This window comes from Podarcis muralis, chromosome 7 (genome assembly GCF_964188315.1).
Source record: "Podarcis muralis chromosome 7, rPodMur119.hap1.1, whole genome shotgun sequence".
Lineage (NCBI taxonomy): Eukaryota > Metazoa > Chordata > Lepidosauria > Squamata > Lacertidae > Podarcis > Podarcis muralis.
In genome coordinates, this window is record NC_135661.1 from 6835394 (window position 1) to 6905208 (window position 69815).

At 46.9% G+C, this 69815-nt stretch overlaps 4 protein-coding genes across 6 annotated transcripts in view; 1 reads left to right on the forward strand and 3 right to left on the reverse strand.

Annotated features, from left to right (window-relative positions):
• LOC114590105 (methylenetetrahydrofolate reductase (NADPH)-like) overlaps positions 1-1030 on the reverse strand; it is a 95923-nt gene extending 94893 nt beyond the window's left edge. The window contains exon 1 of the mRNA XM_077931112.1: positions 784-1030. The gene's annotated coding sequence lies outside the window, so the exon portion shown is untranslated. The remainder of the gene's footprint in view (positions 1-783) is intronic.
• Positions 1031-12851: 11821 nt separating this feature from the next.
• Positions 12852-50933, forward strand: CLCN6 (chloride voltage-gated channel 6). Of its 3 annotated transcripts, none has more exons than XM_028741458.2 (23): positions 12853-13002; positions 16129-16188; positions 17544-17609; positions 18629-18694; positions 20213-20279; positions 22473-22579; positions 24016-24142; positions 24274-24341; positions 25783-25841; positions 26688-26820; positions 27520-27633; positions 29850-30016; positions 30509-30635; positions 31099-31228; positions 33507-33660; positions 33781-33940; positions 34811-34917; positions 35063-35249; positions 35794-35951; positions 37501-37657; positions 38567-38674; positions 41402-41527; positions 43809-50933. In XM_028741458.2, exons 1-23 carry the CDS (start codon positions 12922-12924, stop codon positions 43887-43889), a joined length of 2610 nt encoding a protein of 869 aa, XP_028597291.2. In that variant the 5' UTR covers positions 12853-12921; the 3' UTR covers positions 43890-50933. The 3 variants fall into 3 exon arrangements, with proteins under 3 accessions (XP_028597293.2, XP_028597291.2, XP_028597292.2); XM_028741459.2 differs by lacking the exon at positions 12853-13002 and adding an exon at positions 15303-15531; XM_028741460.2 differs by lacking the exon at positions 18629-18694 and having other exon boundaries at positions 12852-13002.
• An 8-nt stretch (positions 50934-50941) lies between these two features.
• LOC114602801 (natriuretic peptides A-like) lies at positions 50942-58902 on the reverse strand. The gene is made up of 3 exons (XM_028741457.2): positions 58702-58902; positions 54321-54650; positions 50942-51815 (listed from the first exon to the last, which is right to left on the reverse strand). The coding sequence occupies exons 1-3, from the start codon at positions 58795-58797 to the stop codon at positions 51810-51812; spliced, it is 432 nt and encodes a 143-aa protein (XP_028597290.2). The 5' UTR covers positions 58798-58902; the 3' UTR covers positions 50942-51809.
• A 5715-nt stretch (positions 58903-64617) lies between these two features.
• LOC114602800 (natriuretic peptides A-like) overlaps positions 64618-69815 on the reverse strand; it is a 5972-nt gene continuing 774 nt past the window's right edge. The window contains exons 2-3 of the mRNA XM_028741456.2: positions 65475-65745; positions 64618-64922 (exon numbers count right to left, since the gene is read on the reverse strand). Of these exons, the coding sequence (XP_028597289.2) occupies positions 64906-64922; positions 65475-65745 (288 nt within the window). The 3' untranslated portion in view covers positions 64618-64905. The remainder of the gene's footprint in view (positions 64923-65474; positions 65746-69815) is intronic.

Genomic DNA, 69815 nt, shown 5'->3' on the forward strand with positions numbered 1-69815 from the left:
GGGTTTATAAAAAGCTATGCGGAGATATTTCCTGCGGGGGGGGGGGGGGAGCCTTCTCCCATAAAGGCATGGCCAAACTTGGCCATCCAGCTGTTTTGGGACTACAATTCCCATCATCCCTGACCACTGGGCAGGCTAAGTTTGGCCATGAGGTCTGCTTATTTTTGGCTTGCAGAAAAAGTTTCGACGGATTTACAAGAGGAAGAAAAGTCTGCCTTCCCTCCTTACTTTGCAATATTATAATTAGTACAGGGATACTTAATTCATTCCGGAGGACTGTTCTTAACCTGAAACTGTTCTTAACCTGAAGCACCACTTTAGCTAATGGGGCCACCCGCTGCTGCCGCTCCGTCGGAGCACGATTTCCATTCTCATCCTGAAGCAAAGTTCTTAACCCGAGGTACTATTTCTGGGTTAGCGGAGTCTGTAACCTGAAGCGTATGTAACCCGAGGTACCACTGTACAATTTAATAAAATAATGTAATTATTACTTTATAATTATTATATCTTGTTTTGTGGTGCTTATGTGTTGCTATTTTAATATTTTTAAATATATTAAATATTATAAGAGTGGGGGGAGAGGAAACGAGGGTTTAGGCTCCTCGCTCCACCCCCCCCCCCCTTTTTACTTCCCCAAATGGTCTCTTCCATTAATTAAAAACCGCTATGAGAAAAGGGGACTCCGGGTCGAGAGCCGCCCCCCCCCCGGTTCTTCCTGAAAGTTGGACCCTTCCACACACGCAGGCGCGCATCCCCCGCGCTCGCTCGCTTTCCCTCACTCACCTTTTCTCCGGCGTCTCCCCCGGTGGGGTGGGAGAGGGGAGGCTTGTCTGGGTCTCGATCCGAGGCGAGGGGGGGAGAGGCGAGGAGGACAAAGTTGCTCTGGCGCCCACACGTGCACGCACACAGGCACGATTTCGGTCTCCCTCGCTCCTCCCTCCTCCTTGAAAATTTATGAAGCCACGCCCTCCTTTAAATGCGGCTTTGTGCCCGATTCCAAGATGGCGGCCAATAAAGGGCTGCCCCGCCCCGCCCGGCTTCACGCCTCAACAAAGATGGAAGCCGTTATAGCGTTGCCTGGATACCGCCCCAAACGCCTCGCTTTTCTCTCAGCTGCCCAATTTCCTCACAATCACATAAACAAACAATAATAATCAATGGCAGGAACAATTCCTTTTAACTTGGTCAGCAGGGTCTAATTTCTCTCCTGTCATCATTATTATTTTATTAAATTTATTATTATTATTATTATACAAAGGTAACTCCAAGCTACACGTAGATAAAAAGCAACAAAACCAGGGAAAAAAAATCTAACGTTCATATTTTTAAAAGGCAGGACTAACATCCTACTCACTGAAAGAGGCCACAGAAAAATTAAAAGCCAAAGGCCTGACAAGAGAAAAAAGAAAGTTTTTTGCCTGGTGCCTGCTTGTTTATTTACAATCCCATACACACACACACATATATACATATACTGTATACGTATACATACATACATACATACATATATACATACACACACACACACACACGCTTATTATTTCTGCAAAGTTTTTGTCTTCCTTGCAGACTTAAGACACACGAACACCAACAGTCTTCTTTAATGATACTGCTTCTTGTTTTTAAGTTGCATACCACTTACAGACTTTTAAAACATTAGTGCTTAATATTTCAAATATCTTTTAAGTGCGCAAAACTAAAAAACGATATATATGCTTTTAAATAGTTGCTTTTAAGAGTCATGCTTTTAAATAAAGCGGCAAGCTCACTATAATCTGGCCAAAGGGCGCCTCAGGCGGCTGTTTTTTCAGCGTCAGAAAAGGGCCACAAATGAATAGATACTGAAGGGTTGTATCTTTCCTACGTTCCAGAAGAGAAATTTCCGGGATTTTCTGTCTTTACTGCCAAATAGCTTGGCCAGCCTAGGCTATGGTATTCCTATTTTTATTATTTTCTGTTTATTCCCTGCCCTTCACCATAAGCTCCCAGAGTGAGTTACAACAATAAAAAAATATATAGGTTCAAAAATTACAGCCACGAGAATAAACACTTTTTGCTTCAGGAAGAGATGGCTCCACCTCAACCAACAAAATGTGTTAGGCCCGTTTACTCTGCATTGTACTTTAAATAATTTTTTTCTTTGCTTAGCCACCGTGAGAATTACTTTTCAAAAAAATTTATGCACATGAGTTCATTGCATAAAAATAAGAAAAGTTCTAGCATAATCTTGTGGTGATTGCAGAGATGAAAGCTCTTTTAGAGGGTGGTGTCCAGTGTCTTGAGCGTGCCTGATGGACACTGCCAGGGCGAGCTAAAAATAGTGGATTTAAAATAGCTCCCTTTGTCTAAAAGTGGCGCTAAAATAGTTGCTTCTGCCTGCGGTGAAACATAAGCCCGTTTATCTGCCTGAACCCTAGGTCATCACAAGCCTGTTGAATACATGGTGGTTACTTATTAACAAGACTTGTTGAACTCAGACGCCAATCGTTGCAACATTCATATTCTGTTATTGTGTCTGCAAGAAAGCAAAACAAACCACTTGGAACTTTCTGTCTATTTTCTGATTATTTCCCCATGCTGAGACCGCATTAAATAAACCATTTTTTTTTAAATATGCTGCTTGATCGTAAAAACAAACAAACAAAAAACCTCAAGCAGTTTACAAAAAGAATGAAACAATGAAATTATCAGTAAAACACAGTGAAAAACAGCCATATAAAATCTTCAAAAGATATCAACCATAAGCTAAAAAAACAGAATAAAACACATGTCAACATTCTACAGGTTTGGATAGGTTTAGCAGGTGCTGAGAACAGTGAAGGTCAATAGGCAGGGAGTTGCAAAGTGTATGTGCTGCCACACTAAAATACTGATTTATTGCAAATGCAGAATGAGTAGAATGAGTATTCTTTATGCAGGACCTTTAATGCTGCCAGTTGCTCAGATTGGAGCAGTTGTGTAGGCGTATGTGGTCTAAGGCAATCTCACAGGTAAAATTGGCTTGCATGTTCATAGAATCATAGAATCATAGAGTTGGAAGAGACCACAAGGGCCATCGAGTCCAACCCCCTGCCAAGCAGGAAACACCATCAGAGCACTCCTGACATATGGTTGTCAAGCCTCTGCTTAAAGACCTCCAAAGAAGGAGACTCCACCACACTCCTTGGCAGCAAATTCCACTGTCGAACAGCTCTTACTATCAGGAAGTTCTTCCTAATGTTTAGGTGGAATCTTCTTTCTTGTAGTTTGGATCCATTGCTCCGTGTCCGCTTCTCTGGAGCAGCAGAAAACAATGTTATTAATTCATATCATGAGATTGGGCTTGTTCACATGTTGCACTGGTATGAAGTGTCTCTGCACACGTACAAGGGTTTGTGTGAAACTGTGTGCCTTTGATCTGCACCCTCGGCTGTGTACCCCCTTACTGTCAGGTACACAGACTATACATTCATATTAAGTCTTTACATTTAAATAACTGCATGAGTGTACAGCTCAACTATTTCTATACACAGGTACACAGATTTTGCACTCATCAAAAGTTACACGTGGTGTGCTCCAAAGGGGTTCTGGATTTCATCAATGGGATTGTCTATCCTCTTGGAAAGTCTGTGGTTGCAGTTTCCAAATAACTACTTTCCTGGTTGGCTTTGGACATTTGGTGAGTAGGAATCGCCTTCTAAAAGACCACAACAAGAAAGATTTTGCATGAGAGGTGATACAGAGTGGGTGGGTTTGTGTGACCACACAAACTAGCTTAAGGTAAAGGTAAAGGGACCCCTGACCATCAGGTCCAGTTGTGGCCGACTCTGGGGTTGCGGCGCTCATCTTGCTTTATTGGCCAAGGGAGCCGGTGTACAGCTGGCCAGCATGTGGCCAGCATGACTAAGCCGCTTCTGGCGAACCAGAGCAGCGCACGGAAATGCCATTTATAATAATAATATAATAATAAATTTTATTTATATCCCGCCCTCCCCAGCCGAAGCCGGGCTCAGGGCGGCTAACAACACCAAAATAGTGCGACATTAAAAACATTATAAAAATTAATTAAAATCAAGATTGATGGCAGCCATAAAGTTTTGTAAAGGTTGCCAAAGGAGGGAGTCAGGCTGCGCCCTAACCAAAGGCCTGGCGGAACAGCTCTGTCTTGCAGGCCCTACGGAAAGATGTCAAGTCCTGCAGGGCCCTTGTCTCTTGTGACAGAGCATTCCACCAGGTTGGAGCCGCAGCCGAAAAGGCCCTGGCTCTAGTTGAGGCCAGCCTAACCTCTCTGTGGCCTGGGACCTTCAAGGTGTTTTTGTTTGAAGACCGTAAGTTCCTCTGTGGGGCATACCAGGAGAGGCGGTCCCGTAGGTACGAGGGCCCTAGGCCGTATAGGGCTTTGAAGGTTAAAACCAGCACCTTAAACCTGATCCTGTACTCCACCGGGAGCCAGTGCAACTGGTATAGCACCGGATGAATGTGATCTCTAAGCGAAGACCTCGTAAGGAGTCTCGCTGCGGCATTCTGCACCCGCTGGAGTTTTTGGGTCAGTCTCAAGGGCAGCCCCACGTAGAGCGAGTTACAATAATCCAGTCTGGAGGTGACCGTCGCGTGGATCACAGTGGCTAGGTCAGGGCGAGAGAGGTAAGGAGCCAACTGCTTAGCTTGGTGGAGATGAAAAAATGCCGCCTTTGTAATAGCTGCAATCTGCGCCTCCATGGAGAGGGAGGTATCGAAGATTACACCCAAACTCTTAACGGACGGTGCTGGCACTAATTGCACCCCCGCAAGAGATGGGAGTTGCCCCCTCATTCCCATATCATCCCGTCCCAGCCAGAGGACCTCTGTCTTCGAAGGATTTAACTTCAACCGGCTCCCACGTAACCATCCAGCCACAGCTTCCAAGCATCTGATCAGTGTGTCTGGGGCCGAGTCAGGATGGCCATCCATCAACAGATAGAGTTGGGTGTCATCAGCATACTGATGGCAGCCCAGCCCAAGACTCCGGACAAGCTGGGCGAGGGGGCGCATAAAGATGTTAAAAAGCATCGGGGAGAGAATCGCACCCTGAGGCACTCCACACACCAAGGAGTGGCGCGATGACAATTCCCCCCCAAGCGCCACCCTCTGTCCCCGACCAGAGAGAAACGAGCGCAGCCATTGAAGGACTGTGCCCTGGATCCCCACGTCGGCAAGGCGGTGGTCCAGAAGTTCGTGATCGACCATGTCAAAAGCTGCTGACAAATCTAGAAGAATCAGCAGCCCCGACCCGCCTCGATCCAGCTGTCTACGAAGATCATCTGTTAGGGCAACCAGAGCCGTCTCGGTCCCATGACCAGCGCGGAAGCCGGACTGGAATGGATCCAGAGCCGATGTTTCATCCAGAAACCCACCAAGCTGTTCAGCAACCGCTCTCTCAATCACCTTACCCAGGAACGGAGTGGTACCTATTTATCTACTTGCACTTTGACGTGTTTTCGAACTGATAGGTTGGCAGGAGCAGGGACCGAGCAACGGGAGCTCACCCCGTCGCGGGGATTCGAACCGCCAACCTTCTGATCGGCAAGTCCTAGGCTCTGTGGTTTAACCCACAGCACCACCCGCGTCCCAGATACAAACTAGCTTAGGCAGTATTTAAAAGGGGTCAAACAAATCCATGGAGGACAGCCTAATCAAGTAGCTGGGGTGGTGTAAATGGAACCTTCATGTTCAGAAGCAGTCTACCTTTCTGCTGTTGGAGATAAATAGGCAAGAGAGGGAGGCTGTCTTTTCAAACCTTGTTTGTGGGCTACTGGGAGAGATGGATCTTCAGTGAGTTCTAGCAGGGAGCTCTTGCTATTAACTTACCAGTTAAAAACATGTCCTAGTAGCATTGGTAGATGTATTTGTAAGACATCTCACCCTCTGGACACACACTCTCTCTGTGTGTGTGTGTGACACATACACATACACACGCATGAATTTAATACACTAGCGGGCACAGGACCTAGAGACTGCCACCCTGGCGCTGAAAGGCATTTCTTCCACTCTGAACATGTATAGATTTCCCTGGGGCCCCTTCTGCCAGTTGAAAGCCTCCATCCTTTTAATAAAAGGGAGGGAGGCTGAAATCACAGTCACCTCCCCTACAGGGTTACTGTGACAATGGCATGAGCAGTGGTGGTTATCTGGCAGGTGGGTGGAGGGGCCGAGGGGGAGGAAACCAGGTCACTGTGGGAAGGGTGAGGCAGTATCAAAACCCCTAATGGCAATTTCTAGGGATTTCCAAGAATGCTGCAAGATCTTGTTTGGCTGGCTTTCAAGGGCTGGTGTTACGAACAGCTGTGCTTTATTTTTAGAAGTGGGAATCTCTGGCTTGGTTCTGCAGGTGCAAAACGAGGCTTTATTTCAACCGAGTCAAAGACCCAGTTTGGCACACACCCCACATACACACACACACAGAGGCTGGGAGCCTCAATGGCACCCCTCTGGAGGTTTTACCAGGGGCAAAAATCTGGCTAGTCGCCACCGCCATACCTCTGTGTTTTGGTTGGATTTTGAGAGAGAGGAAGAGGTATTCAAGGAAGCTGCCTAGTTTTCTTTCATATTTTGTGCAAACGGGGACGAAATTGAGATTTCTCTGGTTTTATCCAGCTTCTTGCATTCAAGCTCTGCCTTAGAAGCTGCACACCGACCATTTATTAGAATATGGACATAGGAATTGGAGCCTCTGATCTCTCTTTAACTGGAGGCAGCCTCTTCGGTGGGTGGTATCGAGCATTTGAACTTGCAGTCATCCTGTCCTGCAAATTGTCCCTGTTTTGGGACAACGACAAAGGTTTGCAACCAAACCTCTGCCTGCTCAGAGTAGACCCATTGAAGTTGACTAGCATAGGTCCAATAATTTCAGCGGATTTTCTCTGAGTAGGACTTAGGGCAGGACATTGAGAGCTGTTGTGTGAATAGGATTCCTTCCAGTAGCACCTTAAAGACCAACTAAGTTAGTTCTTGGAATCAGCTTTCGTGTGCATGCACACTTCTTCAGATACACTGAAACAGAAGTTGCCAGATCCTTCTATATAGTGAGAAGGTGGGGAGGGGTATTACTCAGAAGGGTGGTGGGAATGGGTGATTGGCAGATAGCTGTGATGAGCCTGTTGACGACTCTTAACGACTGCAATAGGTCTTACAGGAAAAAGTAAGGGGTGAGAAGGTGAAAAATGGCTCATCACAGCTATCTGCCAATAACCCATTCCCACCACCCTTCTGAGTAATACCCCTCCCCACCTTCTCACTATATAGAAGGATCTGGCAACTTCTGTTTCAGTGTATCTGAAGAAGTGTGCATGCACACGAAAGCTCATACCAAGAACTAACTTAGTTGGTCTTTAAGGTGCTACTGGAAGGAATTTTTTTTTGTTTTGACTATGGCAGACCAACACGGCTACCTATCTGTAAGTGTGAATAGGAGTTCACTTTTTGAATAAGAAGAATTATATGTCAAGCGGGGTGGGAGGGGGGATCAGGATTCTAGAGATGCTTAGGTGGGACTGTGGGTTAAACCACAGAGCCTAGGGATTGCTGATCAGAAGGTCAGTGGTTCGAATCCTCACAACGGGGTGAGCTCCCATTGCTCGGTCCCTGCTCCTGCCAACCTAGCAGTTCCAAAGCACGTCTAAGTGCAAGTAGATAAATAGGTACCTCCGGCGGGAAGGTAAACGGCGTTTCCATTCACTGCTCTGGTTTGCCAGAAGTGGCTTAGTCATGCTGGCCACATGACCCAGAAGCTGTACGCCGGCTCCCTCGCCCAATAAAGCAAGATGAGCACTGCAACCCCAGAGTCGGTCACAACTGGACCTAATGGTCAGGAGTCCCTTTACCTTTACCTTTAGGTGGGGCATGGCCAAAAAAGGTTGGGAATCACTCCTCTAGTTGGAGGGCGACTTGAGAATGATGCAACAGGCATGCACCCTGCCAGTCTTGCACTGCTTTTGTGTGTCTCACAAAGTGGGTGCCGCACAGTCCCCTTTAGCTCCAATGGGCAGGGGTCGCTCTGGCAGCGCTCCCCACCCCCGTGACATGCCTGCCTTGGGCGCCATCAAGAAACACTCCGCCACTAGTCTAAGCTGCCTTACAGAGTTGTTGCAGAACTCTCCAAACATTTCATGTTGGCAACACACTTTTGAGACAAGCATCATTTCGTGAGAGAGTAAATCAGTTTTCCTAGCAAACTGGAGGTTAAACTTTTTTTAAAAAAATATATATTTTTATTAAGGTTTTTCAATACAAAGGCATATTTAATGAAGCAATATTGGTTATTTAGCATCTTTTCATTATTACTTTGGACTCCCTCACACCTCCCGCACACACTTACATCGTTATGAAATTGTTTCCAGGCAAATTATCCTTTTGTTCATAGTCTTAGAATCAGTCATTAAAATATAATTGAACTTAAATCTAGTTTAGTGATAGACAATTATTTCTGCTCTGGCATCCCTGTCAGCATTCAGCCAAATTACAGTACTTTTGTAAATAAGTCTTAAATTTTTTCCAGTCTTCTTCAACTCTCTCTTCTCCCAGGTCTCGAATTCTGCCGGTCATCTCAGCTAGTTGCATATAGTCCATCAGCTGCATCTGCCATTCTTCCAGAGTGGGTAGATCTTGAGTTTTCCAATTCTTGGCGATCAGTATCCTTGCTGCCGTTGTTGCATACATAAAAAATGTTCTATACTTCTTTAACACATTCTGGCCAACAATGCCCAGGAGGAAGGCCTCTGGTTTCTTGGTAAAGGTATACTTAAACACCTTTTTTAACTCGTTATATATCATCTCCCAGAAGGTCCTCACTCTAGGGCAAGTCCACCAGAGGTGAAAAAATGTTCCTTCATTTTCCTTACATTTCCAACATTTATTATCAGACGAATGGTATATTTTAGCCAATTTAACTGGGGTCATGTACCATCTGTATATCATTTTCATTACATTTTCCTTCAGAGCATTACATGCAGTGAAGTTCAGCCCAGTGGTCCACAACCTTTCCCAATCTTCAAACATAATATTATGCCCAATATCCTGTTCCCACTTAATCATAGCCGATTTAACCATTTCGTCTTGTGTGTTCCATTTCAGCAGCAGATTATACATTTTTGAAAGTACTTTAGCAAACTGGAGGTTAAACTAACCCCTTTCCAGCCCTGGAAGGAGCATTGAGACACAGTTTGGAAAGCTCTGCTCCAATGATAGGTGGGATATAAATGTAATAACCAATAACATAACAATTTCTATAGGAATTGAGTCTTCTTCATTCTGTGTGTCATACAGTCACCAGTGTCACCTGAGTGAAGGTTAACTCTCTTAACTTCTGTCACACACATTTATTGTCCATCAGGTTTTCTGGGGCAGTTTTCGCCCAGTAGAGACTTTGGAGGCCCTTAATAGAACTGAAAATAATTGGGGATGCCTAAGAGAATGCATAGGGACGCGGGTGGCGCTGTGGGTAAATCCTCAGCGCCTAGGGCTTGCCAATCGCTTGGTCGGTGGTTCGAATCCCTGCAGCGGGGTGAGCTCCTGTCTGCAGTCCCAGCTCCTGCCCACCTAGCAGTTCGAAAGCACCCTAAAAAGTGCAAGTAGATAAATAAGGTACCGCTTTCTAGCGGGAAGGTAAACGGCGTTTCCGTGTGCTGCGCTGGTGCAGGCTCGCCAGAGCAGCGTCGTCACACTGGCCACGTGACCCGGAAGTGTCCTCAGACGGCGCCGGCTCCTGGCCTCTAGAGTGAGATGAGCGCACAACCCTAGAGTCGGACACGACTGGCCTTCGGGCAGCGGTACCTTTACCTTTACGAGAATGCAAGGATATCAGTCATTTGGATCTGCAACAGGTAATCTCACATATCTCCCCTGCCCCCTGCCCTACTCCAGCTCCTATAAAAATTTTCCCACGGTTGGAAGTGGCTTGAAAATATTAGCTGCACCTCCTCCAGTGTTTTTTTTTCTATACAAAAAGAAACAACCACACAAAATGACTAAGAGAAGGTGATGCTTTTAAACGTGTGTAAGGATTTATGCAAGATCCACTGGCAATTTGGGGGTTTTCTTGTATACGTTATCATAATGTTATACTTGGTAATTAAATATTTCTTAATCTGTGGGAAGGTTTGGGTTAATGTTCTTGCATACGTCCCTGATTTGAATGGAAGCTAAAATTGTACCAAGCTAACAAATAAACATCAAATCGTTTTAGCTTTGCCTGTAGCTAATTTAAGCTGGTATGGGTTTTTTGTTTTTGTTTTTTTGGTCATAGCAATTTTCAATATGTATTTTCAGGCCTCCAATAGGCGGCTTCTCCCCCCACCTCACTACTATTTATTCCATTTATTCGTCACTTTTTACAAAAAGATGTCTCAAAGCATCTAACAAATCCATAAAATCCCCCACCCCAAAACACACAAAAAACAAAAGCTACTCCACCCTACAAAAATGGGGAATGGGAATTTTATGGCTCAGAGGGCTAGATCTTTATTTCCTGACACTCTGCAGACCACCTTGGACAGGTGGGCAGGATCTGCCCTTTTTCAGCTTATAAAATCCCTGCAAAAGCTGATCTTGCTGTTTCTCTAAAAACTCCCACAGGCTACAGTTCATCTCTTACCTCTTTTGCAAATTTCCTTTCTCTCTTATTGGAGCCTGCCCCCTTGTGGCGAAGCAGATGTACAACCACAGATTATTCTTATTTTTTAATGTAATTAGCACTGTAAAGTGTTAGGCGCTAGGTGTCAAAAGCAAAGGTGGTTCAGGAGGGGAAAACCTTACAGCTGCCAGGATTAATTGTGATATAGGAAAAATAGGGGTGGGTGGTTTTTGCTGCACAACTCCCCAAGAGACTGAGTCCTCAGGGGTGAAGGAAGGCGTCGTGGCACCCAGGGCAGGCGTCGCTACGTAGGGCGCATGTGCGTATGTAGCGATGCCGCACATGTGCTGTATAGCGGTTTGCAGCCGGTGACGCTCCAGCGCCGTATGGCTCCCATGCCCCCCCCCCCGTTGCAACGCCACTGAGTCCCCTAAGTCCATGATTGATCAGAGATGAATGGATGGAGGCAGGATGCAGTGAAAGCAAGGCTGATCTTTATTTTTTCTGTTGCAACAGAGTTCCCTCCCCTCTTGGCAAGAAGGCAAGAGAGATCCAGAAGCAAGAAGAAACATCTCTTTTAAGGGTTTGCATTTTGGCACCCCTCCTCTACAAACAGTTTGGATTGGATTGGATTGATCTTTATTACAGCCATTGGCCCGTCACACGACAGTTTCCCATACCAACATAATGTACTTGAACCTCCAAATTTAAAACCGTCAAAACTTACAAAAAACAGACAAGAACCAAAGCAGAACAAAAACAAAAGACCGACATCATACATTACAATAAATTTGTAACATAAACATCACCCTCTGCTCATAAATTAATAGAAGACATCAATGGTGATATCACCTAGTTACATCCTAAAACATAGATCATGGTTTAAAGGGATTTTCCGAGCCGCACAGGAGTCCGTTTCTCTTCTTTAGGGATAGGACGCTGATCAAGAATCTGGCAACCGTGAGTGATCTTAGGGGGTCATCATCATTTAATAGATATCTCAGTTTGGCCTCATTCGTATCATCGGCAATTCCCTTTAGATATTGAGCAAGAAACTTGCTCCTGGCCGATGAGTGAAAAGCACAGTCAAAAATTATGTGATGCAACGATTCCGGTGCCCCACAATTGCAATCACATAACAGTCAATTGCACTCTACAAACAGTCAGAAATCACATATAAGGTGGGGTTGCTGTGGCTCAGGCAGGCCAAGGGGTGATATTCCTGAGGACTGAGCAAGTTTTACATAGTTCCAGACACATTTTACACAAAACATTGGCATTTGATATGACAGTCAGGATGCCCGTCAGACATCCCTCAATGCAGAACATCTGGACAAACGATGACAATTAATACAAAGGAGGTTTATATATATAGGAGAGGAATCCCTTCAGGAACTTCCCGGAATTGCTATCTCCCTATCTGTTCTCAAGTGTAAGGAAGCAGAGGAAATATTGAGGCTCTTTAGGGGAGCCAAGATGGCTTTTGGGTTGCTCTCCTGTACTATTTTAGACATGTGGTTTATATACTTATGTATGTGTGTTTACCTTGTGCAATTATCAACATTTATTCTATATCTGAGACCTTAGAATTCCTTTTTAAAAATTTTATTTATTTGGTTTTTCAGATTAAAATTTCACAGTCACATATACAACATACAACATAAAAGCAAGATTCCAAGGAACCTCTTGGGACTTCCCTCCTCCCCTTTGTGGGTTCTATTGTTAATCATTTCATCCCGCCTCTTTTTATGAAAAGCCAAGTCTTTTACCGCTCCATTGTGTCCCAAATTCACCATTAAACTGCAATGGAAACCTTAGGATTCCCATGAAAATTGGGAGGCGGGGTGCTTTAAAAGTCGAGGGCAGCTTGCAGCCTCAGTCTAAACCACTGCGCAAAGCAGATGGGAAGGAATGCTTCGCCGCTGAGTTGCAGCCCATCCCTTAGGAATGAGTCCAAGCAAGTTCCTAGTCCTCAGGGACTCGCTTGCAGAGCCGCGCTTTCCTGCTGCAGGTGGTCGGGGCTAATAATAATAATAATAATAATTTATTATTTATACCCCGCCCATCTGGCTGAGTTTCCCCAGCCACTCTGGGCGGCTCCCAATCAAATGTTAAAAACAGTACAGCATTAAATATTAAAAACTTCCCTGAACAAGGCTGCTGCGAAATCTCCCATGCAGAGAGAGGGAAAAAAGTTGGACCTCTCTTGCTTTTTCTCAGTTTCGTATCTCTGCGGGCTTCTCTACCAGCACTTCCGTTTTTCGACCGCGCCCCTCGAGCGGCAGGGCGCATGCGCGTGGTTCTCCGGCTGGCGTCTGCCTGGGGCTGCGAGGAAGATGGCGGCCGGCTGCGGGGCTGGCGCTTGCTGCTGTTGCTGCTGCTGCGGGGAGAGGGAGAGCCGCACCCCGGAGGAGCTGGTGAGGGAGGGGCGCGGGGGGGGGCGTGAGAGCCTGGCTGGAGCCAACACCCTTGCCTGTCCCCATTGTTTGCAGTGTGCTTGGTCTTGGGAGGTGGCCGTAGCAAAGCGGGGGTGCCTCTGAGCATGGGCAGAGTGGGCTTCCCTCTTCCAGCGAGTCTCTGCAAAACCCTCAGCTCCTGCAGATATGCACGTGGGTCTGTTTGCAGCGATTCACTGGAAAGGGAAAAACCGCTCTGTGCATGCTCAGAGGCAGCCCACCTGCTTTGCTGCAGCTGTAAAATCTTCTCCCTTGGGACATGCATGTCTGAGGGAGGGGGTGCTTCTGTGCATGTGCAGAGTGCTTCTCCAATGGGTCACTCTGAAGCCCCCCTCCAAGATATCTGAGGGTTTTCTCTATATGAATTGGCACTGGGAGGGGGCATTGCAGTGACTCACTGGAAAGGGAAAACTGCACCCTACATGCTCAGAGACGGCACCTGCTTGTCATGTCTATATAAATATTCTGTCTTGGAGCATACATCTCTTAAGGGGGATGCTTTTGTGCATGTACAGAGTTCCTTTCCAATGGGTCATTGCAGTAATACTTGTTTATCTCACATGTATAGACAGGATTATATTCCACGTTAGTTCTGGTCAAAGCAGAACCATTCAAATTGTTGGACATGTTTTCCTAGAAGCCTATTAGTTTCAATGGGTTTACTCTCAGTAGGCTGTTGTCAGACGCAACCCATCTTGGGTACTGGAGTGAGGTGTCTGCAGCATCTAATGTAATAACTTGAAAGCCTTTTTTTGTTTTCAAATGTATGGAATAGCATGTACTTAAACATTTCTGTGACTGTTTACACCCTGATAAAGAACTAGTGCTTTCTTGAAAGATGCAAACTTTTAAATGGGGGTATGCAGTAATGGAAAGACATTCAGTGATATTGGAGGGTGATATTGGAGAATTCTGATATTTACCAGTTGAGAATCCACTGAGCACCTTTGCTAAATGTTCAAATGTTATCTTTGTTTCATCAAAATGCAGGTTCATGACAAACATTTCTGATGAAGCCTATTGGATCTCTTACAGTTCTTAGGAGACCCTCTATTTACCCCCCCAGAGCTACAATTTTCAGAGTTCCCTGGGAAGATGGGAATGACTGTTAAACCACTCTGGAAATTGTAGCTGTTTGAGGAGAGTGGTCTCTTTCCTCACTATTCTCAGCACCCATAACAAACTACATTCCCAGGATTCTTCAGGGAGTCGTTGTTTTAAAGTAGCATAATAGTGCTTTAAATGTGTAGAGCAGATGGGGCCTTACTATCACAGTTCATTCTTTTTTCTTTTCTTTTTTAAAGTAAACCCAAAATACATGAAATTAAAGGCTGATTGTCTTAGATCCGGGGTTGCCAATTCATTGTCAGTGCTGAGTCTAAGAATTTTCTGGGCAGCCTGAAATGAGTGGCGAGTTGGTTTGTAAGCTGTGTGAGTTAATGGTGATGTCTGTTGGCAAGGCAATGTGTCTTGGACACACAGTTGATACTGGGAGAGATCTGCTCCTCTAAGTACTTGAGTCCCAAGCAATTTAGGTCTTTCTACACCAGCACAGACCATATAAGCTAGTTTAGTGTACCACCCATGTGCCTTCCAGATGTTCGTGGCTACAAATGCTGTCCAGGACTGATGGGAGTTGTAGTCCAAAGTTTCTGGATACCACCTGTTTGTCAAACTATATTAGTTGTTCCATATATTAGCTCCTTTTTAAAAAACAAACAAAAATGCTGGTTTTAATTTATATGTTTGCTTAAAATATTGTAAGTCGCTTTGAATTGCCATGGCAAAAAGCAACTAATAAATTTAATTAATAATTTTATATGTGTGGGTGTGTGTGGCTAAGAGGTTGCATTTTATTGCCTCCTTGTTGCATATTGATCTCCCTATTTTATTTTGTTCTTAAACTGAGGCGTTTTGCAGGGTATGGTTTATTTATGGTTCTTATGGTTAGGCTGAGAGGCAGTGACTGGCACAAGGTCTCCCAGTAAGCGTCATGCCTGAGTGGGAATTTGAACCCTGGTCTCCTAGGACCTAGTTCTTGACACTCTTAACCATTACACCACAGGGGTTGTGGAAAGTGTTTCCTGGTTTTTGTTTTTTTGTCCGTTTGGGGGAGTTCGAGACTGCAGGTGGTTTGCCTGTTTGGGGCAGCAAGCTCTGACTATTACTCAGTTTTCCTTCTGTGAAATGGGTGCCCACAACAATTTTTTCCAGCGTACCTTCCAGGTTCCTCATCTCAGTTGGGGACCACTGGATTACCCCAGTATCAAACAACAACACTTTGAAAAAGAATTGTTGTGGATCAACTTGACTTCCATTTACTTCTTAGACTTGGTACCCTTAACCCTACTGGATCCCTATCAATCAAAATGGAAAGCTACATGATATAAAAAGCTGGGGTTTTCGCCACAGGCACTGATAGCCACAGGATATGAGAAAGCCAGAGCAACCATTTGCCAATGAATCTGGGACATGGAATTTCGGAGTCATGTGAGTGAGATGAATAAGCACCCAGCAATCAAAGACAATGGGAGAGGTTTTACCCCAGCAGTATATCTGACAAAATTACAAATATCTAAATATAGATGGTCGTTCACCCTCACTAGATTCAACATGCTGCCACCTGCCTTATTACAGGGCAGATATGTGGGTAAACCATATGCGGAGCTGATAGAGGTGGAAACCGTCTCTCATGTCTTGCTACAATATTTTTATGAGGATATATGCTCGGTCTTTATCACCACTGTTAAACAGAAAAATCCAAGTGGGTCTGAACCTCAATGCTTAAAATCCCTGATAGAGGATAAGGATCCAGAGATCACGCTAAGGGTGACCAAACTTTGCGCGGCTGTGTTGTTAGAAAGACTAAGGCCTCAGATGCAAACTATAGATAATAATTTAGAGACTAAGACCTAAATCACATTTCTAATGACTTGTCATATTAGTATTGTTTATTGTCATATTCGATTATTAATTCACACTTGATTCTGTTGTGTTTGATGTTCGCTTAGTACGGTATGTGAATCTGGTCTGGGACCGTAATAAATTTCATTCATTCACTTCTGAAACTTTTGATTTGTTTCCCAGACTATCCTTGGAGAAACTGAGGAAGAAGATGACGAGATTCTCCCACGTAAGGACTATGAGGTGAGCAGTGACGGTTTTGTCGATGGGCAATTAAAAGAAACAGATGAGTGGGGATTAAGAAGCATAGGCTCCTGTGAAGGGTATGTGTGCATCCACAAATCTTGGATATATAAGCCAGGTACCAAACAGCACCTTAAATCTAGGTCACAGTTGCCACAATGGGATGTCTGTTTGCCAGGGGGTTGGACTGGATGACCTTCAGGGTCCCTTCCAACACTACAATTCTATGGTTCTATGACCTCAACTCCATTGCTTGACTGTAGCTTGCTCTTGTGACAATTCACTTGTCCCAGGATGCAAGAAGGAGAAATGCACACAGTGGAAATGGCAATGAGATTAACCATGAACTAAGGCTAGGGACGCGGGTGGCGCTGTGGGTTAAACCACAGAGCCTAGGGCTTGCTGATCAGAAGGTCGGCGGTTCGAATCCCCGCGACGGGGTGAGCTCCCGTTGCTCGGTCGCTGCTCCTGCCAACCTAGCAGTTCGAAAGCACGTCAAAGTGCAAGTAGATAAATAGGTACCGCTCCGGCGGGAAGTTAAACAGCGTTTCCGTGCACTGCTCTGGTTCGCCAGGAGCGGCTTAGTCATGCTGGCCACATGACCCGGAAGCTGTACGCTGGCTCCCTCGGCCAATAAAGCGAGATGAGTGCCGCAACCCCAGAGTCAGTCACGACTGGACCTAATGGTCAGGGGTCCCTTTACCTTTTAAGGCAGAGCTTCTTAGACTGTGGTTGCCAAAATGGTGCCCAGAAATCTCCACGTAATTGCAGTTGTACCCCGTGCCGGTAATATAATAATAATAATAAAAATTATTTATGCCCCACCCTCCCCAGCCAAGACTGGGCTCAGGGCGGCTAACGCCAGATAAAAAAACAATTGATTAAGATACCACTTAAAAACAAGATTAAAATACAACATTAAAACGCAGCCTCATTTCAATAGAAACTCAAATCCAAAACTTTTTGGGGATGAAAACGTCAAATCTTCACCAAGGCCAACTATTCAGACTGGTCCTAGGTGGGCCAGAAAAAAGCCAGGGAAGTCCCCAAATAGGAGTTCCATCACAAAAGGAAAGAGGGGGCCTGGCTAATTTCTAAACCCTTCTCTGAACTTAGACCATTGCTTGACTTTACTGCCCCTGCCTACCTTTAACGCAGGATGGGGGCTATTGGCCATGTCAACAGAGTCTAATGATCTCTGGAGGGCCACAGCTTCTCCCTCCCGGCAACTTCTGTCTGGAGTAAGAAATTTCTTTTCGAAAATGTGAGTGTGAATGTAGCGGTTCTTGCTCTCTTCCTCCTGTATTATGGGTTGTGTTCAAATGCGTTTGCTTTTCTTTCCCACCCACCTGCAGAGTTTGGACTATGATCGTAGCATCAACGAACCCTACCTGGAAGTTCTGGAAAGCCTTGACAGCAAGGTAAGATGGTGTAGGGAAGTTACAGTCATGGGAGTAATCAGTTTCTGCTGTTGTAGTCTTGATCAGCTAGCTTTAGGGCTTGCCAGCATGGTACTTGTTGCTGTAGTTGAGGTCTCCCCTTAGTTACACATAAAGCCACAGAGATCCTCCATTCATTTCCTTCATGGTCATGAGGAGGCGAGGGCTATTACCTTTTCCTTCCTTGAAGAGTGCAATAGAGTTGCAGGAGGAATTTGGAAGGATGACACTCTTTCCCACTTCCTCTTTCAGCTCTGCGGACTTTTCAATGCTCAGATTAATTCTACTGGATCTGACTTTTGCTCTGGGTAGATTTGATTTAAATCACTAGTCAGTAAGACTTGATTGAAACCAACTTTTTTTACAGAAAGACTCACTTTTGCTGGTATAATCGTAATGTTTACAGCCAGATAGAGGTTTCATTTTTGGAATAATAAATTTTCAGAGTAGTTTTTACAGTTACATCAAAAGTAACTGATTTGCTTATACTATTAGAAATACATAGATAATTATGAAATTATTGTGAGGTTTAATAAGTTAACTGTTTATATTTGGACAACTGTTCTGCTGTGCTTTATTGGAAGGAGAAAAATAGTTATTTCCTTAATAGCAATTTAAGCCATTTAACTAAAACAATAACATTATAGTATACTTATCCATGTTTGTTAACTGATGTGGTTAAACATTTTTTTAAAAAAGAAAACTTAGATTGAGTTTTAGTACACATGAAAAACTTAAAACAAATCCTTATTTCCTTTGGACTATAATGTAACTTAAATAGAAAACGATCTTTAGAAAGGTTTTTCCTCCAAAAGCATTTTATTTTAAAAATCCGATTTAAATGAAAAAAATAATTGATTTTTATCCACCCTGCTTTTACCCCAATCCTTTGAAAGAGGTGTGTGTGTGTGTGTGTGTGTGTGTATGTGTGTGTGGCTCAGGCCAGAGAAGTGGTGACGACACATGATTCCCAACTCTGTCTTTTTCCCCCTCTCTCGCAGAAAGGCTGGCGGTATGAAGCGGTGAAGTGGATGGTGGTTTTTGCCATTGGAGTCTGCACTGGGATGGTGAGGGTCCTCGCTAGCTTGCTTCCTCCAGTGAAGGGCAGACGCAATGCTAGTCCTACTCAGACTAGACCCATTGTATCCCATTCTTTACAGAGTAGACCCTGTCTACTCCTTTAAAGCACTAGGATGCCACTTTAAACAGCCGCAGCTTCGCCTAAAGGATCCTGGGAACCGAAATTTGTTAAGGGGGCTAAGGGACCACCCCTTTCCCCATTGCAGAACTACAATTCCCAGAGTTCCATGGGGAGAGGGACTGATTCTTCTCCATCACACAGATTTTCAAAGGGCATTATTGCTTTGCATTTGTTTTATTAATAATGATGTCGTGGCATGGGGAAGAAGAGTTATATGTTGTTGTTTTTTTTTTAAAAAAAGATATTTATTAAAAGTTTAGCAATTACAAAAAAAGAAAAAAAAGAAAAGACAATAAAAAGTTACAATACATCAAAAAATAAAAAACAAGATATAAAACAATACAGCACAACAATAATAAAAAAAGAAAGAACAAAAACATTTAAGAACAAAAACATTTAAAAACACATCTAGTATTTTCATATCTTTGTCTTTCATTTACTTGTTTCATCGACCTCCTCACACCTCCCTTTTTTGTATTCTAATTCAATTTAGCTATTTCAGCAAATCCTTTCCATCGTTCTCAATTTTTGTTCTATAATTTACCTTAACCCAATCTGACCTTAAATTTTACACTTTGGCCCATTAACAATCCATTTTTACTTAATTCTTTATAACGTTTCTGCTAAAACCATGTAACTTCATTCCAACATCCTTCTAACATTCATTAATTTTGCTGTATTTTTGTAAATATACTTTGAATTTCTTCCAATCTTCTTCCACCGACTCTTCTCCCTGGTCTCGGATTCTGCCAGTCATTTCCGCCAGTTCCATGTAGTCCATCAGCTTCATCTGCCATTCTTCCAGGGTGGGTAGATCTTGTGTCTAGAAGAGTTATATGTTAAATCGCTCTGGGAATTGTAGCTCTGTGAGGGGGAATAGGGGGTCTCTGAATAATTCTCAGCACCCTTAACAAACTACACCTCCCAGGATGCTTTGGGGGAAGTAGAATCGTCTGGTTTTTGTGTGGCTTGAACATATCCTAGTATACATGTATTAATTTGCCCATTTTTTTGCCTCTGGACCTGCTCACCACTCATGTTTGTTTATTTATTTTTTATCTATTATTGCATTTATATCTTTCATTTCCTCCAAGGATCTCAATGTGATGTACATGGTTCCACCTCTCTTTCCTTGTTTTATTCTCAGAACAACCCTTTGAGGTAGGTTAGGCAGAGAGACAGTGACAGGCCTAAGATTACTTAGCAAGCTTCATGGCTGAGGGTTGAACCCTGGTCTCCAAGGTCCTAGGCTGGCACTCTGACCGCTAGGCCACACTTCCCTGCGGCCCCCGGTAGGATGAAGAACGTTCCCTTTTCTGCTGCAATGTCATGGTGCTGGTCTTCATTTCCTTAACCCCCTCCTCCTCCTCTTCTCCTCTCACAGGTTGGTCTCTTTGTGGACTTCTTTGTACGACTCTTCTCCAGACTCAAGTTCCACATCGTGCAGAATTGTATCCACCTTGGTTTTGTCATTTCAGTGGCCTCTCTAATTGAGGCAGTGGCTGGGTTGAACAGGAGAACCCAAGGAAGTATTTTTGAGAGTTGGTCTGAGAAGCCTTGGCTTGGCTTCGATTGAGACGCTTGATTTATGTGACCTGCCCACACCGCTTAGATTCAGGGTGGGAAGGAGTAATGATCACCTGGAGATGCTTCTTGCATGTTTGCCAAACTGGAGTAAGCCAATGAGATCATCGGTGTTAACAGAATATTTTATTTTATTTCTTTAAGCAGTGCAGATAAATGAAAATGAGTGAAGACTGTAAAACCAAACTCAAAATCAAAATGCATGATGGAATTAAAATGTCTCTAGTAGGTGCCGGCAGTAAACAACTACAACAACAACAATTCATTATTTGTACCCCGCTCATCTGGCTGGGTTTCCCCAGCCTCTCTGGGCGGCTTCCACAAAGACCAAAAATACACTAAGATGTTATTATTTCAGCAGGGAGACAGGGCCTGCCTGACCTCAGCTGGGAATGACTTCCATAAAATTGGGCCCACAATACTGAACACATGATTCTTGGTGGCTGTGAGCTGTAGAGCACCACTGGCAGCAACTCCCCCAAAGAATGATTTAAGGATCAGGTGGTCCTTGAGGTATCCTGGTGTCAGACTTCAGGGAATTGGCTCCACACACCCCCTTGGCAGTAGATAAGCAGAACAAAGGAAAGGAGCTTTCTTACCAGTTAGAAACTTTAATGATCACAGCGAGAGAACAAAGAATCCATTTCCTAGGAACGGCGGTGCTCCCAATTAAGGGTTCCACTCACTTCCTCCCTAGTCACCCGCTTCACTTCCACAACTTGTAACCTGATCTTGCAACCGCTGTGCTTTCTGTGCTGCCACCGTATCTGCTCTCCTTGACCCTGGGCTGAGCAGCTGCACACTTTCCAGCGACATTGAGTCTGTTAACTCTCTCTCTCTCTCTCTCTCTCTCTCCCAGTTCTTCCTCTCCTAGCTGTTCCCCACCCAGTACTTCCCAGCTTCTGCCTTCTGAACTATGTCCCTCTGCAAACCACTGTTCCAAATCTATACTGTCGTCCTGCTCCTGGGAAGATTCAGGACCCTGATCAGGGGGAGGGGAGGCTCCCACCATTCATCCTCAGAGCAGCCCTCCTCAGCACGGTCCCTGACACATGGACTTGAGTTGCTAAGGGCCTTGTAAATTAATGCAAGGAACTTTAACCTTGCCCACTAGCATGTGGAGAGACGGTGCACACTTTGGAGCACCATGCTGGTAAGCCTGTCCCCCACGGCATTTTGCACCAGCTGCAGCCTCCAGCCCAGCCCAAGGAAAGCCCTGCAGAGCGCACACTGCAGTAATCGAGTTTTGAAGTTGGGGAACCTCTGACCCATAGGCCATATTCGGCCTTCCAGGTCCCTCTGTGCCCTCGAACCCTGATAATGTTTCTGGTTTGCCTGGATGGAGCAAAAAGAAGTGTGCGCAAGATTGTGGGTAGAAACTAGGTAAAGGTAAAGGGACCCCTGACCATTAGGTCCAGTTGTGGCCGACTCTGGGGTTGCAGCGCTCATCTAGCTTTATTGGCCGAGGGAGCCGGCGTACAGCTTCTGGGTCATGTGGCCAGCAGGACTGAGCTGCTTCTGGCGAACCAGAGCAGCGCACGGAAACGCCGTTTACCTTCCCGCCGGAGTGGTACCTATTTATCTACTTGCATTTTGACATGCTTTTGAACTGCTAGGTTGGCAGGAGCAGGGACCGAGCAACAGGAGCTCACCCCGTTCTGGGGATTCGAACCGCCAACCTTCTGATCGGCAAGCCCTAAGCTCTGTGGTTTAACCCACAGCGCCACCCGTGTCCCGTGTAGAAACTAGCCTACCCTAAAAAGGTAAAATGCACATTGGTTGCTCAACCCACTTCTGCCTCTGGCCCCGCCCGGCACGTGGCCCCTAGGAGCTTGCCCAGAAGGGAGAGCGGCCCTCAGACTGATTTACAAGTTCCTTGCCCCTGTAATGTGGGCAGGCTGGCCGTGCCCATTTCTGTGGCTCTGTCCCTGAAGCAGCGTGGGTTGAAGCAGTTGTTCTTTGCTGATAAATAGGAACTCTAGTTGCATAGGTCAGCTGGGATAAAGCAGAGAGGTCTTCCCAGGCTGGCTGCGTCCATTTCCTTGACTCTTGCCCTGCAGCGGTGGAGGAGTGTAGCGAGAAAGGCTGCCTGGCGGTGTCCCTGCTGGAGCTCCTCGGCTTTAACCTGACCTTCGTCTTCCTGGCCAGCCTCCTCGTCTTGATCCAGGTAATACCGAGCAGCCAGCCGGGCTTGAAAGTTCTCCAGTGTGCAGAATTTTCTATAGGCCAGTCTTCCCACATGAACCTGAGTTAAGTTGTTTGTGGGAAAAGGGAAAGAACTTGGGAGGGCGTTCCACAGTGAGGGTGCCATTACTGAGAAGGCCCTTTGCCTGGTTCCTGTAGCTTGACTTCTCACAGGGAGGGAACTGCCAGAAGGCCTTCGGAGCTGGACCTCAGTGTCCGGGCTGAATGATGGGGGTGGAGATGCTCCTTCAGGGATACTGGGCTGAGGCCGTTTAGGACTTTAAAGGACAGCACCAACACTTTGAATTGTGCTCCTAAGCGATTCAAGAACACCACTTGTGCCATTGTAAGTACATTTGTCGGTCAGAAATATGAACCTCCTTTGATTCATATTTTGCCGGGGTCTCGACTATTTTGCCGCCTTATTCATTTGGAAGATTAATACGCCATTTGATCAAAGAGCTTGCCAACAAAATGGTAAAATGAAACCTGGCTAAAATCCGCAAACCAATTACAGTGGTACCTCGCAAGACGAATGCCTCGCAAGATGGAAAACTCGCAAGACGAAAGGGTTTTTTGTTTTTTGAGCTGCTTCGCAAGACAATTTTCCCTATGGGCTTGCTTCGCAAGACGGAAACGTCTTGCAAGTTTGTTTCCTTTTTTTTAACACCCTTAATACAGTTGCGACTTGACTTCGAGGAGCAATTCATAGCACGTGGTGTGGTAGCCTTTTTAGAGGTTTTTGAAGACTTTGGTGATTTTTGAAGCTTTTCCAAAACTTTTCCGACACCGTGCTTCGCAAGACGAAAAAAATCGCAAGACGACAAAACTCGCGGAACGAATTAATTTCATCTTGCGAGGCACCACTGTAAAAACAAACAATACCTAAAACCACCATCATTAAAAAGACAAACAAACCAAAATCAATAACACTTGAAAAAAACCCACAAATATAGGTACATAGGGATATAGGCAGCCGTCTAATTCTGAGGTTCCTGTGGTCCAATCCGGTTCAGCCTTGGTTCCCTGACTGGCAGCGATTCTCCAGGGTTTCAGATTGGGCTCTCTGTCCCAGCCCTACCTTAAAAAGCCTGGAATTAAATCTGGGCCCTTCTGTGTGCAAAGCAGGTGATGTGCGGCTGAGCTTTGGTCCTTCCCCTAAAGAAAAACTTAAGATCCTAGTCCTCATGATTCTGAGCAGAGGGCTGATTTAAATAGAAACCTAGGAAGCTCATCACACTGAGTCAGACCACTGGTCTACCTAGCTCTTTGTTCTCTACACTGACTGGCGCTCTAGGGATTTTGGCAAGGGTGGTTACCCCCAGCCTTACCTGGAGGTTGCTTCCAAGGTTTGAGCCTGGGACCTTCTACATGCAAAGCAAGTGCCCTGCTCCTGAGCTGTGGTCCTTCTCCTTTCAGCCTGTGGCTGCTGGTTCTGGGATTCCGGAGATCAAATGCTACTTGAACGGAGTGAAGGTCCCTGGGATTGTTCGCCTCCGGACTCTGGTGTGCAAAGCTCTCGGGGTGCTCTTCAGCGTCGCTGGAGGTAAGGGGGGGACCTGTCCCCTGTGGGATTCTGCTCCCACCTGCATGGCACTTTCTATTCTGTCTCTTATCCTTCCAGCTCCCAGATCTTGGCTTTTATAGAGAACTCGCCTACCTGTCTCTTTTTTCCAGGTCTCTTTGTTGGGAAGGAAGGTCCCATGATCCACAGCGGTGCTGTGGTAGGAGCCGGTCTGCCTCAGGTGAGTGCCAGCAGAGGTGGTGTCTTGCCAAATGCCAGGTGGCTCTTTTAATGAGATTCAGAAGCAATACAAACACAAATGAGTGAGAAGATTAAAGATTTTATTCTGAACAGCAATCATTATGTACCGTATTTTTCGCTCCATTGGACGCACCGGACCATAGGACGCACCGGACCACAGGAGGGGGAGAACAGGGAAAAATTTTTTTTTCTTGTTCTCCCCCTCTAAAACAAGGTGCGTTCAAGGTACATTCACCCAGGCTTGTGGGGCTGGTGGTGGGGGGAAGCGCTGCTTTCCCCCACCGCCAGCCTCAAAGATCCCTGAAGCCTTTGGAGCGCAGCGCCCGCTGCCCTGGAGAAGCTGTGCTCGCAGAAATCCCTTAAGCTAGAACAGCGAGACGGAGCCCTCCGCCTCGCTGTTCTGGCTTGGGAACAGCCTTGCTAGCTTCTGCAGGACAGCGGGGTGAAGGCACCCCGCTGCCCTGGAGACGCTCTGCGCACAGCCATCCCCAAGCTGGAACAGCGAGACGGAGCACTCCGCAGTGCTCTGTCTCCCTGTTCTGGCTTTGGGCTTAGCGGCGCAGCCTGCATTCGCTCTATAGGACGCACACACATTTCCCCTTAATTTTTGGAGGGGAAAAAGTGTGTCCTATAGAACGAAAAATACGGTACATTACCAAGCAAGCACTTTGATCTGCCTCTGGGAAGCCCTCAAGAAGTGGTGAAGTGACTCCCAGGTAACCCTCTGGCTATGAGTTCGTACACGAGCTTTACAAAGAACTATGTCCCCAAACCACCCGATTTATAGATCCTAACTTGTTAGCCTACGTGCCTTGCCCGACTAGCTACTGCAGATTATTAATTAGGTAGCCCCCTTTTCCAATACTGCATGTTCCTCCAAGCAATGTCTAACATCAGAGAAGGTCAGAAGGTACCCTGCATTATCACTTCTTCCTTCCACCAGATTATACATTAAAGGCTGCTATCAGCCATCAAAGAACTTTAACGAGATAGAGAGAGGAAGTGAACAGATGCAGGAATGAAATGGGCAGGAAGAGATGACCATGTCAGATCACTAAACTCATCGAAATTACAAATATCTTCTGGATAGATTGCCCATACAGGTGGTCAGTCCGTGCCCATTTCTGGCCTTGCAACAGGGATTCCCTGCAGGCTTTCAAGTCTCTCATGAGAGCTTAGAGACTTAACCCTTTTCAAGATTCCAAGAAGTGGAATTCTGTTCTTAGAATTCTGTCTCATTAATTTGTGCTTGCCTCTTAATTAGGACCTGAGCTCTCTTCCTAGTTCATTTACTGTGATTTGTGTGTGTGTCCTCAAAGGGGATCACGGTTTATATGCAGAGCATGGTCTACAGTAATTGTGTGTGTTTGTATCCGTATTGTTCAGCTTCTGAATTGTTATTTCTCTCTTTTTCTGCCCAGTTCCAGAGCATCTCTTTGAGGAAGATCCAGTTCAACTTTCCCTATTTCCGCAGCGATAGGTACATTACCAAATCAGGGTGGGGATGTTGTGGTGGTGGTGGTGATGGTGATTTCAAGAGGTGCATCTTCATATCTGTGGTTTATGCCACGCTTGGGCAAGGAGGTAAGTGGGTGGACTGATGGCGAATCGCTGGCTAGTTTCTGGAGAAAACCTGATTCACATTTAAAGGAGAGAGCTATTCTTACATGCTCATGGGAACTGGCGCTCACAGTCAAAGAAGTTGGGTCTAACGCACATTCATCAGCTGACAAATGGGGGTTAAATCCTGCACAGCTTGGCTGTGCATGCCTGTTCCCCAGCTGCAAACAGGCACCTGCAGCCCAAAGCACAGCACAGGGCTACTTGAAAGCACTTTTGCAAACAGCCTTGCTCGGCTCTTTGAACTTCCAGATTTCCAGAGCCCCACGCTGCACTTTGAAGTCCCAACAATTGGGGCTTCAAAGCACACTGTTGCCTGATTTCACTATGATGTGAGGTGATGGATCCCGCCCCCCCCCCCAGCGAAAAAGGTTCCCTGTCGTTGCCCCAGCCTCTTTTGTTAAGAAACATCTCCTAGGAAAAGCTCACTTAACTGTGTGAAAGCTTTAAATGGAACGTGATACTCTGATGACTTTATACAAGTGCTTACCATTCTATTACCTTTTTGACTACAATTCCATGACAGAGCATTCTCCACTAACACATAAAAAGTTGCGGGATAATGCATTTCACTAATGACAGTGTTTATAACCTACTTCTGGCGTGCGTTCCCGCAGCATCTAAAGCTTGATTGGAAACCGATCAAAACATTCTTTAAAAAGAAAACACTCTCCCGATTTCTCCCTCAATTTTTCTCGTTTCCTAGGGACAAGAGGGATTTTGTGTCTGCTGGAGCTGCTGCTGGTGTGGCTGCAGCCTTTGGGGCCCCAATTGGTGGCACACTCTTCAGCCTCGAAGAGGGCTCGTCCTTCTGGAACCAGGGCCTGACATGGAAAGTGGTGAGGCCCTAAAGGGATGATTTATCACAAGTCACTGGTTGAAAAATGAGTCTTTGGGAGGAAGACTATACCACATCTTTTAGGTAGGGCTGGCTCTGAAGACAGTTCGGAAACTTCAGCTGGTGCAGAATTCAGCAGCCAGGTTGCTCACCGGAGCAAGACGGTTTGAGCATATTACACCAATCCTGGTCTTTAGTTCACTATCTACCAATTAGTTTCTAGGCCCAATTCAAAGTGCTGGTTTTGACCTATAAAGCCTTAAACGGCTCAGGACTGCAATTCCTCAATGCCTGCCTCTTTCTATATGAACCTACCTGAACCCTGAGATCACCTTCTGAGGCCCTCCTTCGTGTGCCTCCTCCTCGAGAGGTCCGGAGGGTGGCAACACGAGAACGGGACCTTCTCTGCAGTGGCTCCCCGTCTGTGGAATGCTCTCCCCAGGGAAGTTCACCTGGCGCCTTCATTATACACCTTTAGGCGCCAGGCAAAAACATTCCTTTTTAACCAAGCCTTTGGTTGACTTGATTGACATCCTATGCCCTTTTAAAATGTTGTGGCTTTTTTGGAGGGGGGGGTGTTATTAGATTGTCATTTTTATTCTGATTATACATGCTGTCATCTTGTCTGTGAAGCGCCCTGAGACCTCAGGATATAGGCACCACCCCTTAAAAATAGTACATTCTCTCTCCCCTTTCCCAGCTCTTTTGTTCTATGTCTGCCACCTTCACTCTGAACTTCTTCCGCTCCGGGATCCAGTTTGGAAGTTGGGGTTCCTTCCAGCTCCCAGGATTGCTGAATTTTGGGGAGTTCAAGGTAGGTATCGCTTGACATAAAATGCGTGGCACGGAGAAATTGGAGCAAGGAAGGTTTTTCTCCCTTTTAACATTAGACCTCGTGGGTATCCTGTAGGAATGATCGCTGGGTGCGGAGCACACTCCCTGCCCGTGGGCAGCCTCAGCTGCTTGCACATGTGACCTTGGATTGCGGGGCACACTCCCCCTCACAGATAAAGCCACAGCTGTCTGAACATCTTGCCCTCTGTCTAACCTTTTGCCATCTCAGTAGTCTGCCGTGTCCTGTCTGTGACCTTTGTCTCTGAGACCTTTTGTCTCCTTCGTCATACACTGAGCAAGGGGGAGATGACGCGGTGGAAACAGGTGCCAAAATAATTTTGTACCACCCCACGATCTCGGGACTGGAAGATGTGTAAAGGTCACAGCCCAAAATGTATCTGCCTGGGTTTGCATATTGTGTCAATAAAAGGAGCCTCCACAGAGCTGGCCGGCAGCTTGATTGCAGCTCACCTGTGCGCAGCTCACCTGCATTATCAACTCCTGCCTCATGTCCCTCACTTCAGTATCCAATGGAAGATCTGTGACAGATAAACAAAAGCCCTTCACACAGCACGTAGTTAAACTATGGAACTCAACCCCGCGGGAGGGAGTGAAGGTCACCGACTTGGGCGGCTTTGAAAGAGGATTAGAGAAATTCATGGATGAGAAGGCTATCAATAGCTACTAGCCATGATTTCTGTTCTCTGCCACCATGGTGGGAGGCTGTCATGGTCCTGAAGACCAGTTGCTGGAAACCACAGGAGGGGAGAGTACGCTTGCTCTCGGGTCCTGTTTGTGGACATCTGATTGGCCAGTGTGTGAGCAGGATGCTAGACTAGATGGGCCACTGGCTGGCTCCAGAAGGTCCTTAACAACAACAACAACTTTATTATTTATACCCCACCCTGTTGGCTATTTGCGGATCAGTTGCACTGCAGAAGGCGTGCTGGGGAGACCACACATTTCAAGAAACGCAAAAGTAACTTTTGCTAGGTTTTAATAACAAAAACTCCTTTTACACTAAATTACAATATATCAATAAGCATGACCCATCCACCAGGGTACTGAGAGAGCTACATGCTGCTCTTTATATACCATACCCAACAGATTAATAAACCTAACAGCACCTGCTATACTGCTTCACAGCTGTAAAACTAGGTCATGTTATTTGCTCTGGCCTTTAAAGAAATACACATCTTGTGGAACAATAATGAACCTTCAAATTTAAAGAGACCATTCAACACACCCATCTGGCTAGGTTTCCCCAGCCACTCTGGGCGGCTCCCAACAGAATATTAAAAACACAATAAAATGTCAAACATTAAGAACTTCCCTAAACAGGGCTGCCTTTAGATGTCTTCTAAAAGTCAGGTAGTTTTGTATTTCCTTGACATCTGATGGGAGGGCGTTCCACAGGGGGGGTGCCACTACCGAGAAGGCCCTCTGCCTGGTTCCCTGTAACCTCATATCTCGCAGGGAGGGAACCGCCAGAAGGCCCTTGGAGCTGGACCTTAGTGTCCGGGCTGAACGATGGGGTGAAGACGCTCCTTCTGGTATACAGTGGTACCTTCGGTTACGTACTTAATTCGTTCCGGAGGTCCGTTCTTAACCTGAAACTGTTCTTAACCTGAAGCACCACTTTAGCTAATGGGGCCTCCTGCTGCTGCTGTGCCGCCGGAGCCTGATTTCTGTTCTCATCCTGAAGCAAAGTTCTTAACCTGAAGCACTATTTCTGGGTTAGCGGAGTCTGTAACCTGAAGCGTATGTAACCTGAAGTGTATGTAACCTGAGGTACCACTGTACAGGGCCAAGGCCATTTAGGGCTTTAAAGTTAGGTTCTTATTTAGAAACAGTGCAGTTATTAAAAGTGGCCATGAAAATTAACAGCATGTCAGTACATAAAGCACAGGCTGTCTCTAGCCTCTGCAGGAAAGAAACGAGCATAACTTACTAGCAACCCAGAGTGAGGCTTTAACATAACATGACCCGGTTAACAAGCAAGCGCTTGTGAAAGTGACATGGAGTGGAAAACCTATCCCTTTAGCCCAAAAAAGAGGTTGCGTCCTCTTTTTTCACCATTTACCTGCTTCTTGATTTCCCCCCCTCCTTGAAGCATAAAATGAAACGGCTGAACCTGCCTCATTTTCTCCCCGTTGACTCACCTGTTTCCCTTCCTTTCGACTCCACTCCCTCTAGTGCCCGGAATCTGACAAAAAATGCCACCTGTGGACGGCCGTGGACTTGGGCTTCTTCATCCTGATGGGGATCCTGGGCGGCCTCTTGGGGGCTACCTTCAACTGCATCAACAAGAGGCTTGCAAAGTACCGCATGCGGAACGTCCACCCCAAGCCCAAGCTGGTCAGGTACCTGCCCCCTTTACCCTGCCTGTCGTTGTCGTCTTCGTGTTCCACTGCTGCTGCTGCTGTGTGTGTGTGTGTGTGTGTTTGCAAGAAGGGGGTCAGGGTTGGGAGCCTTGACACATATTGGATGCTCTCCATCCAGGAAAACGAGCGCATTATTACAGGCCAAGGGCACTTACCAGCAAGACAACAGTTTTTGGGAAAGATGTGATGCAGGGTCAGTGGTCGGGGGGCGTAGCCTGGGGAGGGTCACCCAAGGGGCAGATAGGAAGGCCTGGGGAGCCACATCTGGTGTCCTCCAGATGTTTGGGACTACACCTCCCATTTCCCCACCCCTGGACTATCTTGGGACAGCCTGTGGCAGGGATTTCTGTGGCTTCCCTGTGGAGGGACCGGTGGTGGGCGTCAGCAGTGTGGAAGGTTGGGCGGCAGCAGCGAGCGGTTCTGAGCCACCGAATTCCCTTGCACGCTTCTCTTGCCTCTTCTCGCTTGCAGAGTCTTGGAGAGCTTGCTGGTGTGTCTAACGACCACCCTTGTGGTGTTTGTCGCTTCCATGGTTCTAGGGGAATGCCGGCCGCTGTCTTCCACCAACCACGGGGGCAACAGCTCTCTTGGCCTGCAGGTAAGAGTGAGAGCCGCAGGCAGGCCCTTTCCTTGAAGAGAGGGGTAAAAATGATGGCAGTGAACACATTCCTCTGCCCTTAGTTTGAAGTGCACATCCCTCGGTCCCTCTACTACCGACGCTCAGTGTGTGAGTGCCGTTCCTTTTTTATTTTATTTTATTTTTATTTTTATTTTTATTCCCCCCCCCCCCAATTTTTTTTGATTTTCCAAAAACAAACAAACAAACAAACATAAATCTCAACTGTCTTAAAACCAAACTTAGTAACGCTGTTAAGTGACTTCCTCATATCCCCCTCGTTGAATTTCAGTGTATATCATTTTAACAGTTTTCCAAAACCAGTATTCTTATAAAATTAACTTAATCGCTTAACATCTTTCTTTCTTTCCAATTCCGCATTAAACATATTAATTAATCCTTTTTTTATTTTATTTTTAACTGTTGCTGTCTTGTTACGGGTTAGGATTCTTCATCTGACGAAGTGAATTCCAGCATTAAGACATTCTTCTGCCCAAACGACACTTACAACGACATGGCAACCCTTTTCTTTAACCCTCAGGAGTCCGCCATCTTGCAGCTTTTCCACCAGGAGGGTGAGTGGTCGCTGTGAGGAGCGCAGAGGGCATGCTGGCAGTGCAGCGAAAAAGGCTGCTGCTGGCTTCTTGAAAACCACACCCTGGATATTTTTGGGTGCTCAGGCTGTGAGTGTCATTGTAGCCAAAAGAGGGGGGGGGGAGGAAAACCAATGCCCTCTGTAAGACTCACTTTTCCCCTCCTAAAAAGTACGGGGAAATGCGTGTGCGTCTTATGGAGCGAACGCAGGCTGCGCAGCTATCACAGAAGCCAGAACAGCAAGAGGGATTGCTGCTTTCACTGCGTGGCGATCCCTCTTGCTGTTCTGGCTTCTGAGATTCAGAATATTTTTTTTCTTGTTTACCTCCTCCAAAAACTAGGTGCGTCTTGTGGTCTGGTGCATCTTATAGAGCAAAAAATATGGTAATTCTCGGCAGAATACCCCAAAATAGCACAGGAAGGACCAACAGGATGCTGGCTAGCTGAGAAGTAGTGGGGTTGTCATGGCTGACTCTACACTCCAACATCTCCCATTAGTTTTGTTTTTTAGCTCTTGTTTTATCTATTAAACTTCCTATTGGACAGCTGCTGCTGTTACTTGCTATTTACTAAACTAGTAGCTTATGTTAATAACTTACTGGGTGTTATACATAAAGCAGATCTGCTGTTTCTCAGCTAGACAGACGATTAGCCTTACAGTGGTACCTCTGGTTACAAACTTAATTCGTTCCGGAGGTCCGTTCTTAACCTGAAACTGTTCTTAACCTGAGGTACCACTTTAGCTAATGGGGCCTCCCACTGCCACCGCACTGCCAGCATGCTATTTCTGTTCTCATCCTGAGGTAAAGTTCTTAACCCGAGGTACTACGTCCAGGTTAGCGGAGTTTGTAACCCAAGGTGTTTGTAACCCCAGGTACCACTGTACTACTAATTTACTAGCATACAGACTTACTGTGTCAAGAAGAGCTACCATTGCTACTGTGGATTTACTATTGGAGTTGCTAATAACTTACATATACCGCAGATTCCGGCGTATTAGGCGACTGGGCGTATTAGACGACCCCCCAAATTGGCAGCTGCAATTTGGGGATTTGTCTTATAAGCCCAGTCGCCTAATACGCTGGGCAGCTCCACGTCAGGAGAAAGCCGCCCAGTGCAGAGCTGAGCCCGCTGCCCGCTGCTACTGCTTCGGAGTGTATAAGTGTATAAGATGACCCCCAACTTTTAAACCTCTTTTCCGGGGTTAAAAAGTCGTCTTATACGCCGGAATCTACGGTAATGTCCAGTGAGTCTGTAAGCTAGTAAAGCAGACCTGCCATGGACCGCCCTAGAACAGCTCTTCTGAAAGTTAGGATTTTGTCGCTATGGCAGTACCACCTGTGTCCACTTCCAGGTGCTCTCAGTCCACATACATATTCACATAAACACAAAGACATGACCATGTCCTTGGGTAGTAGCTGATCAAGGCTGAAGATAATGCCGGGAATGGCAGGTGAATTTCTGCAATTTTTTGCAAGGGAAGGGAAGGTAACTGTGCTGGTGCACACTTGAATATAGGGGAGAGGGATTGAGAAGAACTTAAGTACCTTTTCTTCTCATGAGCAAAAACTGCTTTTTCGAAGCTCACAATTGAGATGGGGTCATTGAGAAGGCTGATATGGAGATAGGTAGGCACAGTTGCCATTAAAACATTGCAATTTTCAGGGCAAGATTTGGGCGTCTGTCTTTTGCCCAGAGCAGAGAATGTTTCCGGGGCAATTTCTCATGGAGCCTTACATGGACCCACACACACCTGACTCCGGGGATTTAGAAAACAAAACCAAATGCTCATCCTTATAGAGAAGGGTCTGGGGAACACCTGAAGAGTCCCCTGGATGTTGCTGGGCTCTAGTGGGAAGGGTACGATAGGAGCTGGACTCCTGACTCCATATGAGGCACTGAATGTTCTCCAGCCCTCCTATAGAGCAATAAACGCCCAGTATCGAAATAACCTGAGTGCTTTAGCATCCTAAAGCAGGGTGCTTCTGTGGGTGGGAGTCTTCTTGGGGTGGCAAAGCTCTTGCTGAAAGGGGCGTGGCCTTTTACTTCAGTGGGCAGGGCTCCTGCCGGCTGCCACTTAAACCGCCTCTTTCCCCAGCCACTCAGAATAACCGGAGTGCTGTAAGACGGCTTCTGTGGGCAGGGTGCTTCTTTTGGGGCAGGGGGAAGAGCTCTTCCTGACTGGGGCGTGGCCTCTCGTGTCGTGGGCGGGGCTCCTGTGGGCTGCCACCCAAGCCTCTTTCCCTGTTGTCTTTGCAGGTACCTTCAGCCCAGTCACCCTCTCCCTGTTCTTCCTCCTCTATTTCCTCCTTTCCTGCTGGACTTACGGGATTTCTGTGCCCAGCGGCCTCTTTGTCCCATCGCTGCTTTGCGGGGCTGCCTTCGGACGCCTGGTGGCCAACCTCCTCAAAAGGTGCCTCCTCTGCTTTGCGCATGGCGCTACGGGGCAGGACCCCCCTCCCTCTCTCCCCAGACCCTCCCTGCTTGTCTCCGCTGCATCCTGACACCCTCCCACTTGTCTTCTCTCCCCTAGTTACATCGGCCTGGACCACATCTACTCGGGGACCTTTGCCCTGATCGGGGCAGCTGCCTTCCTGGGAGGGGTGGTGCGCATGACAATCAGCCTCACCGTCATCCTGATCGAGTCCACGAACGAGATCACTTACGGGCTCCCCATCATGATCACGCTTATGGTGAGCCTATTAGCAGCGGCACCGAATCTTCCAACGGCTAGCGCAATTGCAAAGCTAAGCAGGGTTCGGTACGGTTTCAAATTGGATGGGGGACTGTGTGTTGGGATACCTGCATTGGAGGGGGTTGGATTTGATGACCCTTGGGGATCCCTTCCAGTTCTATAATCCTCCACCACCACCCCGTGGAGCTACATCGGCAGTTGTGCCAAGCCCCTTTGTAGGTGCGGTTTGCATCAGACCACAAATTGACAAAATGAGGATTGCTGGACAGAAAGCCTCTGCAGCTACCCTGAGGACTTCGCAGTACAGAACTCCCTAATTCAGAAATGAGCTGGCAACCACTGTAGGTGCTTTAAAATGGCTTCTATGAGATCTAGAAGCGACACTGGTAGCTCTGTGCTCTAAACCACTGAGCCTCTTGGGCTTGCTGATCAGAAGGTTGGCGGTTTGAATCCCTGTGACGGGGTGAGCTCCTGTTGCTCTGTCCCAGCTCCTGCCAACCTAGCAGTTCTGGCTTCCATCACAGTTTCCTGTTGTGCCAGAAGCGGTTTATTCCTGCTGGCCACGTGACCCGGAAAGCTGTCTGTGGACAAATGCCGGCTCCCTCGGCCTGAAAGCGAGATGAGTGCCGCAATCCCATAGTCGCCTTTGACTGGACTTAACCGTCCAGGGGTCCTTTACCTTTACCTTATACGAGATCTAAAGGGAGCCCCAGCCAGCAGTCTGGCCATTGTGGACACCAATGGAGGTTTCCGAGTCGTCTCCAAGGTCTGCCCCATGTAGAACGCATTGCAGTGATCTAATCTGGAGGTTTTTCTCCTGTGTGTAGGAGCTTGTCGTACCAGCTTCTCCTCATCATCCTCTTTCCAGGTAGCCAAATGGACTGGAGACCTCTTCAACAAGGGTATCTACGACATCTACGTCAACTTGCGAGGGGTGCCGCTTCTCGAGTGGGAAACCAAGGCAGAAATGGACAAGTCAGTCCCCAATTTCAACAATCTTTATGTTGTCCTGTGTTAAAATTGCTCTCTCTCTCTCTCTCTCTCTCTGTGTGTGTGTGTGTGTGTGTGTGTGTGTGTGTGTGCGCAACTCTCAAGCCTGCTTCTTTCTGATGTTCCCCAGGCTGAGAGCCAACGACATCATGGAGCCCAACCTGATGTACGTTTACCCGCACACCCGGATCCAGTCCCTCGTGAGCATCTTGCGCACGACGGTTCACCACGCCTTCCCAGTGGTGACCGAAAACCGGGCGTACGAGAGGGAGTTCATGAAGTGGGACCAGCTGATCAGCAACAACATCAAGTTCAAGGTGGGTTCCGGCACAGAGTCCCTTGTGGGGAATAAATGGGAGTGCTTTCCTTGAGTATGGCAGCACCTAGATCTTTGGAACTCCCTGCCCATTGGTATGAGGCAGGTTGGACTAGATGCGTTCCCTTACAACTCTACAACTCGCATGATTCTATCTCGTGGTACAGTCATACCTCGGGTTGAATATGCTTCATGTTGAGCGCGTTTGAGTTGAGCTCTGCGGCAACCCGGAAGTAACGGAGCACGTTACCTCCGGGTTTCGCCACTCGCTCAAACGCTCAAAATGACGTCACGCGCATGCGCAGAAGCGGCAAAAAGCGACACGTGTGTGCGCAGACGTGCCGTCGCTGGTTACGTTTGCTTCTGGACGCGAACGGGGCTCCGGAACGGATCCCGTTCGCATCCCTAGGTACCACTGTATTAATTCCTCGGCCACCCAGTGCCTGGGCGAAGAGGAATGTTTTTCAAATTCCTCTTGGGAATGTCAGTAACGATGGGTCATGGATGATGGACGTGATGAAACAGTGGCGGTTTATTTTTGCCAGAAATCCAGCATCCTCACCCGGGCCGGCGAGCAGCGTAAACGGAGCCAGTCCATGAAGTCCTACCCATCCAGCGAGCTTCGCAACGTCTGTGACGACCACATCGCGACGGAGGAGCCTCCGGAGACAGAGGACATGTTGCAGCAGATGCTGGAGCGGAGGTGAGCAAACACAGAACGGGATGTGGGGGACATCTTTTTCAGGCGGAGTGCAACATTCCTTTAAAAAATGATTTGGTTTTTCAAATTAAAGTTTTGCGGTCAAGAGATATACAACATAAAAACCAGATTCCAAGGAATCTCCTGGACTTCCCTCCTCCCTTTTGTGGGTCCTGTTATTAATCATTTCCTCCTGGTGGTGCTGTGGGTTAAACCACAGAGCCCAGGACCTGCTGATCAGAAGGTCGGCGGTTCGAATCCCTGTGACGGGATGAGCTCCCATTGCTCTGTCCCTGCGCCTGCCAACCCAGCAGTTCAAAAGCACGTCAAAGTGCAAGTAGATAAATAGGTACCTCTCTGGCGGGAACGTAAACGGCGTTTCTGTGCGCTGCTCTGGTTCGCCAGAAGCGGCTTAGTCATGCTGGCCACATGACCCGGAATATTCTGTACGCCAGCTCCCTCGGCCAATAAAGCGAGATGAGCGCCGCAACCCCAGAGTCGGTCATGACTGGACCTGATGGTCAGGGGTCTACCTTTACCTTTTACCTGCATCTTTTATGACAATCCAAGTCTTTTATCTCTCCATTGTGTCCAAAATTCACGCTTATACTACAGCTGATATTCCAATCCTACTAACGACTTTAACTGTTCACAATGGTTTTTAAGATAAGTTATAAATTCCCCCCATTCCTTATTAGAATTTTGGCCTTCCGGATTTCTGACTCTTCCGGTCATTTTAGCCATTTAGGCATAATCCATCCACTTGATCTGCCATTCTTCTCTGGTGGGGACTTTATCTTCTTTCCATCTCTGGGCCAGTAACATCCACGCAGCCATGGTCACATACATAAATAGTCTTTACTGCTCCTTTGGGATTTCGGCACCTAGAATTCCTAAAAGGAAAGCTTCAGATTTTTAAAAGAAAAAGTTATTTTAAACATTTTTTTCAACTCATTATACAGCGGTACCTTGGGTTAAGAACCTAATTCGTTCTGGAGGTCTGTTCTTAACCTGAAACTGTTCTTAACCTGAAGCACCACTTTAGCTAATGGGGCCTCCTGCTGCCACTGCGCCGCCAGAGCACAATTTCTGTTCTCGTCCTGAAGCAAAGTTCTTAACCTGAAGCACTATTTCTGGGTTAGCAGAGTCTGTAAGCTGAAGTGTATGTGACCTGAAGCATATGTAACCCGAGGTACCACTGTATAAATGTCTGGAACAGATTAATCCACTTTGCATTACTTTCTATGGGGAAGTGTGCCTTGGTTTTGGAATGCTTTGGTGTTAGAATGGACTTCCGGAACGGATTAAGTTTGAGAACCAAGGTACTACTGTAGTCTAAAGCATCTAGCAGGTGCTAGGCTAGTGAGTTTTTCATCTCAACCCCAGGCACTTAGGGAGCTAGTGAGAGCGTGCAAATTCTTCAGGGGCTGACTAGTTGACTGGCCTGAGCCGGCCCCTTTTTCCTGCAGGCACCCCTGCAATCCATCTCCAGAATGGCTTGCTCAATAAATACCTGTATGTTACCTGATCAACTCCTCCCCCCCCATCCCAGGTACACCCCATATCCTAACCTTTACCCGGACCAATCGCCCAGCGAAGAGTGGACCATGGAGGAGCGATTCCGGCCCCTGACCTTTCACGGCCTCATCCTGCGCTCGCAGCTGGTCACCTTGCTGGTGCGAGGAGTCTGTTACGCGGAGAATCAGTCGGTGAGTTGGTTCCGCTTATTGGATTACTTGGGCCTGCGAACGGCTTGGGGGCAACGTTATCGTGTAGTGTGGAAGGGACCCTGCATTGACAGCGTCCCTGACAGAGGTGTTCCCTTTTCACCTACACCTGAAGGGAAAAGATCCCCATGTTCCTGGCCCCCCCTCCCCAGTGGATATTTGTCCTTTTTTTATTTAAGCGATAAACATTTTTTATTGAGTTTTCCCAAGAAAATTCCTCTTCTGTCCTGTCTTGATATGTTTGAAACATCCATAGAGGACAAACTGGAACCCAAATTTTATCTTAAAAGAGCTGTTTTTTATTTCAGCTCATTGGGAGTAGCTCATGAATGACATGTGTGTCTTCACGGCATAATCTGATTTTAACTTTTTTATGTGCAGTGGTACCTCTGGATGCAAACGGAGCCCCGTTCGCATCATGAAGCGAACGCAACCCGCATCTGCGCGGGTCGCAATTCGCCACTTCTGCGCATGTGCATGACATCATTTTGAGCATCTGCGCATGTGCTAGCGGTGAAACCCGGAAGTAACGCGCTCCGTTACTTCCGGGTTGCCACGGAGCACAACCCAAAAATATTCATCCTGGAAGCATATTTAACCAAAGGTATGACTGTCGTTTTATTGTACTGTTATTGGTACACTGTTCTGATTTAGTTACTTATTTAATCAACAGCAGTACATACATATTTTTACAAATAAGTAGGGACGACTCTTCTCCTTCAAAGATCAGAAATTCCCTTCCAGGACCCTAGAGGACAGTGGTTCTGCCCCAGCTTCCCCCCAGCTTCTCTTGCAATAGAAATTCACAGTCCGGGATTTCCTGTTCTCCTCCACTTTTGATACGCCGTAGGATTTGATCTGTGTCCTTCTGACTTGAGATTTGCCTTCCAGAGCACCAGCCAGCCTCGCCTTTCGTACGGCGAGATGGCGGAAGATTACCCTCGCTATCCCGACATCCACGATCTGGACCTCACGCTTCTGAACCCCAGGATGATTGTGGTAAGGGATGGATGGCGGCCAACAGATTGAGGTTGAATCCTGACAAGACAGAAGTACTGTTTTTGGGGGACAGGAGGCGGGCGGGTGTGGAGGACTTCCTGGTCCTGAATGGGGTAACTGTGCCCCTGAAGGACCAGGTGCGCAGCCTGGGAGTCATTCTGGACTCACAGCTGTCCATGGAGGCACAGGTCAGATCTGTGTCCAGGGCAGCTGTTTACCAGCTCCATCTGGTACGCAGGCTGAGACCCTACCTGCCTGCGGACTGCCTCGCCAGAGTGGTGCATGCTCTAGTTATCTCCCGCTTGGACTACTGCAATGCGCTTTTTGCAGGAGACCCAGAAAATGTAACTACTGTAATCCAGAATGCGGCAGCCAGACTGGTGACTGGGAGCGGCCACCGAGACCATATAACGCTGGTCCTGAAAGACCTACATTGGCTCCCAGTACGTTTCCGAGCACAATTCAAAGTGTCGGTGCTGACCCTTAAAGCCCTAAACGGCCTTGGCCCAGAATACCTGAAGGAGCGTCTCCACCCCCATCATTCTGCCTGGACACTGAGGTCCAGTGCTGAGGGCCTTCTGGCGGTTCCCGCCCTGCGAGAAGTGAGGTTACAGGGAACCAGGCAGAGGGCCTTCTCGGTGGTGGCACCCGCCCTGTGATAAGCCCTCCCACCAGATGTCAAAGAGAACAACAACTACCATACTTTTAGAAGACATCTGAAGGCAGCCCTGTTTACGGAGGCTTTTAATGTTTGATGTATTACAGTGTTTTAATATTTTTTTGGAAGCTGCCCAGAGTGGCTGGGGAAGCCCAGCCAGATGGGCGGGGTATAAATAATAAATTATTATTATTATTATTATTATTATTATTATTATTATTATTATTATTATCATCATCATCATTAATTATTATTTATTATTAGAGGGTGTGCTTGCACAAATTTGTGGAGTGTCAGGCTGTCAATAGCTGTCAGCCACGATGGCTGTGCTCTTCCTCCACAGTCAAAGGCACCAGTGCATCTGAATACCTGCAGCTGGAAACCAGAGGAGCAGAGAGGGCTCTTGCTTGCAAGTTTCCCATTGGGCCACATTGAGAACAGAATGCTGGACTAGATGGGCTATTGCGTTAGATGGTGCCAAACACCGAGCAAATTGACAAAAATGTCTAAGTCTAAATCAAATAAATGTTCCCCTTTTTGTTTATCTCTTCGTGGAAGCGGCTTCCGCAAGCCGACTGGGAGATTCCAGCAGTGGAAGGAAATGGGGCAAAGAACTAGCTGGCTGGTAAACACATAAGAACATAACAGGAGCCCTGAAGGACCAGGCCAGTGGGCCATCTAGTCCATCATTCTGGGGGAGACTCGCATGCAGGACTCGAACCCAAGAGCCCTCTCCCCCCCCGAAAATGATATATCAATGGTACAGTGGTGCCTCGCAAGACGAAAAGAATCCGCTCCGCGATTCTCTTCGTCTAGCGGTTTTTTCGTCTTGCGAAGCAACCCCATTAGCGGCTAAGCAGATTAGCGCTATTAGCGGCTTAGCGGCTATTAAAGGATTAGCGGCTAAGCTGCTAAAAGGCTATTAGCGGCTTAGAAAAGGGGGGGGGAGCGGGGGGGAAAATGGCAAGACTCGCAAGACATTTTCGTCTTGCGAAGCAAGCCCATAGGGAAATTCATTTTGCGAAGCACCTCCAAAACGGAAAACTGCTTCTTTCCACTTTGGGGCAAGTAACGTTCTTGCCGCTGTAGTAGCATGCATGAATAAGTTTCTATACATTTTAGGTAGTTCTGTCCGTAGAATTCCCAAAAGAAAAGCTGGGTGTGTTTTTTACAAAGGTTATTTTAAAACCCTTTCGTCTAGCGGGTTTTCCATCTTGCGAGGCATTTGTCTTGCAGGGCACCACTGTATCTAACACTGAGTAAACACTGAGTATCTAAATCAAAGAAGTGTTAGAAATGTAAAGAGAACGGAGGTTCTTTTTATCATATGTGGTGGTCTTGTGGTAAGGTTAAAGCTTACTGGGAAATGATATGTAACGAAATGAAAAGGGTGTTTAAAATAACCTATGTAAAAAACACACCCAGAAGCTTTTCTTTTGGGGATTCTAGGGACAGAACTACCTAAAATGTATAGAAACTTATTCACGTACGCTACTACAGCGGCAAGAACGTTACTTGCCCCAAAGTGGAAAGAAGCAGAAGTCCCAGCAAAGGAAGAATGGATACGAAAACTTATGGAATATCCAGAAATGGCGAAACTTACTGGAAAAATAGGAAACCAAGATAACAGTTTTTTAAATAAAAGAATGGAAATAGTTTATTGAATAGTTGCAGATAAATTATAAACAGATAAGAACGTTGGCAGGATTATTGTAATAACCTGCAGTTTCATAAGAGTATATATTTAGATAAGAAGAATAAATGAGCAAATTAAGTTAATTTGGATATGCAGAAGATAGTAAAAACAAATTTAAGGAACCGCAGAAAGAGGGGGAAGGAAGTCAAGTTTTGAAATGTCAGAATGATTGTAAAATCAGTGGAATGTGTAAACTTGAAAAGTACAAAATTGAAAAAAAATACATAAACAGGCAAAAATAATAATAGATGGGCTATTGGTCTGATCCAGCTGGCTCTCCTTAGCTTATTACAAAAGTGCTTATTACAAAAGTGCATTATTGCTGGGTTGCTTTTGACGACCTTCCCCCCTGTCTGCTTAACTCCTCTGGCAGGACATCACGCCTTACATGAATCCCTCCCCTTTCACGGTTTCGCCGAATACTCACGTCTCGCAAGTCTTCAACCTCTTCCGGACGATGGGGCTCAGGCATTTGCCCGTGGTGAATGCCGTTGGGGAGGTGAGTTTAACCTGTACATACTGTCTTTGGGAAGAATTTTGCAACTGGGTCTGGGTGTAACTTTTCTCCCACCACTTCCTCTCCCACCTAGTTAGGTTTGTGCCAAGAGTTTAAAATCCAGAGGCCGCCTTGCTGGAGAATCCAGAGCAGGCACCCCCAAACTCAGCCCTCCAGCTGTTTTGGGACTACAACTCCCATCATCCCTAGCTAACAGCACCAGTGGTCAGGGATGATGGGAATTGTAGTCCCAAAGCAGCTGGAGGGCCAAGTTTGGGGATGCCTGATCCAGAGCTTTAAGGCAAATGTGTCTGCCTAATAACCACCACTAGATGTTGCTGTGCTCCAGAACAAACAATCCCAACCTACAGTGCAGAGCATAGGAGGGCCAGTTTGTAGTATGCCGGGCTATCAGTGTTTCCCAAATTTGGGTCTCCGGCAGCTTTTGTATTACACTTCCCATCATCCCTGACCCTTCGTCCTGCCAGCTAGGGATGATGGGAGTTGTAGTCCAAGAACAGCTTGAGACCCAAAGTTTGCAAAACCCTGGGCTAGATGATCCTGGCATAAACTGCTAGCAGATGTATGGAGGCAAAAGACTGGGGGGTTGGTGGGATTACCCAGGGGGTTGCTGGAGGTATAAGTGACTATCAGACTCTGAAAAGCTGGTACCTTTAGATCAAGCTTGTCAATGTTGTTGAATAAATTAAACAAAAAATATTTTATTGGATTTTGAGTAAATGTGCAATTAACTGTTTTACTGTGTTGCTATCTTCCTTAGTAGGGACGCAGGTGGCGCTGTGGGTTAAACCACAGAGCCTCTTGGGCTTGCCGATCAGAAGGTTGGCGGTTCGAATCCCCGTGATGGGGTGAGCTCCCGTTGCTCGGTCCCAGCTCCTGTCAACCTAGCAGTTCGAAAGCACGTCAAAGTGCAAGTAGATAAATAGGTACCGCTCTGGCGGGAAGGTAAACGGCGTTTCCGTGCGCTGCTCTGGTTCGCCAGAAGTGGCTTAGTCATGCTGGCCACATGACCCGGAAGCTGTATGCCGGCTCCCTCGGCCAATAAAGCGAGATGAGCACCACAACCCCAGTCGGCCACGACTGGACTTAACGGTCAGGGGTCCCTTAACCTTTACCTTTATCTTACTTAGTGGGTCATGCAAACCACTATTCTGAATAACGCTTTTTTATACCACAATGCACTAGGTTATCCTGCAATGAGCTAGCAGGTGTTTGGAGGCATAAGTCTGCCTGTCTTCTGGGTCTTTTGGGCTGCAGTTCCTACCAGCCTCAGCCAACATACCGTATTTTATGCTCTATACGACTCACTTTTTCCCTCCTAAAAAGTAAGGGGAAATGTGTATGCATCTTATGGAGCGAATGCAGGCTGCGCAGCTATCCCAGAAGCCAGAACAGCGAGAGGGATTGCTGCTTTCACTGCACAGCGATCCCTCTTGCTGTTCTGGCTTCTGAGATTCAGAATATTTTTTTTCTTGTTTTCCTCCTCCAAAAACTAGGTGCATCTTGTGGTCTGGTGCGTCTTATAGAGCAAAAAATACGGTAGTTCCGATTCATGGAGGGAGGGCCAGATGCATTTACAGTTGTACCTTGGAAGTCAAACAGCTTAGTTCCCGAACGATTTGGCTCTCGAATGTCGCGAACCCGGAAGTGACTGTTCCAGTTTGCGAACTGTTTTTGGAAGCTGAATGTCTGATGGGGCTTCCGATTGGCTGCAGGAGCTTCCTGCAGCCAATCAGAAGCTGCGCTTTGGTTTTTGAACGTTTTGGAAGTTGAACGGACTACCGGAACGGATTCCGTTCGACTTCCAAGGTACGACTGTCTCTATCTTTCTAGGCAAAATGCTCTTGCACTGGCAAATTAGAACTTCCGTGTTCAGAACTTCCATGTCTGGAGAGTTCAGACCAGGCTCGAGGGCAGCTCTACAGAGAGCACATTGCAGTTTTCAGGTTATGGGCTGCTAGACTGTTTATTTAATAAAATATATGCATTGCTTGATTGTACAAAAAAATAAATAAAGAACGAAAACCTAAACCAGTTTACAAAGAGAATAAAACAAAGTTACTGGAAGGCTTGTCTAAACAAAAACGTTTTTAGCAAGGGCTGAAAAGAGCGAAGGCGCACACCTGTTATCAATAGGCAGGGAGTTCCATTGTGTAGATGCTGCCACACTAAAAGATGGACAAGAGGGGCCTTTGCTCTGATCCAGCCTCCTCCATAACACTGGTTTACCCTGTCCTCTTTTTCTCCCGCCGCCTCTTCACAGATCGTTGGCATCATCACGCGCCACAACCTGACCCACGAATTCCTGCAGGCCAGGCTACGACAGCACTACCGGACCATCTGACCCCTCCGCTCCCACCTCCCAAGCCGCCGCTTTGGATCCCGCGTGGCCCCCGGGTCACCTTCGTGCACTTTAAAGGCAACAAAAGCGGACCGGCTTTTTTCTTACTGGGGGGAGGCCCCCCAGTGACCTCTCGGGGGGCCGGAAGACTCTGGGAGTTGTGGTCTGAATGCTCGCTGGCTAATCTTAGGGGCTCGCTCACCTGCTGCCCCGATTGGCTTCCGATCGGCATCGTCCCGACATTTCACCGCCCCGCCGGCACGATTCATATCTATGCCATATTCCAGATGGAAGGAACACCTGTCCTTTTCTCCCCTCCTTGCCTTATCCTAAAACCAGGTGTTCACCATCTCGAAAGACTCAGAAGACCAATGCAGCACTTAGCCGCTATATCTCAAGCTTGGGCCAGCAATTTCCTCCTATTTCGCATTCGTAGTTTCAGTAAGGCTAAGAAGAAGAGACACTTTCTCTCTCTTTTTTTTTACCGGAGACTCTGGAATTTCCTGCGTAGAATTTTCATTTTCATTCCGCTTAACTGCACTTTTGAGTTGTTTTTTTCTCAGCTAGAGGCTGGGATCCTTGATGTTTGGGGGTGGGCGAAAGTCTCCACTTGAGTGAATCAAACCCTTGATCCTTAATTATCTTTTTTTTTGGGGGGGGGGGGGGTTCTAGGTGCATATGGAAGGGAATGAACAATTGTGCCACTAAAAGTAAGTGTATGTTGGGGTGTGTTTGTGTGTGTTAGTGAAAGGCAGTGTTTGCCTCTGTGAGGAAAGCCACATGGGTCAGTTTTGCAAGGGTTTGGCAGCTGGAGTGCTGTGGGTTTGTTTGCACTTACAACCCTCCAGGCATTGCTGGACCACGACTCCCATCACCTCTGACCACTGCTGGGACTTGTAGTCTAGCCCCTGAAGGGAGTCACAGATTCACCAACCCTGCCTTGAAGACCCAAGATGGAACAGGTATGTGCATACAGAACGGATTCAGGTCTCCCAGCTCTCTAAAAGCTTAATTTTTTAAAAGAATAAGTCAGCACCCTGAATTGGAAATTGGGACCTCACATTATCTCTTCCCGGGCCATCTTAGCTTGGCATTGTAGTATGGAAGCTTTAGAGCAGAGGGTTGGAACCAGTGGCCTTCCAGATGTTGGGACTACAACTCCCATCATCCCTGGCCCCGGGGCTGATGGAAGTTGGGAGTCTAGTGGCCTCTGGAGGGCAAAACCCCGCTCTCAAGGGAGAGAGACATTGGGAGTAGAGCTGAACCAGTTTGTCTGAAGGGTTTCCAGTACACAGTAGGCTTGATGGCTGGTGGCGGTTCAGCATCACTGAGAAGAATCTCGCTTGCCTTGCGGGTGGCTGGCTGGGCATCCTGCCGCAGATATTTTGCAGGGAAAATCAAGGTCATTGGTGAAAGTTTCCCCTAATCAAATCCACCGGTGATCGGTGCCCATAATTCCTACCTGTCTCAGCCCCTTAAACTGCCACCAGCTGGTCGCTCCATACCAGGCTGCTGCCACTGTATAGAAAACCAAACTTAAATATATTTCTGGAGTGTTTAAAGGTTTTCTCCTGCATGCGCTAGGCATTTAGCAGCAGTTCCCTAAGCAAACCTGAGAGGGTCACGTGCATTGGGACAACAGCTCTGTCGCTACAGAGGCGCCAATTTGCAGAGTGGCCCTGCCATGTCCCCTCAAATCTACCCGTGACACATCTGGTTGGGTTTGTTTGACACCCCCACACCCCACGGCAGATCTCCAATCTTTCCCTTCCTCCTGCAAGTGATTGTAACGACTGCTGGGGAATTCAGTCCTCCGAACAGTAGATCTCCAGGGGGTGTCTCTGAGAATCCAGTTTTCATAGAAAGACTTCCCTTTAACTAGCAAGTCTTGAAAAGCTGCAATTGTGACACCCAGTCCAGGACCGAAATAGGATTTTATTTTTTTTTTGCAAAGGGGGGGTGGTGGGGGTGGGGGCTGTCTGCAGCAGTTCCAGGAGCACTTGAGAGAGTTCATGTAATTGCAGAGTCACCTCAAGCCAGCCCAGGCCAGTCTGGGGCTTCTCGCAAGCCCCATCTCGGCTTCCCCCTTTGCAGTTATTCCAGCGGACTCCTGCCTCCGTAGGTCCCCCCCCCCCCCCTGTTCTTGCTTCTGCTAAATCTCTCCGGTTTGGAAAGGTGACAGCCCTGATGCTGATGGTCTTGATAAAGCACAGTTGTGGAGTGTGGATTTTGCAGGTTTTTTCTTCCCAGGCCGAAGAGCCGGAGAGAAAATGCATTCCAAGAAAAGGACCCCTTCAGCTCTGCCTGCACACAAAAATAAAATAAAATCCTCCTTCCATGTCACCCCACCTGTTAAAACCTGTTCTGTGCCACAAGGCAGGCAGGGAAGGAAGGAATCGCCTCGAGCGTCTCACCCCATCACAACCTTGTCGGTGTCTTCAAAACCAAAATGTGGGCTGTCTCCAATGTTAGTTTTACTTACAATAGTCCTGCTGAAATTAATAGGTTCGGGCCTGTGAATTTCAGTGGGTCTACTCTCAGCTGGATGCAACCCCTGTGTTTGTGGACCCCTCCCTCTTTTAAACCATTCTGTGCCGCCAGTGACGCTAATTCAGGCATCTCGGTTTCCTGTCTTCCGAAATTATATGTTTGGGCTCCCGGGGTATAGCTGGGGGGTGGGACACAAAAATTGCCTGGTTTCGAGTTCTGATTTCATCTCCTTGAACCAGGAATTAAGGGTGTGTGTGTGTGTAAATGTGCAATGTGTGTTTACAATGTGTAAAGTCTGTCTCTTCATAGCTCTTTGTGATTGTGTGGTGGTGCATGTGGGGTTTTTTGGGTTTTTTTAAGGGAAAGAAAATCAGAACCAGGTCCTCCTCTCTGTCCCTCTAAATTCATTGAAAGACTTCAGCTGTTTTCTGCTTCTCAGACCCACTGCTTTATTCCTTTGACCCCTTGAGGAAGAAGGAAGGAGGGCAGTCCACATCTTTAAACTAATTTGGCCCTGGCATTTTCTGGTTGCAGCAGGTATCAGCTCAGCTCTGCAAACCACTTTTTAAAATTATTATCTCTCTCTCTCTCTTAGCTGGGGCATAATCAACTTTCTTCCTAAGCCTTTGTCCTTGACGGCAACTACTACTCTTAAATTGCTAAGCTCTTACAAAAAAAAAAAAAAGTTGCCACAAGTTTGAACCCCTCTGATACTTATTGATCTGCAAGCCGTGTTAAAAAGTGGGAGAGTTGAAGATTTCATTGCCACCAAATGACAAGTCTGTGGTTTGTTGGGGGGCATGTGTGATTTTTTTGTGCTGCCCCCTTGTGAAAGGGGAGGGGCAGCCTCCTCTCTCCCCCCCCCCCCCCGAAGACCAGCAGCCTGGCACCTAACAGCCGCGGCATCGTTGACATCTTGACTTAACAGCCAGTTAAGTGAGCTGCTTTGCCACTTCTCTGCAAAGCTTGCCCAGAACGTGTCGGGTTTTTTCCTTCACTGCGATCTCGTAAGATGTCGAACCAATTAAGGACTGTCTTCCCCAACTCCCCAGAGCTGTTGGCTCGAAGGAGCTTGACAATACATTTCTGTGTTTTGAGCCGATTTATTTGTTTTTGGCATCCTGGCGATGCCCAGATCAAGTGCTGCTTCATTTCGAAACCTAAAATTGCCCCAGTGGCTTTAGGACTCCTATCCTGAGGAGTGTCAGCTATCCTGACAGGGCAGCTGTGCTCTCTCTGTCTCTCTCTCTCTCTCTAAGGGATCTTTCCTCTTCTCTATCATGATGAAAAGTTCCACTGTTCCCGCACATGCCGACAAGGGGCTTGTTAGCGGAGCTAGGATACAGAGCTTCAGCGCGTCTCGGTTTCTTGCTAGGTGATGCCCTTGTTCTCATTGGTGGGCTTGAGATTGCTGAGATTTTTGTGCAGGGGGAATTTTGTGGGTGGGGGGTTGTAGGGTGTGTGTGTGTGTTTGGGTCTGGGGGGAAAGGGGTATATCATGATGGTGTGCATTTGTTGGCGTGCGTGGTAGGGGAGGGGCATGTGAGTTTTTGCTCCCACGCTGTTGTCCAAAGAACCATAGCTTATGTTCCTAAGCTGGGCTTGGTTCTAGCCTATTCACTTCCCTCCGATAGACACCCTTTTCTCTGTCTCTTTACTTTCAGGTTGTGCCTTCTGAGTCTATTCAACCATGCTTTTAAAAAGGGTGTGTGTGTGTGTGTGTGTGTGTGTGTGTGTGTGTAACCCATGCAACAATGGCTTTGTGTTCCTATGTTACCAAGGGGAGTCTTGAACGGATGGAATCTATGCCGATTAATGCCTGCCACCGCCGAACTCTGTGGCCTCTGCAGTTCGCTGAGGTGTGGGCACGTCTTGCCTTTAGTTAGATGCACATTTTAAAAATGCCTGCAGCCCAACATCCACACACATTTGGCGCTGACCACTTCCCACCACCGCCAAATGCCTCTTATCCAGGACAAAGCAACAGGAAAGCTTTTGCTTTTCTGGGTCCCTCCCGAATAATTCTGGGAGCATCTCATCCCCTTCAACTCTTTAGTTTTTAAAGGAGGAGGAAGCAGGCAGAATCTTTACTCAGTGCTTTTCATTTTGCGAAGTTAAACTACAGGGGAGAAAAGGGTTTATCACAGATGTGGGGAAGCTCCCCCCCCCGATGTTGACAAACTATAAGTCCAAGCAAATGGCCAGGGGTGATGGGGAGTTGCTGTTCAGCAACCGCCTGGAAGGCCAGAGGTTCTTCACACCTGGTTTGCCCAGAAAGCAACACTTTTGTCCCACATTGCAAGAGGATTGTTTCCATCTGGCTGATTGAAAGTCAGTGATGCAGACTTGCTAGCCTCCCTGTCTCAAATGTGCCACTCAAACCCTCATTTCCGAAATGGGCGCCCCAGACTGCTTGAGGTCTGCTGATGGCTTAGGCAAAACTTGGTACCCACCCCTTCTCTCTCCACCCCCCCCCCCCGGTCAAGCCTAGACTCCCAAACAGACAGAAGGCCCTTAAACCCTCAGATCAGTGTTAAGCTTGAGCCCAGGGCAGGGAAATCTGGGGCAAATATTCATGCGTTCTCTGTTTCACTGCCCGCTCTGACCTCTTAAACAGTGTTAAATTGCCATATCCCTCCACGTCGCAGTGCATTCCCCTGGTAAATCCTCTCAATGTTTTCTTCCTCCGATCTAATTTGTCTTTATTTTTTTCCCTGAGGGGAGTGTTTGTGACCAAATGATGGGAATTAATTCTGTTGTGTATATAATTATTATTTTTTATATTTTTAAAAAATGAGTGAGATAATTATTATTATTATTATTATTATTTGTGTTTGACCACCTGTAGTGTTTAACCATGGCCATCCTCTTTGGGGGGGGGGGGGGGAGAAAGAAAATAAATTAAATTTCTCCTGTGCATCTGTCTTCAAGGATCTTTTGTGATGACTATTTCCTTCTGTTGTGCATCGCCTTTCTAGTTGCTTGTCTTCCTTCGGCCACCTGGACATAGAAGAGAGCAGTAGCTCAGTTGCTTAGAGCACCTGCTTTGCATGCAGAAGGTCCTGGGTTTGATCCCTGGCAGATGGAAAACCTTGAGAGCCTCTGCCAGTCAGCGTAGAGAATATTGAGCCAGATTGACTCATGGTATGACACAACTTCCCATGGTTCTGTTTAAATCAGCCTGTTACCTGGAGCCATGAGGACTAGAATCTTGTGTTACATGTTAGCAGAAGGACCATAGCTCAGTTGTAGCACACCTGCTTTGAACATAATGGTGCATGCTCTAGTTATCTCCCGCTTGGACTACTGCAATGTGCTCTACGTGGGGCTACCTTTGAAGGTGACCCAGAAACTACAATGAATCCAGAATGCGGCAGCTAGACTGGTGACTGGGAGTGGCTGCTGAGACCATATAACACCGGTCCTGAAAGACCTACATTGGCTCCCAGTACGTTTCCGGGCACAATTCAAAGTGTTGGTACTGACCTTTAAAGCCCTAATCGACCTCGGCCCATTATACCTGAAGGAGCGCCTCCACCCCCATCGCTCAGCCCGGACACCGAAGTCCAGCTCCAAGGGCCTTCTGGTGGTTCCCTCCCTGCGAGATGTAAGGTTACAGGGAACCAGGCAGAGGGCCTTCCCGGTAGTGGCGCCCGCCCTGTGGAAGGCCCTCCCATCAGATGTCAAGGAAATAAGCAACTATCTGACTTTTAGAAGACATCTAAAGGCAGCCCAGTTTAGGGATGTTTTTAATGTTTAATGTTTTATTGTGTTTTTAATGTTCTGTTGGGAGCCGCCCAGAGTGGCTGGGGAAACCCAGCCAGATGGGTTAGGGTATAAATAATAAGCTATTATTAAGTTATTATTATTATTGTTTTATTATAGAAGGTCCCAGCTATAATCCCAGGCATCTTCAGGCAGGTCTGGGAAAGGTTTTCTGAACTGGATAGACCAATTATCTGACTTCCAGTGTACCTAATGTGTTGATCTCCCATAGCATCCCCTCTCTTTGCCCTAAAAGGAGTCCGTGGGCAGCCAGCTGCCTCTGGGAAGTTTGCAGGCCAAGAACAAAGGCAACTCTTTCTCAAGCCATTGGTCCCCAGCACTTGATATTCAGTGGTACATTGCCTCTAATATTGGGTCTCTTAATTATAAAACAGGTCTGAGGTCCCCTTTTCAAGTTGAGGGCCAGATTTCTTTCTTGGCAGCCTGCTGAGGTCCACATGCCAGGGACAGGTGGGCTTGGGGTGAAAGTAGACGGAGCAACAAATGTAAATTTTACCATGTGTACAGTAGGCTGCTTTCTATACTCTGCAAGAGGCATGATCACCATTTAAGGACACATTGCAGCCCAGCAGAAACACAAAGCAGGGTCTGTAAGGGGCGTGGCCTGAGTAGAACAGGGTGTGGCCTATTTGGAGAGGGGGTGTGGCTTGGGGAGGAGCATTCCAAGGACCAGGTGAAATCTCAGGAAGAGGAGTCTCGTATCACTCCCAACCCTGAGGTCTTTTTACCTGCAGGCGCCAGAGAACACAAGTATATACAGGCAAGTCATAATACAAGGGTTGTCACTGCAAATGCACCATTTAATGCAGCGGTTAAAACAGCAAACAGCAGGAAATGTGCCTGGAATATTGGGCAGGGGGTGTCCTTTATGAAAAATCAGCCATGGCAGCTGTTGCAAGAGGCTCTTGAGAAAATAACGGGCATAGTCTCCCTGCCTGAAACCCTAGAGAGCTGCTGCAAGTCCGTGCAGGCAATACTGAGCAAAATGGACCATTGGCACAGCTCCTATATTCTGTGCTGGGGGGAAGCAGTTTGGCATGTGACACAAGGAGAAGGAAGGCTCAGATGTTTCCACACCTACAAGCTTTTCTCAACCTTAGGATCTCAGATGTTGTTGGGCCACAGTGTCCATTAGCCCTGACCATTAACCATGCTGGCTAGTGGGAATTGGCATCCCAACATCTTCTGGCGAGCCACTGCCAAGTTGTGGGGAATCCTGTGTGGGAACAAGGCAGTTCCGGGGCTTGAGAGACCAGGCAAAAAGTGTGGTCTCTTTCCATGGTGCTGAATCCATTTTACTTCCCTGGACAGAGCAAGGGCGTCCAAGTTGCCGCTTTTGATCGCATGCGTTTGAGGAAATGAAGCCAATTCGTGTTACAAAGCAGGGGGAACGTCCAATTTCCCTCCCTCCCAGTCCTGAGAGCTTGCAGTGGGCTTACAAGTAGAACCTCATCTCCTTCCATCCTCATGATGATCTCTGGGAACTAAGTCATGGTGAAAGTGAGAAAATGCCGGTGAATTGTCCGCATGCCAAGGAAGTTGTGCATTCTTTGATAGGAGTAGTCGGGAGTGCCATGGGAGCAGGGGAAGGCTGGGGAGTTGGTTGTCGTCGAAGACAGAAGATGGAGACGGTGGTTTGCATCAGCTTCAGTTCTGCGAGAAGGGAGAGAGAATAAAAGAGCAACATTTATTACAAAGCCAACTAGGAGCGACAGCACCGTGTTGAAGCAGAGTTGTCTGTTACCATGGGGTGTGGCAGGGGTGGGGATAAGCCCTGGAGTTGGGAGAGTTTATAAGTTAAGACAGGAAAAGAAATAAATGGATGGGCAGGAAAGCATCATGAAATGATAGACTGGGAGAATCTTTTCTACCCTCCCTCAAAACTGCCTTTTGACAGTTATCTTGCAAAGCACTCCAGGATCCGACTCCTTTTTGCTATTTTAAAGCTGTCTGGCTTTTCCCCATTATTGTCTATACCATTATTGACTCTACCACTTATTCTTATTCTTATTCTTATTCTTATTCTTATTCTTATTCTTCTTATTCTTACAGTGGTACCTTGGGTTACATACGCTTCAGATTACAGACGCTTCAGGTTACAGACTCTGCTAACCCAGAAATATTACCTCGGGTTAAGAACTTTGCTTCAGGATGAAAACAGAAATCGTGCTCTGGCGGCGCAGTGGGAGGCCCCATTAGCTAAAGTGGTGCTTCAGGTTAAGAACAGTTTCAGGTTAAGTACGGACCCCTGGAACGAATTAAGTACTTAACCTGAGGTACCACAGTATTATTATTATTATTATTATTATTATTATTATTATTATTATTATTATTACTACTACTACTACTACAGTGGTACCTCGGGTTACATACGCTTCAGGTTACAGGCTCTGCTAACCCAGAAATAGTACCTCGGGTTCAGAACTTTGCTTCAGGATGAGAGCAGAAATCGTGTTCCGCCGGCGCAGCGGCAGCAGGAGGCCCCATTAGCTAAAGTGGTGCTTCAGGTTAAGAACAGTTTCAGGTTAAGTACGGACCCCCGGAACGAATTAAGTACTTAACCTGAGGTACCACAGTATTATTATTATTATTATTATTACCCAGCCACTCTGGGCAGCTTCCAGCAAAATATTAAAATACAATATCTGTATTTTACAAATATGACCCCACCAATACCCTCCATATCCAAAGGGACCTGGACACAGAGGCTGTAGGGGCACCAGACGGGGAGCTGGCTGCCACCTAACACCCATTCCGCATTTATAAGAAATCGGTCTTCTAGGACGGCAGCACTTAAAAGCTTTGGAACTCCCTGCCACTTGACATCACCGTCCCCTTTCCACTGCCATGTTTCTTTAGACAAGCCTATCCAGACACATGGAACACTCATGTGTATTTTATACCTTTTCAGCTGCAGTTAATTTTAATTTTGTCAATGCTTTAGAAACCTGAGATCTTATCAAGGATTTTGAAGTTTTGTTTTTAGCTCTGCTAACTGCCTAGAGGGTGTGTATGTAAATCTTGTTGGATGACTAATAAATAAGTGAATAGCTATTGCAAAGTGCCCCCCCCCCAACACACAACGGGCTTTAGTTCAGCGCTAGAGCACTTGCCATGCATGCAGAATGTCACAGGTTCAGTCCCCAATGGCGTCTCCAGCCAGAAAGACACTCTGACTGAAATCTCAGAATGCTGCTGCCAGCCTGTGTAGGCAACATTGTGCTAGATCGACCAATGGGCCGACTCGATGTCAGGCACCTTCCTGTGTTCCTAATCCCTTACCTGTTACAACCAAGTCCGGTCGAGGTCCCTGTCCTGTTCAGCCTCTGGCCGAAGCAGTTTTTTTAAAAAATTGCTTTTTATTAAATTTTTCACAAACAAAAATAAAACAAAATAAAACAATCTTTTACAGTCATCATTTTATGTCATCTTATTTACACTGCGTATATTCACGCCCAGACTTCCTTCCTTCCCACTTCGGTTTTCTTAAAATATGTCTTCTCTTGTAGATTCTTATTCACCTTCCATACACATCACAGGATTTATATCAACCCTGCTGTGGTCTTTAAACTGCTACAGTTAGATCTTATATATGCCACAAATTTACCCCACTCTTCTTCAAACTTTGTCCCTTTTTGGTCTCGAATTCTGTAGGTCATTTTAGCTAATTCTGTATACTCAAAAAATTTAGCCTGCCATTCCATTATTGTTGGGGTCTCCTGTAATTTCCATTTTTGTGCTACCGGTATTCTAGCTGCTGCAGTAGCATATTGGAATAATTTATGGTCCTCCTTAATTTCCTCCCCTATGATCCCTAATAGAAAAGCTTCCATTTTTTTCAGGAATGTATACTTAAAAAGTTTTTTCAGTTCATTGTATATTAAATCCCCTTTTTTTTTTCATCTTTTCACACTCCCACCACATGTGGTAGAGATCCCCATCTTTACATTTCCAACAGGCTTTATTGCTCAATTTATACATTTTGGCCAATTTAACCGGGGTGATATACCACCGGTACATCATTTTTCCTAAATTTTCTCTTAAGGTGGAGCATGCTGTAAATTTCATACCTATGTTCCATAATTTAACCCATTAGCCGTATTCAATATTATGGGCTGACTCGATGTCAGGCACCTTTCTGTGTTCCTAATCCCTTACCCGGTTCCTGTTACAGCCAAGTCCAGTTGAGGTCCCTATCCTGTCCAGCCTCTGGCCGAAGCAGTTTGAGGACCTTTGCAAGCTGCGGGGAGAGTTGAAAAGGGCTCTCAGTTTGTTCCTTGCAGCCGCCGGCTCTCTTGCCATTGGCTGCTCCCAGCTGCTGGGACCAAAGGCGCCTTCGCCCTGAGGCCTTGCGTATTCGTTGTCCCAGGAGGCAGAAGCCTGGGAAACATCTCTGGCTGTTTCGTCGTTCGGTTCGTTCAATCCTTGACCGAGCTCCAACTCCTTTCCTCCAGATTCAAGTCTGTCTTCCAGGAGCTCCAGAAGGGCCTGGGAAACAGGAGTGGGGAGGGGAAGAGAACAAGAACCATAGAATTGGAAGGGATCAGGAGGGTCATCTGTGGGACGCGGGTGGTGCTGTGGGTTAAACCACAGAGCCTAGGGCTGGCCAATCAGAAGGTCGGCGGTTCAAATCCCCACGACGGGGTGAGCTCCCGTGGCTCGGTCCCTGCTCCTGCCAACCTAGCAGTTCGAAAGCACGTCAAAGTGCAAGTAGATAAATAGATACCGCTCCGGCAGGAAGGTAAACGGTGTTTCCGTGTGCTGCTCTGGTTCGCCAGAAGCGGCTTAGTCATGCTGGCCACATGACCTGGAAGCTGTACGCCGGCTCCCTCGGCCAGTAAAGCGAGATGAGCGCCGCAACCCCAGAGTCGGCCACGACTGGACCTAATGGTCAGGGGTCCCTTTACCTTTACTATGAGGGTCTTCTAGCTCAGCCCCACTTCAATGCCGGAATCTTTTTGCCCGATGTGGGACTCGAACCCTCAACCCTAAGATGAAGTGTCTCACACTCTACCGACTGAACGATTGCAAAAACAAACAAGCAGAAATTAGACTCCCGTGCAGGAGGGACTCTGTAGAGCAGACACAGAGTACCTGCTTTGCATGCAGAAGGTCCCAGGCTCAACTCCCCGATGGCATCTTCCGGTAGGGCTGGGAAAGATTTTCTGCCTGAATCCCTGGAGAGCCGCTGCCGGCCAGGGCAGACAATACTGAGAGGGTGAACCCAAGGGTCTGACTCCACTTTAGGCAATTTAAAAATCTTTCCTATGTTCTTGTGTTAAAGGTAAAGGTACCCCTGCCCGTACGGGCCAGTCTTGACAGACTCTAGGGTTGTGCGCCCATCTCACTCAAGAGGCCGGGGGCCAGCGCTGTCCGGAGACACTTCCGGGTCACGTGGCCAGCGTGACATCGCTGCTCTGGCGAGCCAGAGCCGCACACGGAAACGCCGTTTACCTTCCCGCCAGTAAGCGGTCCCTATTTATCTACTTGCACCCGGGGGTGCTTTCGAACTGCTAGGTTGGCAGGCGCTGGGACCGAGCAACGGGAGCGCACCCCGCCGCGGGGATTAAAACCGCCGACCTTTCGATTGGCAAGCCCTAGGCGCTAAGGCTTTTACCCACAGCGCCACCCGCGTCCCTGTTCTTGTGTTAGATCTGTCTTAATTTGTGGCTGATCTGGTAAAATTTGAAAAAACCAATAAAAACGATTTGGCCCACAAAATGGAAAGAAATACATTATTATTTACTTTACAGTAATTGAATAATTGAACTTTGCTTTTTAATAATTTTTATTAAATTTTCTGTTTTGCAATTTAAGATACTCGTTTTACATCCTTAAGAGATCAATGATTTCCCTTCTTCTCTTTCCATGGTTCATTTTACATATCACAAATCCCTGCATATTTGACAAAAATCTATACCATTCAGTATTCCATTATTGCATCCATCAAAACTTAATTACACTGTTGAATTCTTATTTATTTATTTATTTATTTACCACCCTATACCCGGGGGTCTCAGGGTGGTTCCCAAAATAATGCTTAATGCTGCCAGCGTTTTCAGCTGTACACAATTATTTTCCATATATTCAATAAACGATTTCTTTAAACATATGTTCTTCTTGTTCTGTTATTCGACATGTAAAATCTGCAAGCTGTGCATATCAGTTTACGGTAAGTTGCCATTCTTCTTTAGTTGGGACCTCGCTCGTTTTCCTTTTGGGGGCTCACAGAACACTAGCCGCAGTAGTAGCCTACATAAATAAGCTTTTTTGACACCTGGGAATTTCAGTCCGAATTTATTAAGTCCAATGCACTAAATAATTGAACTTTTCAATGCATTGGACTTAATAAATTATTTTCTGTGCTCTTTGAAGTTAAAGCATCCCCTTGGTAATTTCTAACTGGTGGGGAATCGAACCTGGAGCCTTCCACACACAAAGCAGGTATGGCTCTTACCTTAACACACAGGAACCTAGGAAGCTAAAAAAGGTAAAGGTAAAGGGGCCCCTGACCATTAGGTCCAGTCGTGACTGACTCTGGGGTTGCGGCGCTCATCTCACTTTATTGGTCGAGGGAGCCGGCGTACAGCTTCCGGGTCATGTAGCCAGCATGACTAAGCCGCTTCTGGCGAACCAGAGCAGCGCACGGAAACGCCGTTTACCTTCCCGCCAGAGCGGTACCTATTTATCTACTTGCACTTTGACGTGCTTTCGAACTGCTAGGTTGGCAGGAGCAGAGACCGAGCAATGGGAGCTCACCCCGTTGTGGGGATTTGAACCGCTAACCTTCTGATCGGCAAGCCCAAGAGGCTCTGTGGTTTAACCCACAGCGCCACCCGCGTCCCTGCAACCTAAGAAGCTACCTTGTACCAAATCAGACCCTTGGTTCATCTAGCTCCATACTGTCTACACTGACTGGCAGTAGCTCTCCATTGCTTCAGAGGGGTGACATTCCTATTCTTACCTGGAGATGCCAGAGAACGAATCATTCTGCAATGATTCAAGGGTAGAATAATCTAGTTCATTGAGGTATTGGCTGCTTTATATCCCATCTGTCCTCCAAAGAACTCAAGGAGGCACGTATGGTTTTCCTGCTCCCTGTATTGTCCTCACAACAGCCCTGCATAGTAGGCCAGGCTGAGAGCTGGTGATGTGGCCCAAGGTCGCCCAGTGAACTTCATGTGGCTGAGTGAGGATCTCAACTCTGGTCTCCCAAGTCCTAGCTTGGCACTCTGAACTGCTGGACTCCGCCGGGTTGCAGCCAGCGAAGTTTTACCGTGAATAGACCCTCTGAAATTAATGGTCTTAAGACGCTGGACTGGTTATGTTGTGCGGATGCCTGATTATCGTCTTCCAAAGCAACTGCTCTATTCCGAACTTAAAAATGGAAAGCGTAATGCTTGTGGTCAACAAAAGAGGTTTAAAGACAATCTCAAGGCAAATCTAAAATAATGTAGGATAAACACTGACAATTGGAGAACACTGGCCTGCAAGCGCGCCAATGGGAGAACAGCCTTGACCAAAGATGTCATGGGCTTTGAAGACACTCGAACTCAGGACACAAGGGAGAAATTTGCTAAGAGGAAGGCATGCTTGGCGAACCCTCACTGTGATCAACTCCCGCCCAGAAACCTATGTCCTCACTGTGGAAGGACGTGTGGATCCAGAATTGGCCTCCACAGTCACTTACGGACTCATTGTTAAAACCATGTTAATGGAAGACAATCTTACTCGGCTACGAGGGATCGCCAAAGAAGAAGTAGCTGTTATTAAGATTCAAAATAATGATAATTATATTCCACACACACAGGTCTCAAGGTGATGTTCCGAATGCAATAAAAGCAGTTTAGAAACAGCACGGAAAGTAAGGGCAGATAAATTTAAAAACAACACTAAAAGGATACCAAATCATTCAGCTGTGGAAGCCCACAGGAACAAAGATGGCTTCAGCTGTTTCTGGGAAGTGCAGAAAATTGTGAGTGCCTGTCGTATACTGAACGGGATGCTATTCCATAGAACAGGGGCAGCCACACCAAAAGCCCTGCTCTCAGTTACTGCGGAGCCGGCTGCTGAAATCCATGGAGTGTGCAGGAGAAGTCAGCCCTGCCCATTAACTTCGAGGGGGTCTACTCTGAGTAGGACTAGCATAGGACGCAATCCTTCAGCTCTGTTGTCCGAACCCACCCGAAATTAGAGCCCTGCTAGTCTTCTTCAAACCTCTCCATTCTGAAGGAAATCAGCCCTGAGTGCTCACTGGAAGGACAGATCCTGAAGCTGAGGCTCCAATACTTTGGCCACCTCATGAGAAGAGAAGACTCCCTGGAAAAGACCCTGATGTTGGGAAAGATGGAGGGCACAAGGAGAAGGGGACGACAGAGGACGAGATGGTGGGACAGTGTTCTCGAAGCTACGAACATGAGTTTGACCAAGCTGCAGGAGGCAGTGGAAGACAGAAGTGCCTGGCGTGCTCTGGTCCAGGGGGTCACGAAGAGTCGGGCACGACTAAACGACTCAGCAACAACAGTCTTCTTCCTCTTACCTTGAGGTCCGCTAGCTCTGAACCGTGGGCAGCTGTGCCTTCAAGTTGACCGCCAATGAAGAACAGGACAAGGAGGAAAGGAATTGCTAATCCCATGGCGTTGGGGTTGGACTAGATGACTCTTGAGGCCCCTTCGAACTCTACGATGGCCACCGATCTCCCTCTCTTCTTCCTTTCTCGGTGCAAACCCTATGCTCTCCTCATCTTTATAGCCCCACAGGACCAGGAAATGTTAATGTCCAAAGAATGAACCCCACCACATTCCGTCACCCGCACTTGATAAGGGATCTGAGATACGTGGAGGCAGGGGAAGATTCCCTTTTAAAGTGATCTGTGTTGGCCTGACGGGAAGAACTTCTCAGCTCTCATGAAGAGCAACTGGCCAGTTCTCCCTTGTGACACCACATTCCTGTTGACTCAACTGGAGAGGCTTCACACTTCCGAGGTGTGAAAGAAGCTCCAAAGCTTCCTCTCTTAGTTTATCTCTCCCGGGGAAGCGGCTTCCGCAAGCCGACTGGGAGATTCCAGCAGTGGAAGGAAATGGGACAAAGAACTAGCTGGCTGGTAAACACATAAGAACATAACAGGAGCCCTGAAGGACCAGGCCAGTGGGCCATCTAATCCAGGGGTCAGCAAACTTTTTCAGCAGGGGGTTGGTCCACTGTCCCTCAGACCTTGTGGGGGCCCAGACTATATATTTTTTTAAAAAATAATAAACAAATTCCTATGCCCCACAAATAACCCAGAGATGCCTTTTAAATAAAAGCACACATTCTACTCATGTAAAAACACACTGATTCCCGAACCGTCCGTGGGCTGAATTGAGAAGGTGATTGGGCTGGATCCGACCCCTGGGCCTTAGTTTTCCTACTCATGATCTAGTCCATCATTCTGGGGGAGACTTGCAAGCAGGATTCGAACCCAAGAGCCCTCTCCCCCTGAAAATGATATATTGATGGTATCTAACATGGAGTAAACTGGCAAAAATGTATAAAACGGAATCAAATACCATATTTTCCTATGTATAAGATGCCTCCATGTATAATACGACCCCTATTTTTTGCCCAAAGTTGTTGAGCGTTTTTTTTGGGGGGGGGAGCTTTTTTTGGGGGGGTCACCAATGCAAATTGCTCTACAGCCTGCCCACCACTGCAGATTGCACACATCACCGCAACCAAAAAGCCCACGTTCTTGCATTCCAGGAGTAGATGAGTAGATGATCCTTTGGTTTCCTTCCAACTCTACAATTTTATGATTCTATGTTTTTAACCCTTTTCCTTGGTTAAAATGGTTTTATGTTGGAAGTGTATTTCAATATGCGCTGAGCCTAATACCCCTGGGATTGTAATGCTTTGAGATTTAATCTACTAGATCCAGCCAATGGCCCACCTCGTCCAGCATCATCTTCTTACAGTGGCTGAACAGTTGCCTGTGGGAGCTACAGGGTGGGCAATTTCAAAAGTCTATATAAGAGCTTGCACACCAATGTTTGGGGTTCCTCCTCCCTCCTGCGTGTGGTGAGTGGAGACCCTGTTGCAACAGTTGGATAAAGATCAGGCTTACTAGCTGCTTTGCTTCTCAATATTCTCTGGTTGGCCTCTTATTTTCTCCTACCTATAGGGAACCCACTTAAGGACTCTATAGGGGCTCTTGGATACCCCACAAGGGATAAAGGAACAGTTTTTATAACACAGGCTAACAGGCTAGCTAGGGGACGCGGGTGGTGCTGTGGGTTAAACCACAGAGCTTAGGACTTGCTGATCAGAAGGTCGGCGGTTCGAATCCCCGCGACGGGGTGAGCTCCCATTGCTCGGTCCCAGCTCCTGCCAACCTAGCAGTTCGAAAGCACGTCAAAGTGCAAGTAGATAAATAGGTACCGCTCCGGCAGGAAGGTAAACGGCATTTTCGTGCGCTGCTCTGGTTTGCAAGAAGTGGCTTAGTGATGCTGGCCACATGACCCGGAAGCTGTATGCCTGCTCCCTCAGCCAGTAAAACGAGATGAGCGCCGCAACCCCAACGGTCAGGGGTCGCTTTACCTTTACCTTTAACAGGCTAGCTAGCTGTAAATCAAATAGTTTGGGGCATAGTTTCTGAGAAGCTCGTGCACGGAATGATTGGCTGCAGGGTCGTGCAAACTGAGGCTACCTATGGGGTTCATTCCACCAGTTCTTGAGGGCTTCCAAGTGGCAGGCTGAGGAGCTTGCTGGGTATATATATATTGCTTGCTGTTAATCTTCTCACTCGCTTGTGTTTTGTGTTACTTCTGAATCTCATTTGAAAAGAACCACCTTGCATTTGGCAAGACAACTAACCTGACCCGAAGTCTCTCGGATATACCATATATATCTGAAGGAGCGTCTTCACCTCCATCGTTCAGCCCAGACACTGAGATCCAGCGCCGAGGGCCTTCTGGCGGTTCCCTCACTGCAAGAAACCAAGTTACAGGGAAGCAGGCAGAGGGCCTTCTTGGTAGTGGCGCCCTCCCTGTGGAACACCCTCCCACCAGATGTCAAAGAGAAAAATAACTACCGAACTTTTAGAAGACATCTGAAGGCAGCCCTGTTTAGGGAAGCTTTTAATGTTTAACAGACTATTGTATTTTAATATTTTGTTGGAAGCCGCCTAGAGAGGCTGGGGAAGCCCAGCCAGATGGGTGGGGTATGTTTGTATGTATGTATGTATGTATGTATGTATGTATGTATGTATGTATGTATAAATAAATAATAATGCTTTTTTGTACTACTCTCGTTTTTATTGCATTGTAACAAAAGCCGGGTGCCTGCTTCTCTCTCGGCTGAGTTGTGGCAAGGACCCATGGATTTCCTGGCATTCACCCAGGGCCTGTGTCCCTTTGGAGAATTGAGACACGGCGGACACCGTCGTAGAATTAAGAAATATGGGGCTTTTCTTTTTTTCTTTTCTTTTTTTTGAATAAATCTTTATTGGTTTAAAATACAAACATACAAGCATACAATGAAGGTAAATGTCAGGGCCGCCTCAGGTCCCAGCTCACAAGAGACCAACGCCAAGTCCACTTTATTTACAAAAGTCTTTATTGAAGAACATTGTTTGCTTCACAGCCGAGGCGCGCAGCCCCACGTCTGTTACGCTTAGACCGCTGAAGTCCCCTCTGAATCCGTCCCGCCTCCACACCAGTTTAAGAGGCTTGTGCTAGTCCACCTCTTCCTGTCCTTCCTTTTCCGCAGGGTCTTTCTGCCCCCCCTGGGTTCCTCCCCTCCTGGATTCCCCTGACGCTGAGTCCCCAGACGCCTGCTCCCCCCTCCTCCGTGCTTTGGGACCAGGCTCCTCCTCCGGGCTCTCCGCATTTCCGCGCGCCTCCACATTTGAACTTGGCGCGCGTTCGCTACCCCTGACCTTCCTCTTGACAGTTACACTACTCTCTGTACTACTCTCCGCCCCTTCCGGCAGGACGTCTTGCCCCGATCTCCTTCCCCTCTCTGCTTCCTGCTCTGCTTCGTCTGTCACACTGGGAACTCCACCCTCTTCACTCCGTTCCGGCGGGGAAGCCGGCCCCGATCTCCCACTCCCACTGGGGGTTCCCCTGCTGCTCCCCTGCTCCTGACGAGTCCCCCCTGTGGCTCCCCTTGGCCTGACCAGGGGCGCCCCCTTTTGGGAATCCTCCGATTCACTTGAAAGACTCATGGAATTCCTCAAGTCATTGTCATCCTCTTCCTTATCGACCTGGGATTCTTCCCCCTTGCTCTCAGTCTCCTCCCTCATCTGTGCCTCTCTCCCTGAACCCCTGACAGTAAATATTACCAAGTTAAATACAGAGAGAAAGAAATAGAAAAGAAAAGAAAGAAAAAATGAAGCAGTCAAGAAAATGATTAAAAAAAGAAAAAAAGACCAAAGATTTATACAACATTATATCAATCAAATATATTTATTTATTTTTGCAAAAAACTTCCAATCTTTTTCGTTATGCTTTTTCTGTTGTCATGGTATTATCGCGTAGTTTTGTTTTATATCCTTTTTCTTACATTCCACTATAAAGTTTATTTCAGTTATCTATTATTTGCAAGTATTGTTCCAATTCTGCTAAGATGGTATCATTTTTGCAATATAGTCTTATATATTCCTTCAATATTTTCCATTCTCTGTTTTCTGGTAAAAAGAGCAGCCTTCAGAAATTCTGCACATTGGGATAATCTGTCAATTCCAGGTTCTCTGTTACTCCGTTATACCAATCCAGTCTGGTACAGTGGCTAGAGCATTGGACCTGCGTTCAAATCCTCCACTCACTGGCCATGAAACTCACTGTGGTGACCTGGGGCCAGTCCCTGCCTCTCAGCCCAACCTACCTCACAGGATTGTTGTGGGGGAATGAATGTATGCGACCATGTGCTCCTTAGAGGACAAGGTAGAATATAAGTTCTAATAATAATAATAATCTTAGATCCAGTCCCCCACATCTGTATATCAATCTGCCATTTATTTATTTTTTGAAGTTTCATTTAATTTTATTAAAATGCATATTAATGGTGTGGTCTATTTTTTTTAATAGACTTGTAGTTTCTAACATATTCTAACACATCTCAGCTCCCTTTCCTCCTCTCCTTTCGTATCTCACACCTGTTTTCGGAGATGAGTCTGTTCTAAGCTTGATTTTTGTGTTTTAGTAAAAATCTATTCGTGTTTTTTTTAATAATCCTTGTGAAAATCAATTGATGTGAATTTCCCTTAATAGATACAAGTTGTTGTTTTTGTAAAGCAGTTCTCCCTAAAATAATGCATTCTCATGTGCTACTTTCACCAAAACATATGCATTTTTATGCACAGTTTACCTGGATATAATTTAATTCTGTACACATTGCTTGGCTGGAGACTTGCATTGCAAAATTGGGAAAAGTGCACATTTCAAATATTGCAGGGGGCCTGTGTTTTGCTTCATGTAATCATCATCATCATCATCATCATCATCATCATCATCATCATCAATACTTTATCTATACCCCACCCATCTGGCTAGGTTTCCCCAGCCACCCTGGGCAGCTATTGTTTATGTATTGTTTCAAGTAGGGATGCGGGTGGCGCTGTGGTCTAAACCATGGGTAGGCAAACTAAGGCCCGGGGGCCGGATCTGGCCCAATTGCCTTCTAAATCCGGCTCGTGGACGGTCTGGGAATCAGTGTGTTTACATGAGTAGAATGTGTGCTTTTATTTAAAATGCATCTCTGGGTTATTTGTGGGGCATAGGAATTTGTTCATTTATTTATTTTTCCAAAATATAGTCCGGCTCCCCAAAAGGTCTGAGGGACAGTGGACCAGCCCCCTGCTGAAAAAGTTTACTGCCCCCTGGTCTAAACCACTGAGCCTCTTGGGCTTGCTGATTAGAAGGTTGGCGGTTCAAATCTCTGCGACGGGGTGTGCTCCTGTTGCTCTGTCCCAGCTTCTGCCAACCTAGCAGTTTGAAAGCACACCAGTGCAAGTAGATAAATAGGTACCGCTCCGGTGGGAAGGTAAACAGTATTTCCATGCACTCTGGCTTCCGTCACGGTGTCCAGAAGCGGTTTAGTCCTGCTGGCCACATGACCCGGAAATCTGTCTGTGGACAAATGCTGGCTCCCTCGGCCTGAAAGCGAGATGAGCGCCACAACCCCATAGTTGCCTGTGACTGGACTTAACTCTCCAAGGGTCCTTGACCTTACTTTTACCTTATGTATTGTTTCAGAAAGTGTGAATTAGATAGGTTTGTCTTTAAATGCAAATGAAATCTAGCGTCTCCTGAATCTCCATCCCCAGCACTGAATTTTCCTCCATTTCAGCCTTCTGTATCCTGGAGGAGCTTTGAAATTACACAACTAGTTCTGGGAATGGGTGTGGCTATGCAAATACATGTTTGAAAGGAAAGAACACGCGAGAGGATGAGGAACAAGTAGATCCAACAGCAGGGGGCAAAAGAGCAAATGTGTTTGATTTTTATTGTTTCAAGCAACCATCTCTGTGCCAAAAGTAAGAAAGTTTGTTTGTTTTAGAAAAAAGAAAAAAAGAAAAAAGAAAACACAAACATACAAGAGGTCAAAGAAATAAATAAATCAATAAATTAAGAAATAAATAACACGGGAAGCATGATTCCAGAGGACTTTTTGGGGAAAGCACACGTCTTCAGAAATTCACATGTTGTCAAAAGGTCGGGCGCTTTTCTAGGGCAGGGTGGGTGAGCTGACGGCAGGAAAGCGGATCTTAATTCCTCCTCGACCCTAGAAGCAAAAGGTTAAAAAAGAAAAGGATTTAGAATCATAGGATTAGAAGGGGTCCTGAGAGTCATCTGGTCCACCCCCCTGCAATGCAGGAATATATAGCTGTTATTTTACCAGCTTTATACACCCCAGTAAGATTTATTCCTTGCCTTTTTTATTAGAGGTATGTGAGCCAAGCAAGAGAACTTGGGAGATCCATTACTGTTCCTAGATTGATCAGTGGGAGGAAGCAGCTGGGAAGCAGATTCTGGCGAAACACCAGACTTCCAAGATGCCAGATATTCACCCTTGAAGCGTTTGGTGCTAAGAACGGGGACTCATGGAGAGTTGCAACAGGCAGCTCTCACTAAAGAGGGAGTTGCCTGTCGCAACCCTGTACGAGTCCCTGTTCTGGGCATCGATGGGAAGGATTTGCAGGTTTAGCCCGTGGACCAAAACGAAGCATGCATCTGTGATCATACGCTTGGAGGGATGTGTGATTTCCTGTAATTCTCCCAGAAAGCGCTATTCTAGGTCAGGCAATAACAAGGGGGTGGGGTGGGGAGGGCTCACCTCTGCATCCCATCGCAGTCACTTCCCCGATCCGGTCCAGTCTCCTCCCGAAACAGCTCTTCGCTGTCTGGATTCCCCGCATGCGTTTAAGCAAGGCGCTGCGGTCGGAGAGGAATGGGGCTGAATAGGCCGGGGTCTCCACTTGCTGGCTGTTGCCGTCATCCAGGAACTCAGTCAGTCCCTCCCTCTGGCTTTCAGGATCTTCTAGGTTGGGGCTGTTCTGCAGATCTTCCATCAGGGAGACTTTCTCCTCCAGCCTCTGCAGAAGGGCCTGAATGGAAAATGAATATAATGATCCTCTTTCGTTCCTCTGCATTGCCTCCAAACCTTTCTGCTGCCTGAACCTCACCTTCCTTCCTTCCTTCCTTCCTTCCTTCCTTCCTTCCTTCCTTCCTTCCTTCCTTCCTTCCTTCCTTCCTTCCTTCCTTCCTTCCTTCCTTCCTCCCTCCCTCCCTCCCTCCCTCTCTCCCTCTCTTTCTTTCTTTCTTTCTTTCTTTCTTTCTTTCTTTCTTTCTTTCTTTCTTTCTTTCTTTCTTTCTCCTTCCTTCCTTCCTCCCTCCCTCCCTCCCTCCCTCCCTCCCTCCCTCCCTCCCTTTCTTTCTTTCTTTCTTTCTTTCTTTCTTTCTTTCTTTCTTTCTTTCTTTCTTTCTTTCTCTCTCCTTCCTTCCTTCCTTCCTTCCTTCCTTCCTTCCTTCCTTCCTTCCTTCCTTCCTTCCTGGGGTTCAGCTAGCTCAGCAGTTCCCAAACTTTTCCAGCCTTCCCCCATCCCCTTGGTTCCATAAACTCCTTCTTTGTGCCCGCTGCTCTACTCTATAAAAAGCATTATTCAGAATATCAGTTGGCATATATAATAACCCAATAAAATTCGAAGCAGGAACAATTAATGGCACACCTGTTCAGTATCCTGTTTAGACATTTTAGTTCGATGAATTTGACACAACTGATGAATTTGACCCAGCTTTTCAAAGTCTGATAGGTGCTGTGATTCTCCAGGGGTCTGGCTTCACCCCCATGGTTGTACGCCATTGATTATTGAGACAGATGGCAAGCAACCCCCTGCCACTGCCTTGCCTATTAGTGCCCCCTAGGTAATCCCACCACTGCCCCCCCAGCGGGCACTACTGTCTACTTTGGGAATGGCTGAGACAGGTAATTTTAGACCCTGAACACCACAGTCTTATTTAGTTACTTTTATTATTTCGTTATGGGACTCGGGTGGCACTGTGGGTTAAACCACAGAGCCTAGGGCTTGCCGATCAGAAGGTCGGCGGTTCGAATCCCCGCTACGGGGTGAGCTCCCGTTGCTCGGTCCCTGCTCCTGCCAACCTAGCAGTTCGAAAGCACGTCAAAGTGCAAGTAGATAAATAGGTACCGCTCTGGCGGGAAGGTAAACGGCGTTTCCGTGCACTGCTCTGGTTTGCCAGAAGCGGCTTAGTCATGCTGGCCACATGACCTGGAAGCTGTACGCCGGCTCCCTCGGCCAGTAAAGCGAGATGAGCGCCGCAACCCCAGAGTTGGCAACGACTGGACCTAATGGTCAAGGGTCCCTTTACCTTTATTATTTTGTTATTTGTTAGGTTTCCATCCCACCTCCTCCTTCCTCCAAGGAGCTTGAGGTGGCATACATTGTTCTCATTTAATCCCCTCAACAACCCTGTGAGGTAGGCTAAGCTAAGAGACAGGGACTGGCCTAAGGTCACCTCAGATGACCTTCATGGCCAAGCAGGAATTTGAACCCTGGTCTCTCAGGTCCTAGTCTGAGACTCTAACCATTAGGCCATGCTGCCTTTTTAATGGGAGAAGGGTCGTACTTCGGTGGTAGAGCACGTGCTTTGCATGCAGAAGGTCCCAGGCTCACCCCCTAGCTTGTTCCTGGCTTCTGCCTGTTCCTGGAAACTGGGATTGTCGTTCTGCAAATACAATTCTTTCTTTCGGGCTTGTGATTTTAAAGATATGAAACATGCATTTTGCTGCTGAGCTCCAGGTCTCCTAAACTGAGTCAGATGCCTTCAAGAAGTTAACAAGGAAGACACCTGATCATTCAAGAACCAGGGTGCTGGAGTGGTTAGAGTGACTATTCGGCCAGGGCCTGGGAGACCAGGGTTCAAATCCTCCCTCAGCCAGGAAGCTCACTGGCTGACCTTAGGCCCACTCCCTGCCTCTCAGCCTAGCCTACCTCACAGGGTCGTTGCAGGGATTAAATGAGGAGGGGGGAGAAGCAGGTTTGCCACCTTGAGCTCCTCTGAGAAAAAGGTGGGACCGAAACATAACAAATACCATATTTTTCACTCTATAGGACGCACCAGACCATAGGAGGGGGAGAACAGGCAAAAATCTTTTTCTTGTTCTCCCCCTCTAAAACAAGGTGCGTTCAAGGTGCATTCACACAAAGCCTCCAGAGCGCAGCGGGAGTTCCCACTGGGCTCTGGAGGCTTCAGGTTCCTTTCGACCTGCTCTTTGGGGCTGGCGGGGTCCCGCTGTGCTCCAAAGCCTTCAGGGATAGCTTTGCGCAGCCATCCCCAAGCTAGAACAATGAGACGGAGTGCTCCCCAGTGCTCTGTCACGCTGTTCTGGCTTCGGGGACAGCCTTTGTAGTCTCTGCAGGGCAGTGGGGTGAAGGCAGAGGCTTTGCGCAGCCATCCCCAAGCTAGAACAGCGAGACGGAGCACTCCTCAGCGCTCCGTCTCCCTGTTCTGGCTTTGGGCTTAGCCGCGCATCCTGCATTCGCTCTATAGGATGCACACACATTTCCCCTTAATTTTTGGAGGGGGGAAAGTGAGTCTTATGGAGCGAAAAATACGGTAAATAAATCTGTCTATTTCAGCTTGTCATCTTCCCAGTCTTAAAATTCGTCACTCCACATCTCTGCAGCAGAAAATCCATACGTGCAAATTTCTATAAGCAATTTTGACCAGCATATACACATTTGCACAAGCAGAGTGCCCCAACGTGACGTATTTTAGCACATTCCTTTTCGCTGGCCTCTGCACTTTTGCACACACTTGTTGACGGAGACAAAATTGGGAGATGTGTGAGTTTCAAAGGTCCCTTCTGCAAAGGGGATCAACTTTCTTCCCCGACCCTTCCTACATGTCAGGGTTGTGAGGGTAAAATGCGGGAGATGGAGGGGAGAAAAACATAGGCCACCTTGAGGCGGAATATGAATGCAATAACAGGTGATAAATAAATAAATCCCAGTTAGACTCTCCGTAACATGGAAAAGCCTTGTCTCCCTGGCACAAGCCTGGAATCCTTTATGAATTTTATCATTTATTTGTTGCATTTATATCCTAGAATTTTAGGTGAGGCAGGGAGGCAGGGACGGATCCCAAGGTCACCCAGTGAACTGCATGGACAAGTGGGGATTTGAACCCTGGTCTCCCAGATCCTAGCTCTGTAACCACTCTGCGACGCTGCCTCTCTTTTATAAGTCACCTACGCTCACTGCCATCCTAACATTCTGCAGCGATGAACTGTAACCGAGGAAGGACAGATCCGCCCAGCCATAGCTAAGAATAGAAGAAAGACAAAACCCAGGATTTTGTTCCCAGCAGCGACCGGTACAGTGGCTAGAGCATTGGACCTGCGTTCAAATCCTCCACTCACTGGCCATGAAACTCACTGTGGTGACCTGGGGCCAGTCCCTGCCTCTCAGCCTAACCTACCTCACAGGGTTGTTGTGGGGGAATGAATGTATGTGACCATGTGCTCCTTAGAGGAAAAGGTAGAATATAAGTTCTAATCACAACAATAATCTTAGGTCCAGTCCCCCACATCTCTATATCAATTTGCCATTTATTTATTTTTTGAAGTTTTATTTAATTTTATTAAATGCATATTAATGGTGTGGTGTTTTTTTTAATAGACTTGTAATTTCTAACATATTCTAACACATCTTTCCTCCTTTCCTTTGGTATTTCACACCTGTTTTTCTGGGACGAGACTGTTTTAATTTTTCTGTTTTAATTGATTTTTTATGTTTTAATAAAAATCTATTCCATTTTTTTTAAGTCCTTGTGAAAAATCAGTTGATGTGCATTTTCCCTAATAGTTGCAAGTGGTTGTTGTTTTTGCAAAGCCGTTCTCCCTAAAATAATGCATTCTCATGTGCACAACAACTCAGTATTTCGTTCCCAAGAGCGACCGGGGGGCATCACTTCCCTGTCAATTACCCCCAGCGCCCTCTGACTCTGAGGTAGACTGTCTCTGAACATGGAAGGTTGGCCTTCCGTGAATTTCTCCCCCAGGAGGTGAGAGCTCATCCTGGAATAATAAAATCCTAGGACTGAGACTCCCCAAACCTGCCCCTCTGGGTTCCTTAGACAAACCTAGACAGCATCT

Coding starts and splice junctions, on each gene's coding strand:
- CLCN6 (XM_028741458.2), top strand. CDS start 12,922: ATGGCGGCCGGCTGCGGGGCTGGCGCTTGCTGCTGTTGCTGCTGCTGC. Junction 18,695..20,212: donor TTGGAGTCTGCACTGGGATG/GTGAGGGTCCTC, acceptor CTCCTCTCACAG/GTTGGTCTCTTTGTGGACTT. Junction 25,842..26,687: donor CCCTATTTCCGCAGCGATAG/GTACATTACCAA, acceptor CTCGTTTCCTAG/GGACAAGAGGGATTTTGTGT.
- LOC114602801 (XM_028741457.2), bottom strand. CDS start 58,797: ATGGGATTAGCAATTCCTTTCCTCCTTGTCCTGTTCTTCATTGGCGGT. Junction 54,651..58,701: donor CAGAGCTAGCGGACCTCAAG/GTAAGAGGAAGA, acceptor CCTGTTTCCCAG/GCCCTTCTGGAGCTCCTGGA.